This window comes from Argopecten irradians, chromosome 6 (genome assembly GCF_041381155.1).
Source record: "Argopecten irradians isolate NY chromosome 6, Ai_NY, whole genome shotgun sequence".
Lineage (NCBI taxonomy): Eukaryota > Metazoa > Mollusca > Bivalvia > Pectinida > Pectinidae > Argopecten > Argopecten irradians.
Window position 1 is genome coordinate 31771045 of NC_091139.1, and position 72089 is coordinate 31843133.

Sequence of the window (72089 nt, forward strand, 5' to 3'; positions counted from 1 at the left end):
ATGGCATGCACTTTTTAGTTTATTCGCGTCGTACGCAATAGATTCATTGCATATTAAACACAATACATAGAATAATACTGTATGATTTCGGAACCAAGTAAAAAAAAACTTCGGCAGAATCGCGACACAGTGAAATATGGGAAACAGAACTCCCGCCGAGGCTTACGACACATTTGATTACAGAAGCTGGAAATAGAAGCATGATAAGGCTGCATTAAACTTACATAAACACTTATACAATTATTAATACACTTTAAACGTCGGCTCAGCATTTCATGCTGCATTTAGAATTAAATTAAGTGCCATCTTTTTTTTCTCTCTTTTCTATTTTTCCTCTGTCAAGCGAGTGATATACATTGTATAAACAAATAAAACATCAAAGAAATGCTGTACAAAATCTATGTGTGACTGGTGTTTGTTATAGCAATAAAATGTTATCTAGTAGGTTTGTGAAGATGAGTAGTTAATGAACATTATATGTATGTGTTTATATGTGTTATGCATATGACATACATACAAACTTTAGCATCAGCCCCAACTTACCTTTTATTAATATAATGATGTTTGTATTTAGTTTGTAATACTGGATCGAGACTTGACTGCGATGTGTGTACATCAGCATGGAGTGTTACGTTTGTTTGTTTGTTTGTTTTGTTTAGTTTTATGTGCTATTAATAGACTAAGGGTAACGTAATCAGAAGTTTGGGCTAGCGAATATGAGGACCAGTTACATTGTATGTGTTTTTCTTCTTTCATCTTTTGATTTGACTTTATTAATATTTGATTAAAAAAATGATTATATGACTTGATATTATTACTATCTCATTTACTTTCTGCATTACACTATTTATGTTTGTTATGGTTTTATTTGTTTTTTACCATTACTATTATCATTTGATGATTGGATGAAATTATTATTTCATTTGAGCACATAAACAATTCATATAAAGAAAGTTTAAATTAAGTTAATACAGATACATGTATTGATATGTTCAAATAAAATAATGGTTTCAACAAATGATAAGCAATAGTAAAAAACGCTAACGCTCAAGTAGGCTATACGTATATAACAACATCGCGATGTAAAACCTCATTATTGCATTCAAAAGTATTATATCAAGACAAAATCAAATCATACATAACAGTGAAAAGTGACAGTTCATGGCGTTCCATATCTATTGGTAATTTGTTATACTACATGTATCATCATGCATGTCACAGCGTATCGCTTTCTTATTACGATGTGTGAATTACATACAAAAAATTAATTGTTTTAGTTCGTGTGATATTTTTCGAGTAGACGCTATTGGTGAAATGCTGTCAACTAGAAGTCTGTCTATGTTTACTGATGTAGACCTTAAACCAATTATTGGATATGGCTCAAAAACAGTTAGATGTGGTAGATAAAGTAAAGATTTTAGTAAATAATATCGGAAGACTTTGGTGTTTTCAAAAAAGAACAATTAAAAAAAAAGCGATACCTTTGTTAGCCTGACTTAAACTGCATGTCCATGCAGTTGTCACTTCTGAAATGAATTAATGATACTCGATCTCAACTGGAACTGACTAATTTGACTCCTGCAACACAGAAAGTTTTAAAGAATAAATCGTTTGGGAGTGAAGAAACTGAAAATTTCATCTTAATTTTTGTTTGTTTGTTTGTTTGTGTTTATTATTATTATTATTGAACTTCTGGTCATTTACCTCTTATATATTGAGTCGATAAGGTTGGGAGCGTTCGTTTACGTCAGCGTAGGTCTATTAACAAACCATAATACTTCCAGATAGAGTTGCGGTGACCTTGACATTAGATTCTACAAATGAATGTACCTAAACAATAGATTAAGCAAACAAGCATTATTTTCTTTCATAGTAAACAATATAAAATGATGAAACAAATAGTTTCACTTTAGCATAACGCAGTAGTACTTTAAGACATTTTACTTAAAGGTATATGAGAATTAAGACATCGCTAAAATGTAAGGCGTTTATTGTGTTAAGGATTAAGATCAACGCCTTTCGACTAAATAGTGTTTATATATAACCGACGGGATACCACATTTGGAGATTTGAAACCCGTCAAACGCCGATCTGTAGGCGTCGAGACTTTGGATATTAGGATTTGCCTTTCACACATCACTTGCAAAGTAAAGCTATTTCAATCTGGGCCACGTAATCAAAACAGATATTAACTTAATAATATGATAAGTGAAATTTTCAATTCTCATTTGCTGCAACAGGGCACATGGGTAGAAATGGAATACTTAATAATTTTGTAAAATTGTGTTGAAAATTGTTGTTAAATTGTGACTAGCCTTATCAGCGTTAATATATAGTTTATACTTGTTTTCAAACAACCATCTTTTCTGTGCATTTTCCACTGCCTTATTTTTCATAGATTTTATGGAACCAAAAGAAACCATTACACGGTCTGAGGCTAATTAGAAAATCCTCAAAAAAACTACACATGTTACTGTGGACAAGAGTTTAAACGTCGGTGGCAACAGATTTCTTCCCTCCAAGAAACATTTACTAATAGTTGGGCAAATATGGTACGGTTGTGTTGTTCCGGCCTTCTGGGAATGCAAATATTATTCCATTTAAGCTTAGTCTCTTCATGTTAAACGAAGCGAGCATATAAAACGAATTGTTTAAAAACAAAATACAAATTGTGTATCAACATATTATCGAGGTCAGTCGATATTTTGAAGCTTGTAAAATAAAAACAGTGTTTAATATATCTTTTTATACGAGTAGTTTTGAGAAATATGCAAAGACTTGGACAAAACCCTAATATTATGATGACTATTTATGATATCTCGAACCGGGCGCTAAGGATAAATAATGCATTATATTACCTGGCCTCCAACCTTTATTATTAATTCAATTTACAATGCAATGTACATCCCTTTAACTCATTACACGACAATCGGTGTAATGTATAAATCTGGTGATAGAGAGAAAGAAAACGATTGAGTAAAAACGTGTGGAAGCGATATAATATATAAATCTGGTGATAGAGAGAAAGAAAGTGATTGAGAGAAAACGTGTGGAAGCGTTGTAATTTATAAGTCTGGTGATCGAGTGAACTAAAGCCATGGGGAGAAAACATGCGTGCGTTGTGATACAACAACAATCCTGTTCAGTTTGACATTAAAAATCTGGTGACGGTATAGGAAAATAAACTTCGCGACAGAATCGAAATTGTGTTTCTACAGATTGGTTTTTGTTCTAAAATACAAAATGATTACATAAATCATGATAAAAATAAGGAAACTAAATCAGATTTGACACATGACAAAAGATCAATCAAATATCCCTAGATCACACGTTTCAGAATAATGAGCGTTCTCTGATTTAATGGTGGCAGCCACTATCTCCATCGAGAGTTCCTAAAGGTCGATAACCATTCGGAAACGGCATTTGATTTTTAAATGAAAACATAAAACAAGACTAATAATGTAGTAGAGTCGCAAACGTTATTAACTTATTGTTAATACTACAATTATCATCATATTTTGAAAAAAATTGATAAACATAAACGTCATTTTCTTAAATGAATTTTCACTGATAACATACATTACTGAGGACATTTGGTTGGAGTTGTAACTTTATCTAAGGCCATCGATATAACTTGTCTATTATGTTGTTTTCAAAGAAACTTTCATGTTTTTCTTTCGGAAAGGTAATTGGCCTTTAAGATAGTATACTAGTATGATGAAAATGTAGTGAAACAATTAGTTGTATGCATGATATTTAGCCGCCCAAGTCGATATGGTTATAAATTATACACCGCGAAAGTCGTGGTTTGTTCAACCACCTTAGCGAAAGAATTCATTGTATATAATGTTTGCTACCAGGTGGCAAACTAATGATGTCTTCAAAATTGACAAATGGGAAATTTCTTTCTCTAATAATTATTATTCCTACGTAAATATATATATGATACGTGAAGCAATGTCACATACATCCATCTCTAGTAAAAATATTGAATTTTTTATGAAGGATAGAGTCTTTCAAAACATTTTTAAATGTTTATAATTGTCCGTCATACATATTCAGTTTGACCTTTTTATTCACCTTACATACTTTTGTCATTCAACACCTGAATTTCATTTCATATTGAGGACGCGCGAGAGGTAAGTAATCGGGTGTCTGTGTGTTAGATGACTCGGAGATAGGTGACACCTCAGCCACACCGCCTGTCCTTCCTGGTTCCGCTTTCCCGCCTTTTTATAAAGGTGCTTTAAAAATTCCAAACCTCTCATAGCGAATGACAAAGAAAATCATATTACTCAAGTATCTGATCTCCAGAATGTCGGCTTCTCGCGTAATGGTGATAATTTCGAGTGTAACTAGAGATGAGAAATGCACAAAATTATGATATGGAGTTACAATGTATATATACAAGACTTTGTGGATTGTCGCGGTAAGATCGGTCACGTGTGCTGGATTTTACCAAATCTAAATAATTCAGTCTCTCTAGGGTCTGGGAAGCTAGAAAAACAAACGAAAATGCTAAATTAGCCATTCCTAGTTTAATTTATATATATATATATATATATTATTTTGTTTACAAATCTTATCACTCTAAAAACTAGAAAAGTATTAAAATCTCTGATAATTCGGGAATATAAGGACCAGGTGCTCCCCTGCACAATATATGTAGTAAGTCTATTCTGTTTCGTCAATAGCATCACATAACCTCTAAATCTAGGACATACCGATACTCGCCATACAAATATAGGTCACAGCAACATATCCGGAGCGTATACAAATCTATATCACAGTAACAATTACCTACAAATCTAGGTTATAACGAAATTTAGGTCATTGCGACACCCGACGTACAAATCCAGGTCATCACGACATCCAACATACAAATCTAGGTCACAGCGACACCAGACATAAGTCATGTCAACTCTGCATACCATAGTTACAATATTGCTAGTATCTCTTGTAAGTTTCTATTTATATAAAGTAAAGGTAAATACATCACAATTACGTTTGGTGATAATATGAATACCAACGTCATTCCACAAGTCAATTTATTAGCCATAAACCGTCCCTATGTGATGTGGTCTATTTCCCAGCTATATCGGCTGCACAATCAGAACAGGTTGTTTACAATAAACAAGACAGACGCCTTCTCATCTCTGTAATTATATGTCTGGCCATCTCTAAATTACGTTTGCTTTAATACGTGCTATCAGTAATGTCTAACCGCCACACATAATATGTGTATTACATACCAAATTATAAACAACCAATCCTTATTTTTCAGACCAATGTGGAGATATCGTAAAATGAATAAAGACCACTGGAATAACAACTTTGGCTCTGCCATAATGAACATTGAACATTTATATTAGACACTACATTCGTAAAATGATTCAGCAATAAAAAAGATGCCAAACAATTTCTGAATAATAGTTAAACTATTGAAATGACAATATTAGGGCTATGCCATGATTCACTAGGATTCTTTGCAGTTTAAGATGTGCCTTCAATTCTACTTATAACAGGGTGACTAAGCAATATAGAAGATAACAGTATGTTAGTGAATTACAGGAATTAAAGCTGTCCGACTTATCATAATTTTAAATGAACCCTTATATGTTCTAGATAGTCACCTTCGATATTACAATGACCCAGAAATAGATGATATATATACGTAACCAAATATGCAATACATATGCATTAGACTTCTTTCATCACGTTTCAGTTTCACGTTTTGTCACGTAGTGCCTTGAGAACATTCTGATATATCAGAATTACTTCCCTTTGTTTTAACCCCGTCATTATCAGTAGTAACGGAGATATGATGTGTTTAGGACAATAACCGATCTTCAATTGGTAACATACAAAAGTGCAGACCTAAGTCAAAACTAACTTAAGTATTTTCATCTTGTCCTACTTCACTGTATTTCTATTAAGCTTCCGTGTAAATTTGAATTTCGTTCTGTCACACTTATCGAATCATGAGTTATTGGAAACCAGTCACAGAATTATTTTGTGTAAACTCAAGTTAGGTAAGAGAATGAATAATTAATGGAAACCAGTCACAAAACTGCTTTGTGTAACTGACGCTAAGTTATGTGAGCGAATCGAATGTGAACCCCTGAAAATGCTATATGAGAAAGTTAGAATGTTACTATTAAGTAATGCAATACCTTGTTATCTTTCTTAATCTGATTACTATGTAGATATTCGAGTCATAAGTGCCATATTCACATTTTTTAAGAAATGACTTTGAAATGCCGAATTAAGGTTCAAAGTCAAACATATCTTATTTTCAGTCATCATGCAAATGAAATGTAAATATTATCAGAGAAGTAGATTTAAGAAATTTCGAGCACACACATGCACACACACCTGTGGAGAGGTTTATTTAACACATCTTTGATTGTGTGGAGACAAGGTGCTAGTCAGCGAAATGTGTGAAAATCCCTAGTATTCAGCGAGATCCGTAACAAGTGTGAAAAACGTGTAACACCAGGTGATATGACTGCTACACAAAGTCTAATATGAGTATTAATAGTATTGTATACCACGTAATGTTACAGCTTTACCTTGTGTTAAAACGCCAGCGATGCCGCATAACTGAATCCGATTAGGTTATACATAAAACATATGAATCAGCTTAATAAGTCACATAACATTGGAATGTAAAGATAATTAGAGTTTTTTAAAGTGAACAGTCGGGCAAGGATGGCTTAAGTCGGTAAAAATCGTGTGAATGTATCCAGTATAATTTCTTATGAAATGGAAAAATAAAATCTCTCGTCAAAATCTGCCTGCGTACGAAGAAATTGATTTAAATTTTGGGAATTCTAAAACGTCCTCCCGGCTCACTATGTTCTTAGTAACATTTCCAGCAGCCTCGCTTTCAATGCTTTCAAATTTTCTTTACTTTAATGGTCATAATTGGGAAACTAAGCAGAACTTGACCGTCGTATTAATATGTGAGAACTTTTGGAAGGCCAATGAACGCATTTAGACTGGTTTTCTTTGCCCGACTATTATCTTTAATGTATAATATTCTTATATAACATTTAATAAAAAAAATATACGGACTTTATGGGTACACAGAGATCAGTGTTCTTTGCATACTATTTGAACCATCAAATCGATACTCGACCGTGACAGTAACCCTTGGAATTCAGTTTCACGAACATTCCTTAAATTTAAGGAATCCTTTAACTTAAAATTTTCCATATGAAATCATTACAGGATTTAAGGAAGATCCTTAACTTTAGGTTTTCCCATCTTCTTTAATATTATCTTCAACTTCAACTATTTTTTTTACATCACACCCATTTGAAAACCTCTTATAGTTCCTACGCTATGTTCCGCTGTCATGAATGTTTAATATTCTGATCGAGTGCCCTTTTCTGGGCAGGTCCTCCCCACGTTTTACTGAAAATAGCACGTTCCTTTTCCAGTGATGAGGAATAGTCTAATTCAGAAGCCTGGACTACCACAGTTTTCATGTCCCTGATCAGTTCAGCATCGGCATGACAGTACTGACTCAGCCAGGCGCGCCCTACCGTTAGACTGTTGTCCTCCGAATCTTCCTCTTTTAGAGGTGGTAACGGAATGACGTGATTTGCTAGACCAAGCCTCAGACACTCCTGTGAAGACAGGAGTCTAGAAGAACACAATATGTCCAGAGCCTTTGTGCGACCTATCAGACCAACAAGCCGTGTCGCCCCTCCCCAACCTGTCAAAACGCCCATCCTCATCTGGACAAACCCGACACGGGCGGTGTTGGTCATTACACGGAAATCACAAGCTGTGGTGAGTTCGGCTCCCCCTCCGATAGCGTTTCCTTGAACCAGCGCCATACTGACCATCGGCAGACGATGCAGCCTGGTCAAGGTTTCGTGCATGAATTCGGACATCTGATACCCTTGTTCTGATGTGAGAATGTTCTGGACTGTTGTAAGGTCTCCTCCAGAACAAAATGTCCCACTTGACCCCGTCAGAATCACACCCTTTCCATCATTCCACGTTTCCAAATCTTCGACCACATTGCGAAAATCGAGCATCATTTTTCCTGAAATGGAATGTCTTTCTTATTTCTTACTGATCAATGGCAACAAGATATATTTTTGGTTTATCATGTCCATTTTTTATTGTCTTCAAAGAATAAAATACAACGAAAATATTTAAAAAGAAAATCGAAAGCATTTTTTAGAATTAGCCCTAAAATGATCTAACCTTTAGGTTATTATACGATTCAATGTATTAAATAACTGCTCTGAACATCATTATATTTTGTGGGGAAAAATTACAACGTTTTCTGAAATATAAATGACGTTATTCACAAAACAAATTACATCAGTTTTGTACTTGATCACAACTGAATCAATACATGAACATTTGTAAACTGTGCACAGTAGTCGATACTGGTATTCTTCTCACCTGATAGTGCGTTCTTCTTGTCAGGGTTATTTAATGAGATGACACCAATGCCGTCAGTCTCGTGTTTGACCAGATCTACACTTCCTCCGCCATAGTTCTTCAGCCTCGCTCGGAACGAAGACGTACAATATGTTGGATCTATTTGCAAGCTTTTCAGATTCTTTCGTTTTGCTGAAGTTACATGCATAAAGTAAAAAGAAGTTTTTCATTTAATTAAGGATTAACTTGAATATATTTTTTATGTTATGGAGATATAACACAAAAATCTGAGTGTACTCTAAATAAACCGCGAAGCGGTTTTATGATGAGAGTACACTCAGATTTTTGTGTTATATCTCCATAACATAAAAAATATATTCAAATTAATCCTTATAATTCAATTTACTAAAGATAATCTCTTCAATATTCAAAATTCATTATGGGACTCTTTTGTCTATGAAATCATTACGCCGTCATCTCAGCCAATCAGAAGCAACGTTATAAACGGCGACGCCATTTTTTCCTTTATGGGCTGATAAAGTAAATTTTTAAGCCAATGAAAATGCTCGTAACAAACAAAATTGAATTACATAACAATATAATGAAATTTCATCGGAAGAAAAGAGGAAAAAATTTGCGGACGCTTTTATGCAATGTTAAAAAATCTATTTTAAAATAAAATTTGAACACGAAAATTTCTCTGATGTGATCCGATTGATAAAAAACAAGAGCTGTTGGAGAACAGCAAAGCTCGCCTATTCAGAAGAAGTTGATGTTCAAGTATTTACTATTTAAAGTGAACAGTCGGGCAAAGATGGCTAAAGTCGGTAAAAATGGTGTGAATGTATCCAGTTTAATTTCATATGAAATAGAAAAATAAATTCTCTCGTCAAAATCTGTCTGCGTACGAAGAAATTAATTTAAAGTATAGGAATCCTAAATCGTCCTCCCGGCTGACTATGTCCGTGGTTACATTTCCACGCAGCCTCGCTTTCAATGATTTCAACTTTTCTTTATTTCAATGGTCAGAACTGGGAAACGTAAGCAGAACTTGACCGTCGTATTAATATGTGAGAACTTTTGGAAGGCCAATGAACGCATTTAGACTGGTTTTCTTTGCCCGACTATTCACTTTAAACATGGAAATATGACAAATTAACAGACTAAAAAAAACCTTAAGGGCCCCAAATTGGTTGTATTAACACGTTCAGCATCCATACACATTAGGAAAATAAAATCATATACATTTATGATGACTTATGCTTAAACAATTGACAAAATAGAGACTTGCTCAAAAACTTTAACATGGAAATATGACAAATTAACAGACTAAAAAAAACCTAAAGGGCCCCAAATTGGTTGTATTATCACGTTCAGCATCCTTTCACATTAGAGAAATAAAATCATAAACATTTATGATGACTTAAGCTTAAACAATTGACGAAACAGAAACTTGCTCAAAACTTTAACGCGAAATGGGACGCCAACGCTGACGCCGACGCCGACGCTGACGCCGGGGTGACAACATTAGCTCCCCCTATTCTTCGAATAGGCAGGCTAATGAATGTACAAAACTGTAGCTATAGTAGCATGGCATTATGCTACTAGTCCTACATGGTACAGGACGCAAAATCAATAATATTCGTACCACATTTCACAAATGGAATTATGGTGAGTTTTCGTGATAAGTTCTGTAATGCATGTAGGCGTCGGCTTCTAGATTTGGAAAAAACTGGAGGGTAGGCTAGAGTATTTTTTTCTTCTTCTTCCAAAAAAAAGAAGCGGACGCACTTTGGTAATAGTTTATAAAAATAAATATATGATTATTGAAGGATCTAAATTAAGTGTAGGTAGCAGCGTTTTATTACAAAATTCTGATCGGTTGATCTGCAAATAAAACAGTTCATGAAGTCTTACATTTTAAATTTATACAACATAAAATATCATAATATCAATCAAAGGTTGTTTCAATGCAGACTAACGAAAAAAAACCTTTTTGTTATTCTATTTTTCCCTCGAATGTTGGATATTAATCTTGATTGCAAACAGTATTGAAAAACGTACCTTGCAGAGTCCTCAGAACTTTCTCAGCTCCATGAATACTGCTTCTTGATGAAATAAATCGGAGAGACTGAAAATAGAAAACTATTGTAATGTACGTCTCTTCTTAGAATCATTTTAGTTCGACTATTCATGCCTCTATTTAATTTGAATTTGTTATTTGAAAGTCACATATTTCATTTTTTGGTTTTTTTTTTCTTTCTTTATTTTTTTATACGCAGTTAAAAAGAAAGATTCGCTATAGAAGTTATATAGTTGACCCTATTTTATCTAAACTTGAGCAGAACAAACTCTTGCAGAGGAACTCTTGCTCAATCTTGAAATAGAGTTGTCTCCCATACCCCGTGGTTTGGAAAGGCGAATTTACACAATGTTAGCAACAAATCAAAGGGCACCAGTTCCGATCAACCCATTCGATTTATTTTTATCTCTTATTTTTTCGCCAACCACCGACACCCCGTAACCATATCTCAAACCTTACCATATCGTAAGTTAGATCTTGTAAAGTGTGCAGAACACTGTTCCAAGGCTCAGTCAATCATACCGCTCTGATGCGTTAGGTCATTATGCGTTATGGCAAGGGAGATCACTCTTATTTTTTTTCTATTCTCCTTGTCTTTATATATATATATAACAGTACTAGCTGGAATTGGTTTCCTAACCTGAGATATCTTAATTATATAAACAATGGACAAAGCAAACAAAACAATTGATAATCAATATCGAATTATTGCATACAAAAAGTAGACTTGTCAAGTTGAAAATCCTACAGATCTATCTACTGACTGGAGAAAATTAACTAGATTTGGTCTTTTGCAAAGATTGAACCAATATACATGTATTATGTTAAAAGATACCATTACGCAGGATTTAAAAAAAAATCTTAACGACACGTTGTTCAATCATGTTCCGCGACAGAAAACGATATGCCATATATAAGTTTTTCTCTCTCCATTTTTTCATCCTATATACATGTACAGTTTATCTTGAATTTTGCTTATCGCAGTAAGTAATTCGAAAATAATATTTATTATGATAATTTATCACCCAGTAAAAAACTTTCCATTTTACCTTGGTGTAGACAGCACTACATGTCTGTAGAGGCAGTCGTCAAGGCGACCCATTTGAAGCCTATAATTTTATTTCAATTTCCCAAGTTTGTCGAAATTCAGCAGCCGTCTTTTTCAGTTACATAATGTGGTGATGATAAGAACTCAGAACATTTTAGAGGAGTCCATTTTTAAAATGCCGTTATAACACTAAACCTTTTATATAGAGGCAAACTATTAATTTACACGAATACCGGGCATTCCTTTCAATTATGCCTTAAAAAGTTGAATAATTTACTTATTTCATTTTAATACATGTAGTTTAAATATGAAAACATTTCAACACTTGTTTAATACTAACCTTTTCCACTACATACATCATATTACCACGGATTAGAAGAGATATAACGCAAAATTACACTACTGGTACGAGGTTGATATAGAGTATATGCTCTTAATAATAATGGAATGATTTCCGTTAGTTGAAAAGGTATACTATAATTATATACAACTCAAAAATATCATTTTTGGAAAGAACCAAAGACCACGTTCCAGTTGCTTGAAATCTAATTTTCATAACAAGATATCTTGGCTCCTACAATTGATCTATGTCAATCATCGGAAAGAAGGGTTTTTCTCAATTGTCCTTTGAAATATTTGATATATATACGTGCAAGCAGCAACACACTTCAGTTTTCCAATTCACTCAATCTGATTGAAATACAAATCCTTATAACCACTCCGTAGAGGATCTGACAACATCACATTAAGGGTCATGTTCGGATGACCTTTATACCACGTGTAATTCAGATAAAATGCATTTTCTGTATGTTGCTATATCAATTGACAACGCCATTTCGACATGATCCCTAATGGGATTTTCTCAGATCCTCTTATCCAACGTTAATAAGGATCTGCATTTTAATCAGAATGCCAATTCGCTATAGTCACTGTAACGCCATATTGTGTTTAAATTTATTTTGTTCCTAAATGAACAGGCAGAACTCAGGAACAAGTCGATATCCTAAAAGTTTAATTTGAGGATGACCTCCTCAGTACTTTCTGTGAAAGTGTCAAAATCCAAAACGACTGCTTATCAACCATGTTGTTTTCGGATCATCCACAAAACTATCGGGACAAAAAGTAACCAGCATATAAAATTTGAGACAGATTCAAATTCCATTACTACTTTTTTATAACTTCAATTGTCAAAATACAAGATGACTGTCAGTCGACCATCTGCTTGTCTTATCAGTCACAAAATGCACAACCAGGACTCAAGCTGACCCTACACATCTTTCCGAGAAGTAGCAGTAACAAAACTTCAATTATCAAAATTAATGCATATCAACTACAATTATTGGTGTTCATGAACACTGACAAAGTGTCCAACAGAAGCCTTTCCACAAACGTTTGATTCTAAATACATTGGATACCTCTATTTTTGCAATAGTTCATGTGGTCTGACAAAGCCAGGTTTCCAACATATCACATCAGGGGGTCATGATCATGACAGCCAAGTATTGAAGTGTATACTAGCCTTTGACCTCTGTGTCACTAGTTTGAAACATTCCAATTTATCAGCCTTACTTCCATTAGTTCACTCCGTCAGCAACATAAAATCCGATTATTGCAACATCAGAGTCCGTTTTGAAAACATTGTTTACTTTATTTTTGCTTATGTGGAGCCCCCCCCTCTGCCCCTATCGACTTCAGGGAGACTTTCCACCAAAACCTCGCCATATCAAGGATGAAAGAGGAGTAGGAATTTTAAAGCTTAAATTTAAATTACTTTAGCTGTTGGAGTAAAACAATATCCCACTCATGAAATATGGTTTTAGGCAAGATAAAAATAAGAAAACGACGGAGTAAAATGGATAGAACTTTTAATGAATGTTGAGGTTTACATATTTCTTTCTAAACGTACACAGACCTGTTTACTCACTTGAATATCACAAAGCATCAGCTATATACACATATGTATATCACGGACTTAGATTAGAGTGATTCACGACACCAAACCTAATCTTAGTTCGTGGTAAGCGTGGTTATACTGCCTACACGTTTGATCTACATACACAAGTAATGCAACACAGTGAAAACGTTTGTGCAATACTTCCGGGAAAAGAACTGTTGCTGTTATATCTTTACATATGTTATAAACTTATAATCAAAAACAGGTTATGAAAAGAGAGAAACTGAACAAATGTTACACTCCCCGTAAACCAGGAAGCTTAGTTAAAGAAATATGCATTGTGAAGATTAACTACGATTTGCTGGAATTAAAATGTGTACTTCTATATATCTTAACATCTGATGCACGCATACATAATGTGATAAAATATCACAATATTTAATAATAAATATTAACAACATTCACAAAGAATAATTAAGAAAGGGTAAAAAAAAGGTACTTTTTTTGCCAGTGTTAAACTTCATCTGAAGACGAATAGGATGATGACTCTCGCATACAAACAATACCAACACACAGTTCATTCTTCAGGCATCAGATCTAGCTATTATCTCTTTGTCCTTGTGTTTATATCCAGTGTTCCTCGGTGAAAAAGGATTACACATGCTTAACTATATCATTCCTGTTACTTGCACTTTAAATAAAATATTGGAAGATGTTCTTGATTGTTTTCCTGCTCCGATATAATGTACACAGCTGTTGACAAGCATTTCTGTTACTGATATATATACGGGAATCTTCAAGTTGTAATTGACGTTAACAAATAAAGCGCAAGTTATTTAGCAATCCAGGAAATTTGCAGCCATAAGCAGTTCTAAAGCGATCTCGGGTGCAATAGGAAATTCTGGGATCTCTGTGGAACTGTTAGTGTATCTCACTTTGTATGTAAAGTACATACAAACCTTCTGCAGTACATGTGACCTGTAACAGAAATAAAAGTTCAGTATTTAATATGGGACTTTGGGAAACATTAACAGGAATTAGTAAGTATTAAGTAAGAAAGGTCTTACAACTGAACACATATAGAAGTCAAATCCTCATTTCTTCAATGAATTCATGTGTTGACAAAGCAAGTTCATTGAATGATAAACCCAAGATTTACATCACTTTTCAAAGAATGTCAAGATTTACCAGAAAGATATCAGACATTCTCTGAAGTACTACTGATAATACAATTAACTTCATGGAAAAAGCATATTATCAGAATTTAGATTTAACTGTCCACAAATCCTCTATAAACACGAAATGATAAAACACCTCTTGATAGTCCCCCCCCCCACATTCCTATTACATATACAGACTCTGAGAGATCTAAATTTATATGATAGAATCCCATTAAAATAAATGTGAACACTAATGTGCCAACCCTTGTTTATATAAGCTAATGTGCCAACCCTTGTTTATATAAGCTAATGTGCCAACCCTTCTTTATATAAGCTAATGTGACAACCCTTCTTTATATAAGCTGACATTGGTCCAATGATTGAACATGCATACATCTGCTAAAATTTCCTATTACTGTATAATAAAATTGCCACTTTTATATATCGATTTTTTGGCTCCCTGGACATAGTTTTTCCCAGAATTTTTTGATGGGCAAAATATACTAATAGTAGCGTTTTTTCAGCATTTTCAGCCCCAAAAAGTACCTGCGCAAAGTACACTGGTGTGCAAGTTACACAAGTTTTTATGGTATGTCACTTTGTGGCAGTGGGATAAAACTGTTCAGTTTTCTATACACAAAAGACAACAGATTTTGAATACTATATTACAATCTAATGTTGGTAGGTACTATATAGTAAATTCAGAATTAATGATATATAAGATTGCCATTTGACTGAAGTTAGTCTATCACAAGACCTAGAGTTGATCAGTCCATCTAATTACACTATTCAATAGAATACTTACGGTATTTCCCTGAAATTTATTTCATTTGTCTCATTTTCTGCAAACTGTCCTGTAAGCAGTAAAAGTACAGAGTTAAAATAATGGGTCTTTGAATCAAATATCAACTGAGCAATGAAATTAATGTAAGGATAAGAAGACAATCTATACATTTTACAATGAAATTTAATTTATGTAAGGGAAAGTAGAATATCTATATATTTTACAACAAATTTTATTTACAAAACATCATAGTTAGATATATGTTTACATATAGCTAAGGAAACTTAGTCAAAACATTATTTAAAGTTGTATGGTCTATGACTTGTTGTATTTTCGGCATAGAAAAAGTATTTTAAGTATTCTACACATTTTTCTCCGCCTCTCTAAGTTTTAAATTTTCGAAATTTACCGACTTTTGTAAAGTTAGTATTTACAAAGTTATTAAACAATTAAATTAAAATATTGATTTTAGTGTGTACACGTTATAGCTCGGAAGTATCCGAACTGGTCCGATCTGTATGGGTATTACTGATATTGACCACGTGATACGGCTCGGGAGGTTCCAATCTATACGTGTATTGACGATGTCGGTCACGTGATGCAACTCAGTTTTTTTCAATATTCCCCGAAAGTTTGAAATGTGGCGTTTCTTTAAAAATGTGCGATATTTCATGCGACATTTACCGCTATGTCAATACTATATTGGTGCTTTCATGGACCATCATATATAAGCATCCATGTGCACACATTGTATATTTTATGAGAGTTTGTGATGGTTAAAATTACAAGAAATACAACTTTAACAAATACTACTTACCTGGCCCACTAAGCATGGCCTTGATGGTTCCAGATGTAAGTGCATGTTCCCGTTTCACAATAAATTCATGACCATCTGACGACACCAGTTTGACATACATGGCGTCGGGACCCTCACATCCCCCGTAAATTTTCTCTTCCTCCCCCTTCTCATCTTTGGAGTCGGACATTTTGGGCTCCCAAGAAGAGGGAATGTTTCTATCGAAAAATAAATGTACTCATTAATATCAGCCTTTGGTATCATACATTTTTTCAGTATAAATGCATTTGCATGTATGTTAATTAGGTTAATCCAAGCAGACTGTCACTGTCAAACAGCACACATCCTGAACTCATTGGGTATTATCACAGATATACTTATAATAATAATCTATTCCCCGAGGAGTTCCGGATGTGTGAAACAGTACAGTCACTCACCATATGTTTATTCTGTGACTTTAGAGCATACTTTCAGTTCAAAATAATTTTAATTACAAGGAAGTCTTCCTCTACAATTAATACGTCCCTTATATCTTTAAATTAGGGGTTCAAGAAATGTCTAAATTTCAGTATGGAATTGCAAGTGATTTTCCAAGTATGTTTGGAATTTCAACGATTTGCCAGATTTTGTATATTTCTACCAGGAAATGAAAGGTTAGTAACACAACTTCAAAATAGAATTAAAAACACTTTAGAATTTAAATCAGGTCCATTTATGCAATGAGTGAATCCTAGCTATAGCTAAATGGCGTGATGTTTCAAATTAAAGTGTCTGATCATGCTAAAACCTCTTAAGTAACATTATCATTGCAGTACTGTTTCTTGTCAGTTATAGAATGTGTATCAAGTTGTAATTCACTGAAAATACAACAACATTGTTTGAAAGAATCCAAGGCAATATGTTACACCTTGACGGATCGACATGTGTGCATGTTTGAAAGTTCGCAGTCATTCATAACATTGTTTTATAATGGCCTGTAAACATTTCTTGCGTATACATAATTATTTAAATATTAGAAATAATCTGTAGGATATTTAAAATTTAATACCAATGTAATAATTTGTGTTGCGATCAAACCATGCTTCTGGTATGTAATTATATTCATATTTAGTATATATTTCCAAGTGGTATTCCGATTAATCGAGTTCATCGAGTATCGTTGGTTTGAGGTGTTTAATCAATTAATCAAATAAGAAATCTGTAATCGAGTTTCGCCGGAATTTTCCGACACCATGATAACCAAAGTATAAAGTTAGCTGATCAGTAAATCCTGCAAAAAAATCATAGCCAATTTGTTAAATCATTTCCTTTTGTGTAGTTGTCACTCACACCATTTCAAATTTTAAGTGTCTAGACAAATTAAAGAGCGCATAAGCATGAAGTAGTAATGTAAACGTTCAAATGAGCATGGTTTGTGAAGAAAATAAGTGTCATTTAATGCCAAAAGTGTGCAAAATTATGTACCCTACTCTATCGTTTTCACATGTTAATCACAATATCTCAAATAATTGCAATATTTTATGATTGCACATATTCCAATAAATAATCATATACATCTTTAATATATTGCAAATGCATATCATATATCTTTTCAGTACTTTACCCGATTTAAAACTTCTATGCTAAATTGTATTTGTCTGCTTTTAGTTTGTGCTCATGTATAAGTTACACTGGAATATAAGCAGCACTACCAATTTTCAGAGAGGAGGGGGGAGGTGTAGCATCTTATACTCTATATATGGCAATTGCAATAAATTATATAAAGAAATTTGCAATGGGCTGTTTAGCTACCTGAACTACCTTGGTAATGATTGTTTAAAATATACAATAAGTTTAATAAATTATATTGCTAAAGTCCATACTATCAGGTATATGGTAACAGGTAATGGAATGGAATCACCAATTTGTACACCCAAAATGATTCCTACATACATAAAGCCTAGATGAAAGTTGTTGCAGAAACACATCTCTTCCTTTACAAACTGATGGATGTTGCATTAATTTTGCTTCCTTGAGTAACACCAATAAGATGCTAGTTGTAGCCATATCCTTACGACACGAGTCACGTACTAACTTCGCAGTAACAAAACTCTCTCCCTTCCTCAGTTTCGCATTCCATCTAGATCTAACAGGATATGGCATAATCCTACTGATTAGTAAGCAAATTAGAAAAAAAAAAAGATAAAAATATAACATTCGTAGTAGAATAAACAACCCGTTATTATGTTTATTTTACAGAAAACATTGTCTTTTCAACTGAGATTGTGAAGAGTGTGTTTCCATCTTTGGAATATTTGTAGAATTTATGCACGTGAGTCTCAACTTCACTACAAAGAACACTTAAATAAAGAAATGATTCGTCATTCTATGGTCATCGTATTACTTAACGCATGAGAGAAACACAATTGACTAGATATATTAGGTACATAAATAGCATTTACCATTTTCGAGTCCAAACAAATACACATTATTGCCGGGTCTATTTTTAGTAACGTTGCGTTATTCAGACAGGGTCATTTATTTACGTCAATAGTCTGCTTAAAATATATCGATAGTTAACATTAAGTTAATCAATATCACAATAGATATCTTAGTCAACTTTTGGCTGATCAAAGAAGGTAAATTCACACATTAAACTTACTTCTGGTGTAAATATATTCAGGGGAAAATCCCTGTTCTTCGACGCCGTGGTCGCTCTCTTTGCTTATGTCCCTATCAACAGAAGCCCCGGATGGAGGTCGCGTGACCGGAAGCGGTGTTCTATGAAATTCCTACATGCCTTATTTTATGTTCGCCCGGCGGAGCATTTAGACTAATACCCACAGGGACCAGGCACGAAAACATTTAACAAATAGTATACATGCACATATATATATCATAGAATCAAGGGTAAAAACCGTGATTATTTTAATAAATGGGTTCTATACAACATTGACAGATATCTTACCTTAAGAGAAATAATTTATCTTTCCATTGAGTGCTTGATGAACAAATTAGTTTTAAAAAAGTCGTGCCAGGCCCCTGTGCTGATATGTCATCTTTTTTGATGCCCAAGTTTGCTTTATCTTTAATCCAAGTATTTTTAGAAAAATGATCTATATCTATTTCTGATTATCTGCATTGCAACGAAAAAAATTAACAAAAAAAAACATAAATTAACAATAAGAGATTGTTGCCGACATACATGTAATGCTACATGTAGTTGTGTGGCATAATGCGAGTTCGCAAAAATTGTCGCTTAAAATCCTACTATTTTACTCTTTTCTGGATTTGTTAAGCCCAGTTTTGCAAAACAACATACCGAGAAATAGTATTTGTAATTCAATATTCACCATCGATTAAGATAGAATATACCGCCATGTGTATTGTCATCGTTTTTAAAGATAGAATATACCACCGCATGACTACTGTCTAAAACTAAATCATATATTTACATCTTTACAAATATGTCTGTCGCTTGTAAAAAAATAAGGACCTATTTTGACAATGCTTTGTAAGCGTAAGAAGAAATGAAGCGCCATGATATTTTTGGTGTCGTTTACAGCTTAATATGTACAACAAATACTGTGTGACAATATATCTTTGAAACATTACATACTCTTAATCTATCCATGAGTAAAGACGAGATCATTAAACAAATGAAAATACAAAGATTGTTTTACTGAAGTCAAATTCATTGAATGTATATGCTTTTAGGACGACGGCAATGGAGAGGAAAATATCCAGCAACTTTTAATTGAAATTAAAATTCATTATGGTTTTAAAAAAATATACTGTTTTAATCCCATATACTATTTCTATTTGTCTACCTGCCCGTCCATCCGTCCGTCCGTCCGCTCCAGTAAAGTTTGTCAGCGATATCATGGCTTCATAGGCTATACTTCGTAAAAAATCAAATAACAATTCACATTTTTCTAGACAGATACAGATATCGATGCGGCCATTGTCTTTGGCAATTCAGCGGTTATTCAAATTGTTTAGACTACATATCACAAAAGAAATTTTACTTCGTGCGCAAAAATAAACTATTCAAGAATAAACTAATGATGACTGTAATAGTTTGGATAGCTATACTTTCTTATTTTTTTCATTTAAGTGTTATTTACTTACAAAAAGGATGCAAGTATTACAGCACTATCACTGACTGAGGAAGCTTTCCTTTCAAACTTGGTCTCAAAAGTGATGTGAGAGAATTGAAATTGTTATTGGCCAAAGAATTAATTGGGAACTATTTGACAATGTTACTCATAATACGTTGATCTACGAGATATAGATCTATCATAGCACTGACTTCGATAATCCCTGCTGATAACAAGAAGTTTGCGGACCTACTAACTTAGTAGTGGCGAGTGGTCATACTCCATATAGCAGGGTAGGGCAACTCTCCGAACTCTATAGTAAGTCAATAATCTCTGAAGAAACAATTTTCTCAAAAAGACGACTACTGTTTTCCCACACACACTGGAGGCTCATGGTCTATTGAATTTTCCAAAACTTTCTATCGTGGACGACCCCCAAAACACCACCAGGAGTATTCACCAGCTTCTTCGCTTTATTCGAGCCCCATATTTCATTTCAAAAGTGGCACCGTCGATACAGCTAATTGACTGAAATAAGTGAAAACATAAAAAGATATTGTTGATTTACGTTTGTCAATAAACCATCGGTAAGCTGGGTTTTTTTTTCATAAATAATACTACACAGTGAAATCCGTACAATATGCTACATCGGTTTATTCGGACAGATGGATGAACATGGTGCTATGCGATGTTTTAATCATAATGATTTGGAACCATTTTGAACCTAAAGTTGAATTCAATACATTATTTAAAAGACGAAGGTTCTATGTTCTCGCGTCCTCGATTTTCCAGGGGTTACTGTCACTATCTTTATATCAACCCCTGGACTAACTGAAGGCATTCCAGGAGAAAAAAACCTGAGCAATCACAGACCTACAGAGGCTTCCCTTGAAGATTAACAGAGAGCGACGCCAGCATCAAATCTATGTAAATAGAGTATATCGCTATTCGCATCCTCGATACTGCAGGGATTACTATCACTGATGTTATTTCCACTCCTGGACTCTCTTTCTCCATCGATACTCCGCCAACCCTGGACTATGCGATGGTAGCAAAACTGCAAGTTATATGTGCGAAAACAGATTACACAGATAGTATGGTTCTTAGTGTACATTAATAGAATCGAATCTTCAAAAGTTGTTTCCGTACAGGTCTATGATTAGTCAAGTTCTTCTCCTAAAACGCCTCCATTTTCACTATGACATAGTCCAGGAGTGGATATATAAGTGATAGTAACCCATGGAGTATCGAGGAGGCGTTTTTCGATATTTTTTTGTTGTTGGAAATACAGATAGCCTTCAGTTTTACTATGACATAATTTATGGGTTAATTATGACACTGATAGTAACCCCTGTAATATCGAGGTTATCGTAACATCTCGAATAAAGATACTATTCTGACTTGCACTGCAATGTCATATTTCCCTCTATAAGCAATCGACATTGCCATTTATCGATTGATTTTTTAATACTTTGGTAATGTGACTCATCTATATCCATGTCGAACGAAATAGATAAAAAAAAAAAAAGGAAAATTGTATAAGGTTTACCTCCCCTGTACTCTAAAAGTAGGAACAAATCAATGGGGGTATTTTTTAGACAACACATTCCCAACACCTACTTTCTCTTTACCTTTTCACGCCACATTTATACGAGTAGACATCTAGGTAAACACTTCTATATAAGTCATCACTACTTCGAAATTATTGGATTTCACTGATAACCTATTTCTGGGAATATACCTTACTAACGTTTTAGCTATTTTTAGGTTACAAGAACATCCGGGTTGAGTCTCGGATAACACACTAACGTTAACGTAACGGGTTGCTTAGCCGGTACAGGTTTCGGCATTATCAGTTCATTCACCATGTTCAGAACGTTGTCACCATATATACTAAAAGGACAGAAGTTATGGGTGAGTAAAAGATGTATTATTGATTATCATTTTCTATGAAAAATAAATAAAAGTTATTATGATTCTGAAAATTTCTGTGTTCATAGGCAGCAACACGTATAGATTTTATATAGACTATATAGATTGAATGCACATAGGGGTCAAGGTAACTTGTCTTTCTGTATAATATCGATCCAAGACCTCAACAGGCCAACCTTACATGTACACTGTTGGTATAAAAGTGTAAAAGTTTCGGTGGTCGTACAAACCACACCGACCCGCTCCTTTTTACAAATTGAAGTAGTATACTTTGAATGATTGTACTAGCTGAGACTGATTGGAATGTGATGTTTGATCTAATGGAAAAAGGGATATTGAAAGCGCGAAATTCATGTGCCGTTCTCTCAATTTTATCTGGCATTTGCTCCATCGGTGCCTTTCTAAATACAATTATTTAATCTACCCTTGGTTTTGTTTTGCTGCGAAATTTTGAACTATGGACTATCAAAGCGTTGTCTTTTTAAAATTGTTTTCCTTACCACTTTCAACGCAGTTACAACATATCCAGTTCTATAGACGGGGCGCTGGAATTTACGGTTCATATTTCCCCTCCATTTATCATAATTTACTAACATAGCTCAATGGAGACCAAATGGAAAATGTCATATCCAATACAGAGACATTGTCAGGTCAATCCTGTCACAAAGATTGAAAATTATCTGGCAGTTGACATATCAAAGTTAATTATCTTGGGATCGTGACATACCCGACATTGAAATTGTATTTCTTGTAATTTTAACTATCACAAACTGTCATAAAACATACAATGTGTGAATATGGATGTTAATATATGATGGTTCAGATCCATAAAAGCACCAATATACTATAGACATAGTGGTAAATCAAAGACCACACAACTTTAAGTAGGCTAGCTATATAAACAACATCACTAAAACTACCCCCACCACAGGTTTCTGGAGAAAAATCTGAAAAGTATTATCATCAAATATGAAAGGAGAGACAAACAAGCTTGTTATACCCCTATAAAATAGTTTCTATATAAACTCTTATGTTCCATCGAGCGGTCCAAAGAACTATTAAAATCGACTGTAAAAATGTGCTGTTGGTTTCGTACAACAGATGATTTGTTGGACCCTCAAAAAGACTGTTGCCCTCGGCCTTCAGCCTCGCGCAACATTTTGTCTTCGGGTCTAACAAAGCATCTGTTGCACTCAATCTCAGTCAACAACTGTATACTGTGGTTCGTCCTTAAGTTGAATTTGCTTGCCTCGTATGTACTCGGAAAATATTTATGAATCGAGAATAATTCAGCGAAATGTTACTCGTTTAATTATTACAAGCAGCAATGATACTACATCAAACGCTGACAAAATCATTAATGCTACATCGATAACAACATCATAAACGGTGCAGCATAGCAGATCCGTATAAGATGGAATACGAGTCACAATGCTGTACCAAATTCACTATAGAAGTTGTCATTTTAACCTGATACCTCCTGGCCTTCCCAGTTACTAGACAACATTCAGAATGACTCACATGTATACTTTCTCATCAAACACAGAGTCTTCAATATCTTGCAGGACGCTGGCCATTTGGAAATGCTGAGTCAAAATGATACAAAAAATTCCGTTACAAAAGTTGTCATTCCCCCAAATACCCCTATCTTATCACCAGACAAATCAGGATTTTTTGTACCCCTTCGAAATATTTTCTAAATTAACTCTATTGACAAAAATGCCAATAAATGAACTCTTCCGTCGAGCGGTCCAAATGTGATGTCGGACCGGAGTGACGTCACACCTACAATTCGTGATGTCAATGCATTGTTATCGACTGGGTTTTCGGGCAACAGATGATTTGCTGGACCCTCTGCCTCAGGCAACAGTTTGTCTTTGGGTCCAACAAATCATCTGTTGCCCTCAATCCCAGTCACCAACTATACTGTCACACAAACACACACACACACACATTCTTCACTGTATTGCAGGACGTCGTTCAGGAGGAAGGGAAATTTTCCCCAAGTCATAGATTGGAAAGATATCATAAATATCTTGTAAAATCATAATATCGTCCCTCAGAAATTCTCTTACTGCCCCTCCATCCTCATTATTAACCACCTACTGCAATTACTTCATGTACCATACCGATTCAACCAGACACTACCCTCACCAGGTTAACCAGGTTAGGTTAAATTAGTACAACTAGATGTAGAACAAGAACTTTTCTTGCAAATGAAAGATTACATGCATGATTTGTTGGTTTGTTTGATTAATTAACGTCCTATTAACAGCCAGGGTCATGTTACAAGTATGCGGTGTGTAGCGTGTATGAAGTGCGAGGTGCGTGTTTTGGAGAATGCGGAAGACTGGTTGGCCCGATGTCAGTATAATGTGACCCGGTAGGGTGTGTTGTTTGGTGTCTTCGGCAGCATGCTTCAGTGGTATAGCACTATAAAAAGGCAACAGGTCCACTATACAAGAAGACATCCATGAAGCTGGTATTTTTCATACTTTAATTCAGAAGCTGTCATCTTTATAAGGTACTCTCTATTGTGTAACATAAGCGTAAAACAAGACTTTCGGATCGCAAAACGATAAAGAGTATCAAAGCTCTTTTAAGGAAACCAATATCACTTCACTAGTCATGGTACAGAACGCGGAACACTCAAAAGAAGTGGCGCGAATGAGATGATAACCAATTAGATATTAAATTACCAAATTTAATAAGTAGTGAGAATTATTATATTAATCGAATCCACCTCTGTGCATTTTCATAGTCTGTGGTTAATCTTGCAGCAGTAGAGCAGAGATCAGAAGAGCAGAGAAAGTGACCGTGTTGCATGCTTTTACGGCATGTTTCATTGAGATATTACTATAAAAAGGACAAGAGTCTCATTATTACTAAACAACACAGCACGTGCTGCATCATCTCAAAATACACACCGACTTCAGCCATTTAACACATCACATACAGGGGAGACTGTCCTTAGATGACCTTAGATATCAATAAGATGTTAAGTCAAACATCCAACTGACCAACCTTCCATACAGGTCACGTCACAGTATGTATAGTGATTAAAAATACATTTCAATCACTCTGTATAAGTATATATATATTAAAGTCAATATTCTACCTGTACTAAATTGACCACTTTACCCGACCGAGCCGCCCAGTGTTACCGAAGCATGCGTTCTGTCTGCTTCTAATTACCATTTTTCAATTCAAGGTATAAACAGCGTTACATGGTCCTGAAAGGGGCTGAATCGTGCTCCTTACGATGGATAATGACAAACTGATGTATTAACATTGACCCAAGAACCCCTAGTACCAAAAAGTACTCACAAGCATAATAGGTACAGGTAAATCAAGCGGAGAACAATGAGAAAGTGGGGTATAGGGATGGACAGGTGAATAGTTTCAATCAACCTGTCTTTTTGTTCGATGTAAGGAAGCATGCAGTAAGTCAGTTATTGCATGCTTTCTCGTCACTCGGGACTTATTACCTCCTCGCTTCGCTCAGGTGTAATAAATCCCTTATTACTCGAAAGCCAATCAATAACCTTTACCTATTATATTATGTCAGTAAATGGTCTTGTCATTATACATTAAAACGAGATTCAAAGTTATTCTCCTATCCATGTATCTATAATGATTGCACTGTCACATGTCTTGTCGTTACAAAGTCGAGCTCATTTTAAATACCGCCATATTGCCGTATACCTGTTTAAAGATGGATGAACAGGTAATGTAATATCACACATTCAGCTATTGGTATGTATTGTCTCGTCTTCATGTTTTGTTTTCTACAATTGAGTTGTTTATCATGTTTTTGTTTACGTTTTGCAGATTCCACATATCCAAACATGCTTGCGACTCGCCAGTGAGTTCTCCATCAACAGACTTGATCACTTCGTCATCACCGTGAAAGATGTAGAGAGGACATGTGACTTCTACTCCAAGGTACTGGGTATGGAGGTGTCCTCATTCAAGGTAAGTCAGATGTAGAGAGGACATGTGACTTCTACTCCAAGGTACTGGGTATGGAGGTGTCCACATTCAAGGTTAGTCAGATGTAGAGAGGACATGTGACTTCTACTCCAAGGTTCTGGGTATGGAGGTGTCCACATTCAAGGTTAGTAAGATGTAGAGAGGACATGTGACTTCTACTCCAAGGTTCTGGGTATGGAGGTGTCCACATTCAAGGTTAGTAAGATGTAGAGAGGACATGTGACTTCTACTCCAAGGTTCTGGGTATGGAGGTGTCCACATTCAAGGTTAGTAAGATGTAGAGAGGACATGTGACTTCTACTCCAAGGTTCTGGGTATGGAGGTGTCCACATTCAAGGTTAGTAAGATGTAGAGAGGACATGTGACTTCTACTCCAAGGTTCTGGGTATGGAGGTGTCCACATTCAAGGTAAGTTAGATGTAGAGAGAGAGGACATGTGACTTCTACTCCAAGGTTCTGGGTATGGAGGTGTCCACATTCAAGGTTAGTAAGATGTAGAGAGGACATGTGACTTCTACTCCAAGGTTCTGGGTATGGAGGTGTCCACATTCAAGGTTAGTTAGATGTAGAGAGGACATGTGACTTCTACTCCAAGGTTCTGGGTATGGAGGTGTCCACATTCAAGGTAAGTTAGATGTAGAGAGGACATGTGACTTCTACTCCAAGGTTCTGGGTATGGAGGTGTCCTCATTCAAGGTTAATAAGATGAAGAGAGGACATGTGACTTCTACTCCAAGGTTCTGGGTATGGAGGTGTCCACATTCAAGGTTAGTAAGATGTAGAGAGGACATGTGACTTCTACTCCAAGGTACTGGGTGTGGAGGTGTCCACATTCAAGGTTAGTCAGATGTAGAGAGGACATGTGACTTCTACTGCAAGGTACTGGGTATGGAGGTGTCCACATTCAAGGTAAGTTAGATGTAGAGAGGACATGTGACTTCTACTCCAAGGTACTGGGTATGGAGGTGTCCACATTCAAGGTTAGTAAGATGTAGAGAGGACATGTGACTTCTACTCCAAGGTTCTGGGTATGGAGCACAGGGACCTGGCACGAAAATGTTTAACCAACAGTATACATATATATATGTTATAGTATCAAGGGTATGAACTCGGCGGTCAAGAAAAACGGACCTATTTTTTTAAAACCGTGATTATTTTCATAAATGGGTTCTATACAACATTGACGGATATCTTACCTTAAAGAGAAATAATTTTTCTTTCCATTGAGTGCTTGATGAACAAAATTGGCCAAGTATTGACGAAGTTATGGCTTGATATATCGGGAAATTTACGAAAAATATGCTAGGTAGACATTTCCCTGTCCGGTCGAAATGTCGTCTCGGCTCTAATGGGTACCTCAAAATCCAAGCCAAAATCACAAAATCTACGCTTGTGGTGGTAAACAGTACCCATAACTGTGTTCATCCACAATCTCCTTTGGAGGTGTCATGACCCGTACTTTGTAGAAACTACATTAAAACATCGTGTAGCTCACTTACTTTAACCGTCACCGCCATGTTCATTTTTCTCTCGGAACGCTTCTCGACTTTACATATCGTGACTACATTATGCAAATTATGTAATGTTGTGCTTTTGGGTAAACTCGAGAAGCGTTCCGAAGAACAAATGAACAATGGCGGTGACGGTTAAAGTAAGTGAGCTACACGATGTTTTAATGTAGTTTCTACAAAGTACGGGTCATGACACCTCCAAAGGAGAATGTGGATGACCACAGTTATGGGTACTGTTTACCACGACAAGCGTAGATTTTGTGATTATGGCTTGGTTTTTGAGGTGCCCATTAGAGCCGAGACGACATTTCGACCGGACAGGGAAATGTCTACCTGGCATATTTTTCGTAAATTTGCCGATTCATCAAGCCATAACTTCGTCAATACTTGGCCAATTTTGTTCATCAAGCACTCAATGGAAAGAAAAATTATTTCTTTTAAGGTAAGATATCCGTCAATGTTGTATAGAACCAATTTATTAAAATAATCACGGTTTTAAACAAATAGGTCCGTTTTCCTTGACCGCCGAGTTCATACCCTTGATACTATAATATGTATATGTATACTGTTCGTTAAAAAAAATCGTGCCAGGTCCCTGTGGTATGGAGGTGTCCACATTCAAGGTAAGTTAGATGTAGAGAGGACATGTGACTTCTACTGCAAGGTACTGGGTATGGAGGTGTCCACATTCAAGGTAAGTTAGATGTAGAGAGGACATGTGACTTCTACTCCAAGGTTCTGGGTATGGAGGTGTCCACATTCAAGGTAAGTTAGATGTAGAGAGGACATGTGACTTCTACTCCAAGGTTCTGGGTATGGAGGTGTCCACATTCAAGGTAAGTTAGATGTAGAGAGGACATGTGACTTCTACTCCAAGGTACTGGGTATGGAGGTGTCCACATTCAAGGTTAGTAAGATGTAGAGAGGACATGTGACTTCTACTCCAAGGTACTGGGTATGGAGGTGTCCACATTCAAGGTTAGTAAGATGTAGAGAGGACATGTGACTTCTACTCCAAGGTTCTGGGTATGGAGGTGTCCTCATTCAAGGTTAGTAAAATGTAGAGAGGACATGTGACTTCTACTCCAAGGTTCTGGGTATGGAGGTGTCCACATTCAAGGTTAGTAAGATGTAGAGAGGACATGTGACTTCTACTCCAAGGTTCTGGGTATGGAGGTGTCCACATTCAAGGTTAGTAAGATGTAGAGAGGACATGTGACTTCTACTCCAAGGTACTGGGTATGGAGGTGTCCTCATTCAAGGTTAGTAAGATGTAGAGAGGACATGTGACTTCTACTCCAAGGTTCTGGGTATGGAGGTGTCCACATTCAAGGTAAGTTAGATGTAGAGAGGACATGTGACTTCTACTCCAAGGTTCTGGGTATGGAGGTGTCCTCATTCAAGGTAAGTTAGATGTAGAGAGGACATGTGACTTCTACTCCAAGGTTCTGGGTATGGAGGTGTCCACATTCAAGGTTAGTAAGATGTAGAGAGGACATGTGACTTCTACTCCAAGGTTCTGGGTATGGAGGTGTCCTCATTCAAGGTTAGTAAGATGTAGAGAGGACATGTGACTTCTACTCCAAGGTTCTGGGTATGGAGGTGTCCTCATTCAAGGTTAGTAAGATGTAGAGAGGACATGTGACTTCTACTCCAAGGTTCTGGGTATGGAGGTGTCCTCATTCAAGGTAAGTTAGATGTAGAGAGGACATGTGACTTCTACTCCAAGGTTCTGGGTATGGAGGTGTCCACATTCAAGGTTAGTAAGATGTAGAGAGGACATGTGACTTCTACTCCAAGGTTCTGGGTATGGAGGGGTCCACGTTCAAGGTTAGTTAGATGTAGAGAGGACATGTGACTTCTACTCCAAGGTTCTGGGTATGGAGGTGTCCACATTCAAGGTTAGTAAGATGTAGAGAGGACATGTGACTTCTACTCCACTGGGTATGGAGGTGTCCCATTCAAGGTTAGTAAGATGTAGAGAGGACATGTGACTTCTACTCCAATTCACTGGGTATGGAGGTGTCCTCATTCAAGGTTATGTAAGATGTAGAGAGGACATGTGACTTCTACTCCAAGGTACTGGGTATGGAGGTGTCCTCATTCAAGGTTAGTAAGATGTAGAGAGGACATGTGACTTCTACTCCAAGGTTCTGGGTATGGAGGTGTCCACATTCAAGGTTAGTAAGATGTAGAGAGGACATGTGACTTCTACTCCAAGGTTCTGGGTATGGAGGTGTCCACATTCAAGGTTAGTTAGATGTAGAGAGGACATGTGACTTCTACTCCAAGGTTCTGGGTATGGAGGTGTCCACATTCAAGGTTAGTAAGATGTAGAGAGGACATGTGACTTCTACTCCAAGGTACTGGGTATGGAGGTGTCCTCATTCAAGGTTAGTAAGATGTAGAGAGGACATGTGACTTCTACTCCAAGGTTCTGGGTATGGAGGTGTCCACATTCAAGGTTAGTAAGATGTAGAGAGGACATGTGACTTCTACTCCAAGGTTCTGGGTATGGAGGTGTCCACATTCAAGGTTAGTTAGATGTAGAGAGGACATGTGACTTCTACTCCAAGGTTCTGGGTATGGAGGTGTCCTCATTCAAGGTTAGTAAGATGTAGAGAGGACATGTGACTTCTACTCCAAGGTTCTGGGTATGGAGGTGTCCTCATTCAAGGTTAGTAAGATGTAGAGAGGACATGTGACTTCTACTCCAAGGTTCTGGGTATGGAGGTGTCCACATTCAAGGTTAGTAAGATGTAGAGAGGACATGTGACTTCTACTCCAAGGTTCTGGGTATGGAGGTGTCCACATTCAAGGTTAGTAAGATGTAGAGAGGACATGTGACTTCTACTCCAAGGTTCTGGGTATGGAGGTGTCCACATTCAAGGTTAGTAAGATGTAGAGAGGACATGTGACTTCTACTCCAAGGTTCTGGGTATGGAGGGGTCCTCATTCAAGGTTAGTAAGATGTAGAGAGGACATGTGACTTCTACTCCAAGGTTCTGGGTATGGAGGTGTCCTCATTCAAGGTTAGTAAGATGTAGAGAGGACATGTGACTTCTACTCCAAGGTTCTGGGTATGGAGGTGTCCTCATTCAAGGTTAGTAAGATGTAGAGAGGACATGTGACTTCTACTCCAAGGTTCTGGGTATGGAGGTGTCCACATTCAAGGTTAGTAAGATGTAGAGAGGACATGTGACTTCTACTCCAAGGTTCTGGGTATGGAGGTGTCCACATTCAAGGTTAGTAAGATGTAGAGTAGGACATGTGACTTCTACTCCAAGGTTCTGGGTATGGAGGTGTCCACATTCAAGGTTAGTAAGATGTAGAGAGGACATGTGACTTCTACTCCAAGGTTCTGGGTATGGAGGTGTCCACATTCAAGGTTAGTAAGATGTAGAGAGAGGACATGTGACTTCTACTCCAAGGTTCTGGGTATGGAGGTGTCCACATTCAAGGTTAGTAAGATGTAGAGAGGACATGTGACTTCTACTCCAAGGTTCTGGGTATGGAGGTGTCCACATTCAAGGTTAGTAAGATGTAGAGAGGACATGTGACTTCTACTCCAAGGTACTGGGTATGGAGGTGTCCACATTCAAGGTTAGTTAGATGTAGAGAGGAATGTGACTTCTACTCCAAGTACTGGGTATGGAGGTGTCCACATTCAATAGTGTAGAGAGGACATGTGACTTCTAGAGGACAGATGTAGAGAGGACATGTGACTTTCTACTCCAAGGTTCTGGGTATGGGTATGGAGGTGTCCACATTCAAGGTTAGTAAGATGTAGAGAGGACATTGTGACTTCTACTCCAAGGTTCTGGGTATGGAGGGTGTCCTCATTCAAGGTTAGTAAGATGTAGAGAGGGACATGTGACTTCTACTCCAAGGTTCTGGGTATGGAGGTGTCCACATTCAAGGTTAGTAAGATGTAGAGAGGACATTGTGACTTCTACTCCAAGGTTCTGGGTATGGAGGTGTCCACATTCAAGGTTAGTAAGATGTAGAGAGGACATGTGACTTCTACTCCAAGGTTCTGGGTATGGAGGTGTCCACATTCAAGGTTAGTAAGATGTAGAGAGGACATGTGACTTCTACTCCAAGGTACTGGGTATGGAGGTGTCCACATTCAAGGTTAGTAAATGTAGAGATGGACATGTTGACTTCTACTCCAAGGTTCTGGGTATGGAGGTGTCCTCATTCAAGGTTAGTAAGATGTAGAGAGAGGACATGTGACTTCTACTCCAAGGTACTGGGTATGGAGGTGTCCTCATATTCAAGGTTAGTAAGATGTAGAGAGGACATGTGACTTCTACTCCAAGGTTCTGGGTATGGAGGTGTCCACATTCAAGGTTAGTAAGATGTAGAGAGGACATGTGACTTCTACTCCAAAGGTTCTGGGTATGGAGGTGTCCTCATTCAAGGTTAGTAAGATGTAGAGAGGACATGTGACTTCTACTCCAAGGTTCTGGGTATTGGAGGTGTCCTCATTCAAGGTTAGTAAGATGTAGAGAGGACATGTGACTTTCTACTCCAAGGTTCTGGGTAATGGGAGGTGTCCTCATTCAAGGTTAGTAAGATGTAGAGAGGGACATGTGACTTCTACTCCAAGGTTCTGGGTATGGAGGTGTCCACATTCAAGGTTAGTAAGATGTAGAGAGGACATGTGACTTCTACTCCAAGGTACTGGGTATGGAGGTGTCCTCATTCAAGGTTAGTAAGATGTAGAGAGGACATGTGACTTCTACTCAAGGTCTTGGGTATGGAGGTGTCCACATTCAAGGTTAGTAAGATGTAGAGAGGACATGTGACTTCTACTCCAAGGTTCTGGGTATGGAGGTGTCCACATTCAAGGTTAGTAGAGATGTAGAGAGGACATGTGACTTCTACTCCAAGGTTCTGGGTATGGAGGTGTCTCATTCAAGGTTAGTAAGATGTAGAGAGGGACATGTGACTTCTACTCCAAGGTTCTGGGTATGGAGGTGTCCTCATTCAAGGTTAGTAAGATGTAGAGAGGACATGTGACTTCTACTCCAAGGTTCTGGGTATGGAGGTGTCCTCATTCAAGGTTAGTAAGATGTAGAGAGGACATGTGACTTCTACTCCAAGGTTTACTGGGTATGGAGGTGTCCTCATTCAAGGTAGTAAGATGTAGAGAGGACATGTGACTTCTACTCCAGGTTACTGGGTATGGAGGTGTCCATCATTCAAGGTTAGTAGTGATGTAGGAGAGGACATGTGACTTCTACTCCAAGGTTCTGGGTATGGAGGTGTCCACATTCAAGGTTAGTAAGATGTAGAGAGGACATGTGACTTCTACTCCAAGGTTCTGGGTATGGAGGTGTCTCATTCTAGGTTAAGAGTAGTGAGGACATGTGACTTCTACTCAAGGTTCTGGGTATGGAGGTGTCCATCATTCATAAGGTGTAAGATGTAGGAGAGAAGAGGAAAAGACATGTGACTTCTACTTCAAGGTTCTGGGTATGGAGGTGAATTTTACTAAATCTAACAAGGTTTGGGTATGGAGGTGTCCACATTCAAGGTAAAATATATTCCGTGTATTTATCGATACATGTAAATCGAGTGTAGGTGTCATGTGACGCCATTTTACTTATACCAAGAAAGAAAAATGGCGTCCACATTCAAGGTTAGTTGTTTTGATGGACATGTGACAACTACACAAGGTATTGCAACGGAAGTGTCCACATTAGAACATGTAAGTTATTGGGTCAAAATAAGTAGAGAAGGACATGTTGACTTCTTTTTATGGTTGCAATAGTTTCTGGGTATGGAGAGTGTTAAAAAATTCAAGGTTACTAATAAAAATAAGATGTAGAGAGCGTACATGTGACTTCTACTGACAAGGTTCTGGGTATTTGGGTATGGAGGTGTACCACAATTCAAATGGTTAGTAAAATAGTTAGATGTATACATGTGACTTCTCAACTGTACACTGGTGTTAGAATGTATAAAAAGTAAATTATGTTAGGACAGTACTACGTCCAATGTAATGTTTCCATAATGAACAATGTATTTAATCAAATGCAGGTATTGTACTATGACTCTCTAATGAATTTACACATTTTTTTTAAAAATCTAACACAATCAATAAATAACAACAATTTCGGAACCGTACATGCATTTAACAAACAGGAATAATTACAATGTAATTCATAACCTAAAAAAATTGTAACGACTTAATGATATTTTATGTAAATAAATTTAAACTCTTTGGTTGTTTCATAGTTATACATATACCCCTAATAGAAATTTGGTGATAGACTCTTTAATTTTAACATATATAATTATATCCAAGTTAGTCCTTAAATTTGTTACTTTAAACTACTAAGTGGTAAATTTTAAGAAGAACAAGATGCTTTGTGGGTTTGTTTTGATTTTTTTTCAGGATGTAGGATGGTGTATAAACAAACGTGTACAGGAACCACCAATTTGAAGACGGTTACACCGATCGTGGTATGAAGGTTACACCAATGTGAGAAGAAAGGTATAAAGATCATGGATGAAGATTACATCAAATTAGAAAAGAAGGTTACACCGATCTTGGAGGAAGGTTACCACCGATTTGGGAATGAACGTTAACACGATCTTGGAATTGAAAGTAAAACCATTTGGGAAGAAGGTTACACCCGATATTGGGATGAAGGTTACACCAATTTGGGATGAAGGTTACAACCGGATCCTGGATGAAGGTTACACCAATTTGGGATGAAGGTACACCTATTTTGGGATGAAGGTTACACCAATTTTGGATGAAGGTTACACAATTTGGGATGAAGGTTAACATGATCCTGGATGAAGGTTACACCAAGGTTTGGGTATGAGGTGTCCACCTCATTTTGGATGAAGGTTAGTAATTTGGATGAGAGGACATTGACATTCACTTTACTGAGGTTCACCCAAGGTTTGGGAGAGTACACCTGGATACTCCACATTCAAGTTACTTCTACTCCAAGGTTTGTAGGAGAGGTTACAAAAAAGGTGGACTTCTACACTCCAAGGTTCATGGAGGGTGGTTAGAGGTAAGATGTAGCACAGAGGACATAGAGAGTGACTTCTACTGTGGGTATGGAGGTGTACTCATTCAAGGTTAGTCAGATGTGGTGACTTCTACTCCAAGGTTCTGGAGGTGTCCACATTCAAGGTTAGTAAGATGTAGAGAGGACATGTGACTTCTACTCCAAGGTTCTGGGTATGGAGGTGTCCACATTCAAGGTTAGTAAGATGTAGAGAGGACATGTGACTTCTACTCCAAGGTACTGGGTATGGAGGTGTCCACATTCAAGGTTAGTAAGATGTAGAGAGGACATGTGACTTCTACTGCAAGGTTCTGGGTATGGAGGTGTCCACATTCAAGGTTAGTTAGATGTAGAGAGGACATGTGACTTCTACTCCAAGGTTCTGGGTATGGAGGTGTCCACATTCAAGGTTAGTAAGATGTAGAGAGGACATGTGACTTCTACTCCAAGGTACTGGGTATGGAGGTGTCCACATTCAAGGTTAGGTTAGTAAGGATGTAGAGAGGACAGGAGGACATTTCTACTCCAAGGTTCTGGGTATGGAGGTGTCCACACTGTAAACTTTTAGTGTTAACTTAATCCATTTATGGTGTTTTTAACGTGTAACTTAACACCAATATCGGTGTAAAAAAACCGATAACACCGTTCCTGGTGTAAAGTTAATCCAAACAATGAAAAGTGTATTGTTTACCCAAATTTGGTGTAAACTTCAATCCAAAGTTGGTGTAAGTGTGCAACGTTACACCAAAATGGTGTAACTTTACACCAAAATGGTGTAACTTTACACCAAATTCTCACATTTAAGTGTAACGTTACACCCCGGTGTGTGTTACTTTACACCAACTTATTATTTGAAAGGGTAGCCTTACACCACAGCGGTGTTACTTTAAACCAGATCTCTGTTTGAAGTGTAACCTTACACCATAGAGGTGTTACTTTACACCAGATCCTAACTTGAAAGTGTTACCTTACACCACAGTGGTGTTACTTTACACCAAAACCTAATTTGAAAGGGTAACCTTACACCTCAGCGGTGTTACTTTACACCAGATCTTCGTTTGAAAAGGTAACCTTACACCCACAGTAGTGTTACTTTACACCGAATCATAGCTTGAAAGGGTAACCTTACACCACAGCGGTGTTACTTTCCACCAGATCTTCGTTTGAAGTGTTACCTTACTCCACGGTAGTGTCACTTTGCACCAAATTCTTACTTGAAAGTGTAACGTTACACCCGGTGGTGTTACTTTACACGAACTTTTCACTTGAAAGGGTAACCTTACACCACAGCGGTGTTACTTTACACCAGATCTCCGTTTGAAGTGTTACCTTACGCCGTAGTGGTGTTACTTTACACCAGATCATAACTTGAAAGTGTTACCTTACACCACAGTTGTGTTACTTTACACTAAATCCTAATTTGAAAGGGTAACCTTACACCACAGCGGTGTTACTTTACACCAGATCTTCGTTTGCACTTTTACCTTACACCACAGTGGTGTCACTTTACACCAAATTCTAACTTGAAAGTGTAACCTTACACCTCAGCGGTGTTACTTTACACCAGATCTTCGTTTGAAGTGTTACCTTACACCCCAGTGGTGTCACTTTACACCAAATTCTAACTTGAAAGTGTAACCTTATACCTCAGCGGTGTTACTTTACACCAGATCTTCGTTTGAAGTGTAACCTTACACCCCAGTGGTGTTACTTTACACCAAAGCCTATTTGGAAAGGGTATTCTTACACCTCAGCGGTGTTACTTTACACCATATCTTCGTTTGAAGTGTTACCTTACATCACAATGGTGTTACTTTACACCAAATCTTAGGCCTAAGGGACTTTATTTAGGGCATGTTCTGTACAAAATGGCGGCCAGCTCAAAGATCATTTGATAGAGAGGGGAATTACAACATCTAACAAAACTAAAGGGGCACTTTTGAAATTAGCCGAAGTTGCCGACCAGTTAAATTTATCGTCTCTCGAGACTGACGATTACGAAGAAACATCTCGAAATAGGAGGACGATGGTTGTTGATGCCATATCAAGTTGCAAGTCGCAGCTACCCGATATCGGGTTTGGATATATCTTTGTGGATCTCAGTAGTGATTGTGGTTGGGGTCAAGACCAGATCAGGCATTTTAAAGATGACAGCGCATATAAACTTTTCCAACAGAACCACATCAGTAATGTCGTGTATCACCAGCAGCACGGTCATATTAAGTTAAGTGTATACCTGAGACACGACAGAATGGGGAGCCATTGCTGGATACTTATGGGAACTAAAGGATTTATCAAGTCTGGTGGTTGTACATGTGTTGCGTAAGTAATTAGAACCCTTTTTTTTAAATGTATCTACATGTACAATTTATCTCCCCACGTACAATATTAATGTACATGTTACGTACAACGTACAGTCAGTGGCCATAATAATTTAATTAAGTACGCAAGTGAGTTTTTTTCTATATATTATTAGTAATTTTACATATTTTTAATTGTTATTACAAAAGTAATTTTTACATTAAATCGTAACAAGATTTTATGTACTGAGTAAGGACATTTTTTTGCATCCTATATATATTATCTAAAATATATTCCGTGCCATATTTATCGATACATGTAAATCGATCTTAGTGTAGACATGTAATTTTTATGACGCCATTTTACTATATAGACAAAGAAGAAATGGCGGCGTCATCAAACGTTGTTTTGATGTAATCGTTCACAACTCACACATATTGCAACGGAAGAACATGTACATTATTTCAAAATAAGCGTTAGATAAGTAGTTTTTATGTTGTCAACTTGGAAGTTTTTATGGTTGCAATAGATTTCTGGAGAGGAGTTTTTAAAAAATGTAAAATTACTAATAAAATATAGTATATAGAATCGCTTGCGTACTGTATTATGGTCACTGACAAAGACAGTGATTTAGGTTTTGATGTTTAATACATATACAGCAATTAAATGTAAAAACATGAAAATAGTTAACTGTATACTATACAAACTCATTCTCATCTGTACATGTGTTAGAATGTATAAAAGTAAATATGTACAGTACACGTAAATGTTTCCATAATGAACAAATTAATCAAATGCAGGTACATTGTACTATGACTCTCTAATGAATTTACACATTTTTTTAAAATCTACACAATCAATAAATAACAACAATTTCGGAACCGTACATGCATTTAACAAACAGGAATATACAATGTAATTCATACCTAAAAAATTGTAACGACATAATGATATTATGTAAATAAATTTAACTCTTTGTTGTTTCATAGTTATACATATACCCCTAATAGAAATTTGGTGATAGACTCTTTAATTTTAACATATATAATTATATCAAGTTAGTCCCTTAAATTTGTTACATTAAACTACTAAGTGGTAAATTTTAAGAAGAACAAGATGCTTTGTGGTTTGTTTTGAATTTTTTTCAGGATGTAGATGGTGCTATAAACAAACGTGTACAGGAACCACCAATTTGAAGACGGTTACACCGATCGTGGATGAAGGTTACACCAATGTGAGAAGAAAGGTATAAAGATCATGGATGAAGATTACATCAAATTAGGAAGAAGGTTACACCGATCTTGGAGGAAGGTTACACCGATTTGGGATGAACGTTACACCGATCTTGGATGAAAGTAACACCAATTTGGGAAGAAGGTTACACCGATATTGGATGAAGGTTACACCAATTTGGGATGAAGGTTACACCGATCCTGGATGAAGGTTACACCAATTTGGGATGAAGGTTACACCTATTTTGGATGAAGGTTACACCAATTTTGGATGAAGGTTACACCAATTTGGGATGAAGGTTACACCGATCCTGGATGAAGGTTACACCAATTTGGGATGAAGGTTACACCTATTTTGGATGAAGGTTACACCAATTTGGGATGAGGTTACATCAATTTGGGATGAGGTTACACCGATCCTGGATGAGGTTACACCTTTTTTGGATGAAGGTTACTCCAATTTAGGAAAACGTTTACACCTATTTTGGATGAAGGTTACACCTATCCTGGATTAAGTTTACACCAAAAAAGGTGGCACCACAGCTGCCTCCTTTTTTGGTGTAACGTTACACCAATTTTTTAGGATTAAGGTTACACCAAAAAAGGTGGCACCACAGCTGCCTCCTTTTTTGGTGTAACTTAACACCAGTGGTGTAACTTTACATCAGTGGTGTAACCTAAAAATTTGGTGTAACGTTACACCAAAAAAGGAGGCAGCTGTGGTGCCACCTTTTTTGGTGTAACTTAACACTCAAAAGTTTACAGTGTCCACATTCAAGGTTAGTAAGATGTAGAGAGGACATGTGACTTCTACTCCAAGGTTCTGGGTATGGAGGTGTCCTCATTCAAGGTTAGTAAGATGTAGAGAGGACATGTGACTTCTACTCCAAGGTTCTGGGTATGGAGGTGTCCACATTCAAGGTTAGTAAGATGTAGAGAGGACATGTGACTTCTACTCCAAGGTACTGGGTATGGAGGTGTCCACATTCAAGGTTAGTAAGATGTAGAGAGGACATGTGACTTCTACTCCAAGGTTCTGGGTATGGAGGTGTCCTCATTCAAGGTTAGTAAGATGTAGAGAGGACATGTGACTTCTACTCCAAGGTTCTGGGTATGGAGGTGTCCACATTCAAGGTTAGTAAGATGTAGAGAGGACATGTGATTTCTACTCCAAGGTACTGGGTATGGAGGTGTCCACATTCAAGGTTAGTAAGATGTAGAGAGGACATGTGACTTCTACTCCAAGGTTCTGGGTATGGAGGTGTCCTCATTCAAGGTTAGTAAGATGTAGAGAGGACATGTGACTTCTACTCCAAGGTTCTGGGTATGGAGGTGTCCACATTCAAGGTTAGTAAGATGTAGAGAGGACATGTGACTTCTACTCCAAAGTTCTGGGTATGGAGGTGTCCACACTCAAGGTTAGTTAAATGTAGAGAGGACATGCGACTTCTACTCCAAAGTTCTGGGTATGGAGGTGTCCTTATATAAGGTTTGTAGGTTGAATGACTTGTTTGAGCCAATTTTGTGGTGTCATTTTTTCCAATCATTAAAGTTTAGAAACAAAGCCCAACATAAAAGGTCAACTGCACATGTATGATGTATCCCTGAGAAATGTCCGTGCATTTGTCAATTTCTAACAGTAAAAACTACAGAAATTATCTTATTTGTCTTTCTTTCCCGTTTTGTTCGAGGAAATAAACCTGATCGCCAATATAGCGAAATTAATACTTCTCGAATAAAAACAGTTTTACAGTATCCCAGGCTTACACTGAAGATAATGAACACTTACTTTTTAGGGAGGAAGGAAAGCTTTGAATTTCGGTCAGCAGAAGATTAACATACACGAACACAAAAAGGAGTTTGAACCCAAGGCCCACATACCGACTCCCGGGTCAGCTGACGTTTGCTTTATTACACAGGAAACACTAGACACTGTCATAGAACATCTCAAGGTAGGCATTTGAGTGGTTTTAGTCAGAACTTTTTAAAAATATAACATATTTACCCGATGTGGTTTTAATACAAACTAGCTAAAACGCTGTGAACATTTATTTATTTAGCACATATTACACACGTAAACGTGCCCTTCACATAAAATTCATAACTTTCTTTCAAAGTTGATTGTTTGTGATATCATTATGTCAATTGTATTACTACTTCTATGTGTTATTCATTGTACAGAGTTCACACATACGATGTTTCCCAAAGTGTGCGTTTTTGTTCGCAATTTTCACTGACCATATTAACTCTTATCACCATATTAAGTTAACCGCTTTCAGCACATTTGGATCACATGGCCACGTGAAATATTGTCCTTAGAACAACTGATTGTAAATGACTATGCGCGTTGTATAATGTACCGATTTGGGAAATCTTCTTTCAGAACTGTAAAGTACCCGTCCTGGAGGGACCAATAGAGAGAACCGGAGCCACGGGTCCAATCCGGTCGGTTTATTTCAGGGATCCTGACAACAACCTTATAGAAGTATCCAATTATCTGAAGGACTCCTGATTTGATCCTTCGTCTTCTTCACCTCAATCACCTACATTAGAAAGACGGATATTTAGTTATATGATACCACGATAGATATATAGAGTCAGAAAACTACATTTCCACCTTGATTGGTTATTGATCTATAAGGCTAACATTATCAGATTGATCGAATCCTAACAGAATGTCTTTTTTGATATTGTCGCCAATAGCTCGATAAATCCGGGAGCATTTTCCTGTGGGATGACATGGAAGTAAGGGTCTGCTCTACATCTTCAAAATGGAACTTTGTTAGAGGACAATTTGTTACTAGTGATGCATACATTTACTGACAACGAAGATGAAAAGAAAAATTCGTTGACATTTGTTACTGTTGACAAAGTGATTATTAAAATAATCAATGATAATTTGTGTTGATGAATTATTTTGGTACTTGCAATCAAATTTCTATGTTATTTGATAAAGCGAAACCGAAAATAGGATTTTTTATAATTCATATTATTGAAAACGTATGGACACAAAAACTTGCCTAACCTTGAATTAAGGCGTTAGGTCGTTATTGCATAAACACCAATTTGATTGCCGATAGTATCTTTTCTTGATTCAGAATCTATGAATAAACAACAGGATAGGGGTAATTTTATTGAGGTAGTGCTCTACTGCCCACTTCCCACACCGATATACCGAGGTAGTACTCTACCGCACCCTCCCCACACCGATATACCGAGGTAGTACTCTACCGCACACTCCCCACACCGATATATACCGAGGTAGTACTCTACCGCACACTCCCCACACCGATATATACCGAGGTAGTACTCTACCGCACACTCCCCATACCGATATACCGAGGTAGTACTCTACCGCACACTCCCCACACCGATATACCGAGGTAGTACTCTACCGCACACTCCCCACACCGATATACCGAAGTAGTACTCTACCGCACACTCCCCACACCGATATACAGAGGTAGTACTCTACCGCACACTCCCCACACCGATATACCGAGGTAGTACTCTACCGCACACTCCCCACACCGATATACAGAGGTAGTACTCTACCGCACACTCCCCACACCGATATACCGAGGTAGTACTCTACCGCACATTCCCCACACCGATATACCGAGGTAGTACTCTACCGCACACTCCCCACACCGATATACTGAGGTAATACTCTACCGCACACTCCCCACACCGATATACTGAGGTAGTACTCTACCGCACACTCCCCACACCGATATACTGAGGTAATACTCTACCGTACACTCCCCACACGATATATGGACATCACAACAGAAGTCATTCATAAATAACTGAAACAGTTGATAAAACGATCAAAATTACAAATTTTAGTGCAGATGCACAAGTCTGAACAGTCACCGGTATCTGCTCAAAAAATCTGGGTTGAATACAAAAGTTTCAGAGCAGTTTTCATCCTTTGTCCAAATTATGTTCACTATACTATGATATTTATTAACGAAACTTCACTATATATACATAATGTGATGTACATGGGGGTGTCTCTGTTGTTGTTAAATTTTTTTAGAGCAAAAATCGAAACTGTTAACGAAGGAAATGAAAAATGTGTGGAAATTAAACATTATACGTTCAGACGACAGACATTAAGTTAAGCCATTGGTCAAATTGCATTTATGAAATCACGAATGACTTTCACTTGCATTAACTTTTTTATTTTTAGAATTGTAACTACTACTTATACTGCTCCTTAGCCAGCTATTTCACTTTGAGATGCAAGTGTCTGGGAATTTGAAACGGTGACTGATAGTCACATGCAGAAATATTAGCTGGAACTACATTTGTTTATAAAAATGCATTTCGGGAAATCCCGTGTACTTAGCGACACGCTACCAGCACTTTCGCTTTAACATCTGATGTACCAGTATACAGTTCGGCTGTGGGTAAATAACTTTGATGTAACAAATCCTTTTTTCAACATGAATTATTCTGTCAACATAATGAAACTCACAGAAAATAAACATATCAATAAACAAAAAGTAAAAGTGGATCATTTAAGTGACAGATATTTTAATCTATACAAGGCATTGCAATAAATGATTTTAACACTGGCTATATATTGTGCACTGAAATAAAAATCGATTCTTCACGAAACTCGCATATGGTGCACTATGAGCAGTGAGTTTTATCATTGATATGTAAGTTTGTAAAAGTTATTTGAAAGGGTGTATAAGGAAGCCGCTGGTGATATTTACTTAGAAAATAAATTGTCTAAATTAGTCATGTATATCGAAATCACAAATGGGCCCGATTTGATAACGCCTAAAAGTATGTGAAACAAAACGTGTTTTCCCGGTTACTCAGGTTTTCCGCCACCTAAACATGACACATCTATAAATGACACTGACTGTCGATAGAACATGGCACATATTATATTTTAATTTTACAAATCTGTCTCTTTCTTGATGTTTGTTTGGTAGCGAGTTGGTGGTTTTTCTCCGGCTACTCCGGCTTTCCTCCACCAACAAACCTACCATGTCTTTACATGACCCTGGTTGTTAATATAACGTTAAGATTATAGAACCAAAACCTAAAACTAACGTTTCTTTCGAATAATACTTTTAAGATCAGTTGTGTTTGAAATTACGCAATATTGACGAAGTCATTTTTTATGGTATTTTCCTAACTTTAACTAAAATGAAGGAATTCAATACTAAACATGATAATTAGATCATACTGTGTAACATAAAATTTTGCTGGATACTTTTTCCCGTGGTTTGAAGATTCTACTTAATTAGTAGTATGCACGCTTTTAATTTTTGGTCTTTGTAACAATGCTTATTGTAATGTAACCCCCACCCCACCCCGAAATTCGTTTTATATTTTCAAGGTGCAATAGCAACAAGGAAAAAACATTTTTTTCTACAATTTGTATTTCATGTTACACATATGCATGATGGGTGTCATCGACAAAAAATGGAAACTTACTGTAAACCAACTTTCTTTCGCGTGCGATTTACTTTCGCGAATTTCACGATCCAAGTAAATTCCTGAAAGTTCATCTTCGCGAACTTGTTTTGAAACGAAAATCGCGAGATTTTATAGTCGCGAAAGAAAATTTGTTTACAGTATTATTTTTTCTTATCTGTCCTAATCTATTTCTTGTTGAATGTATCCCGAATTCAACCGGTCTATGTTTCAATTAAGATACGTTTCTATTTTGGTTTTCGTTTTATTACAGTTACCATGAAGTATGTGTTATTATACATACATATGAATATTCTGAATTTATTTGTGAAGTACACTAACTGAAAACTCATTGGATATTGACCGTTTCAAATGCTGATTTACAATTTTTATTTTTAAGGTACATTTCCACACAATATTGACCGAAACAAAAGTTCGTAACTGATAACTTTTTTTTAATGAAGATAGGAATGTTATTGTGCGTTTTGTCTGAAAACGTTTCAAGTTTAGGTCTGAGAGAATAAAATGAGTATTGTAAGTGTACATAACAAATAGACATTGTAAATGATAGATAAGGGCAATCCTTACCTTTCCAACCACAAACAAAATATGCAAGCATTCGTCGTTTTTGGTTGCTCAGAATCAAAGAACAATATAAGACAATAAAAACGAATTACAAAATTCTGATTTATTTCGCAACATAACCAACAAACATTTTATGTTAACACAAATTATATAAGAACATAAATAAACTTAATGCAGTGTTATATTTTAAACATTATATGCATTAAATGTTTATGTTATTTACTTCTTTATTTGAAACAATGAGTTGACAATTACATACAGTAGGATGTTAATTTGTGACGCAAAACTGCATAAGTATACCGAAAAAGGTTGTTAAATGTCTTAGTGAATAAGATAAACAATATTCCTGTTTATCAATATTTCAACCTTTTTAAACTTAGAAGTAACTTTGACAACAGTTTATATCACATCTCAGGCAGGAACTGGCTTCTTGCTGAACCACGCCGGGCTATGGTCCTCAAAATGTTTGTGTTCATTTACACCGCTTACTACGACGGTTGCTGGGAACGATCGGGGTCTATTGGGATCTTCAATTGGCTTGGCGTCCGTAGCAACGTATCTGATGACGTAACCACATCGTCTCCGGGTAGATCTGTTGGGGTCACTTCCATGTACAAGTAGGCCAGAATGAAGGGACATTTGTCCGGCGTTGACCGGACATGGAGTGGACTTTGTGACGTCAAATAGGTCACTTGGTATGGACTGGTTAGATGATAACAAATTTCCTTTCTCGTCAGCTGCCTTATGCTCGAGAATTCCCATAGTATGTGTTCCTGATGAAACAAAGTTATGAATTAAACACCACAAAGTCGATAATTTTCGTAAAAATAATAGCCTATTTTTCGGATATCGCAGGAGATTCGAAAGAGTCTCAAAAATATCCTTCACATAATAAAAATTGAACAAATAAAATTATAATTGCAGTCATATTTGGAAAATTAAATCTAAATTTCGCGGTTTAAACGAGAATTGTGAACTTTTTGACCACCCTGAAAAAACTCCGGTACTAACTTGAAAATATTGTTCCTTACCTGGTATGACACACATACATCCGTTTTCCGTGTCAGCGTCATCCACAGCGAGCCAGGCCGTTACCACCTCTCCATCCACACCCCAGTATCTAATCAAATAAATTTGACATTTCAAAGCAGATGAATAACCAATGCTCTCTTTTTGTCATAGTTTGAAGAAAAAGAAATACACAAAAATCCTAGTCAAACTTCGTTAATCCGAAGTCGACATTGACCATGGCGTAAAGCCGAATTATCATTATGGAAGTATTAGTGTTTGGTATCTCGAATATATGGTGAAGAAGTTGGGGCCAACACATTACTTCGAAAGTTCGAATTAAACAAGGTATTCGACTAATAAGGTTCGAGTAAACAAAGTTAAGTTATACAGAATTTCTAATTGAATTCTTTCTTACCTGACATCTTGGTGCCAGGCAACAAATGGCTTGGTTCCATTGGGCTGGGCTAAGTCTGTTTCGGGGTATTTACAGATGAAGCGTGAGTCTAACAGGATAATGTTCTGACCCAGGATCTGACATACATGGCGGAGTATATTTGGGTGTGAAGCAATTTCCATCACCCAAGGATGCTTCAAATGGACATTGTGAAGTGAGTACTGAGCACCCTCCTTACCTGTTAAATAAAATAAAGGTAAGTCATATTACACTGCATTTAGTATTCATTTATGTTAATTATGGTCCCTTACGTGCTGTAAAACATAAATTGTTTGTGAGTAAGGGAGTGGCAATACTTTTTTCGCCAGATGTCAGTATGATGTAAAGAGCTTGGTGTGTTGCTCATTGTCTTCAGCGACATACTTTACTGAGGAAGATAGCACTTTAAAAAAGAGGAAGGGATTCGCAAGAAGACACAAAATGAACATACCGCAGTCTCCCAAAAGAACCATCCCCACACGCATAGCATTCCAAGGCGAGGATCGTCCTTGAATAACTAAACTGCTAACCCCAATAAACCAAACAATGTTATATAATTAATTTTTCTTTGTTTTCATACCAAATCTGGCTTTCTGATTGGCCAATATTTTTTTTGCATACCACTATGAAAAAAAAATCTGAGAATGGCGCGAAACCCCGATGTTATCGTGACATCACAATAGAGACATTGACGTTGCGTATTGATTCGGGAAAAAGAATCCCTTGAAAAACCACTATAATGTTACATTTAAACATACTTCATTTTATCAAATAGAGTATAAAATTAATTATAAGTATTGATGTCACTATTTTTTAATCTTACATGTATCGGGTTATGAAAAACAGATTGTTTGCAAACTTTCACACAGTTTGCAAACAAATTGTTTTTTCATCCCCCGATAAAATTAAAAAATAGTGACATCAATGCTTAAATAGTATTGGTGATTTGGAGTTTTCATATGGATACAAATGGTTGTTGAAAGCCAATGAAACAGAAATGTTTAAAAATAAAATCTTTCTGTTTTATTCATGTCGTGATTACGTAATGACCACGTGAGTATCAAAGCAACTTCCTGAACAACTGTGTATGTAAATTAATGCGAGCGAATGAAAAATGTACACTATAGCCAGAAGTAGTATACCCGGTATTGTTTTAATCTAACAAGTATAAAGAGTGTACAGAGAAACAGCATATACAGAAAATAGCCTATGGTTACCGGCTGTATTTTTTTTAGTTTAATTTACTTCATACAATGAGAGTTATTTTCTTTCTGGACTTGAAAAGAACATCTAATAACAATATTAGTAACCTACCTGCGTTTTCCTCAAGTTGTCCGAAGTTTTTCTGTAATGTTTTCGCCTCTTCTGATGACAGAACCGATATTCCCGAGAAATACCCGTTCTCGGCGTAAAAATCAGCGACATTTGCCATTCTTTCTGCTTGATAGAATAAACTGTCTAAAGTAAAGGTTTCTTATTAGTATCTTCGCCTTCTCTACAAACTCAAAGTTTGAAGTTTGAGTGATAATCGCAATCTTACATTCGGACAGCATTTATAGGAAAATACAGGAGTCACGTGATAGAGTTATGTGCAGATACGCTGTCATTGGTACACGGAAGTAGATAAAAACAGCTTATGATATCGGCCCATGTGATTTACTACTTAACACAAACTCTTGTACTGTTAAATACTTATCTTAGGTGATCCATATTAAATGACATAATCATCTGACATACACAACACGCCTTATAAACACATTTTAAATGACTTCTAATTATAAAGCTGACTATTGATTTGCATGCGTGGGTACAACCAGTATCCGGTTACCAATAAAGCTCAGAATATGATTTTTTTTTAAATGAAAGTGAATTGAAAATGAAAGAAATCTTCATTAATTTATTTTGCGACAACGATATTTTCATAGCTCACAACTGATGCTCAGTTTAAAAAAATGTTATATTGAGTGTATTTTGTTACTACAGAAAATGGTTGTCTTCCGCTGCATTTTTCAGTGGGATAAACAACACAATTACAAAAATTATTTCACTGAAACAGTTGTGCGGTGACTGATGAAGACATTTCTATAGTTCACAACTCATATTCATTTTTTTAAAAATGTACTATTGAATATTATTTTCAGGGTATTTCTCTAACAAAAACGGTTACCGGCCGTTCCAATGTAGTAAATGAATAGTTCAGTTTGACTATTGTAGTTTGGAAAAAACAATGGATAGATAATCTCTTTACACGCAAGTTACCAATAAGTTTAAATAACAAAAATGATGACGTAATTGAAAGTAAACATATGTGAATAGCTTGTGTTATCTAACGATTTCCAAAAAAGAGATTTAGATGATCAAGACTATTATTAATTATCATTTTATATATTGCTCTTATTTGCCCCAAATTTACACTTTTCAATGTTTATGGTTTGGTGAATATACTTTTCTTTCTGTGGATTTATGCATCCATATTTTGTGATATAGAAACTGTATATATAAATAACGCAATCGTAATTTAGTACAATGATTCAAGTGGGAAATATTCTAAACATGCACGTTTGAAGTATAAATACCATATGACTTTCATTAAGGTCAGGGGTCACCTGCCCGATCACATGGGATTTCTCCGGACACCTGTGTTTCCTCCCATTCTCTAAGATCCCTCGCGCGCTAACATCCGGACCACTTTAAGTGATTTGTATAACTCATACCAAGCGTTTCGAAATCGATGTAAAATTAACCTTATAGTTTACTTATCATTTCGCTGTTTTTGTTTTCACGTCCATAATAATGTCCCGCGAAACCGCCTACTTATCATCCTGACTGATATTATATACCTACTACACGGTATTTCTCTACAATTTCTGTTCTACATTTTTATTCTACTAACTGTAAACGTACACGTTTTAACAGCATTCTTATTTTAGCGCTTTTTTACAAAACAATATGACCTAAATGATATTGTGCTAATTGTATTATATGTATGTCGTTGGTATCTTATAGAGCTATTGTTACAATTGGGCTAACCTGTCTATAATCAATTAGACCTAAGTAAGGGCGTTTGCAGTAATGAAACCTGTTCTTTCAAATCAATATTTTTTTAAGTATTCTTGAATTTCGCAATCAAGGTAAATTCGCGAAAAATTTTCCCCACGAATTAATCAATGTTAACCACAATCATATCAAAAGACAATTTCCATTTTGTTTGCTTTAAATCCGCGATACTCAATCTCCGCGAACATACGTTGAAATGGAAATCGCGAAATGAAATTGCCGTGGGGGATAGTTGTATTACCCGGTACATGTTACAAAGGAAGGGGGCAGGAAACAAACAAAAACTCGTGACCACTACTTCTTAATTAGGTTATCTCCGTGGTCAGTCAGGCCATCCATGGATGAGATCCGGGTATATGTTTATATTTATCTTTGGCATTGTTATTGATTATTTAGTTGCTAAATAATACATAGGTAGGCCGACTTCCTGATTGTGTATATACTGGGAAAGTGCATTCGGGCCAAGGCGTGGGATTGGAAATCCACAATTTCTGGACTTTAGTCTTTCTGGCACGTAGACCACATATTTTACTTGAATTAAGATTTATCATTTTTAGAAGATTAAAAAACGAAAAACATATTACCATACACGTTTTAAATTGCAAATAATCTATTTTTTTTAGAAATAGAACAATTGTGAAATTAATTATAAATAAAACAATGGAATAATGGCAGACTAAACGAAAATATCTTATACAGTATGTATCGAACACAATAACTTATTATAAATGGTTCAAAATGCACTATTAAGCATCACAATAATCTATTTAACCTTTACAATCAAGGGTCAATTATTTATGAGATTTCCTGATAACTTATTCGATTCCCAATTACTTACTAACATAATAAATGCTTAAAATGTATTTTAAGGATGAACTACTTTAAACCAAATTTCTTGCGAGCCTACTATACATTTTGCGATTTCAATTACAAAACAAGATAAGCTTTCGCGAATTTGAAAATTATATGTAAATATACGTATATCTTTATAAGCGAGGTTCATACGCAATCGCTGAGAAATACATTTCACGAATTTACGGTGATTCACGATATTCGCGAAAATAAAAAAAAAGTTTTACAGTATTACTTATTTATGTTCCCTACTGAGTTTAAGGGTTTAACGTACCTTCAAGAATATTATAAATTCGTTTACGAGTACGAGTTTATATAATATGGAGAGGCTGCTGCGTCTGCTTATATAGGGTAACTGATGGGGCTAAGGGTAGGATATCCGAGACACAACCGCTCAGTCGAGGAACCTTATCGTCCATTTGAATAACTATTTGTAAATAGAGGATCTTATAAGAATATTACATAAGTGGCTATGTGATATGAAATTTATCAAACGAGTTCAATAATTTGATATGCGAAGTTCAGTTAGAGCGTGACATATCAAGTTATTTTTGAAATAAGTATTCTATTTATTACATCACTATTATTAAAAGCAATATAAGTAAAACTATACATTTCTTCTCTATAAGAAACAGTAAAATAAAATCCGTCCCTGAAGAGACATTTCCGTCTACTGAGACAATCATGCGACGTCATATATACCATATGATGTCAAAACTACAAGTGTGTCTTACGATATTTATGACATGACTGGATGGGCCAGTTATGTGATAGATAAAGAAAATTGCAACCAACTTGCTTGCATTTGTATCAATGAACCAAATATTAATGGATATTAAGTGGCTTAAAACATCAACGCTTAGTTGTGAGAGCTCACGCCATTTTGTTAATTTTAAATGTTGATTTTATGCTCAGCAAAACTATATTTTACGTCTCTTTGTTTTAACCTTTAAATCCGTAAGCACACATAATGCTTTAGACTGCCAACTCCCTGATGTGATGTGCTATTATAAGGTATTCATCGTTATGTATAAGCGTTTGACAAAATATGTTGACTCGAGAATGAAATATTGCAGGGTAATGGATGTCATGTCGAACCTTACATATTAGTTATTTTATAAATCTAAAATACATCATTACAGTAATTAATATGTTCGCCTAGGTATCACTAATGCTTGTTTTGTGTGTCATTGTGTCGATACATTACTAGGACAGCGTCTGTTGACCTGTCGTGCGTTAATCAGAACTGATATGCCCATAATACTGTTTAACTGTTCTGTAATCGTCAGCAGATCAGACCTATGATTGTTAAAATAATTATAAAGATTTACCTATGCCATGTAAGTATGTGATATAGATATCGCTTTATGTATTGTAAATTGCACACCATTATGAATTTGATCTTTACGAAATGAGTTTAAATCGCATGTTGATGTTTGTTCTACCTTTGATAATAGTATTATCAGATACAAAGGTTTCCCAACCCAACCTAACATGGATCTGTCAAGTGGACAGGGATTTCTCTCATACCTACACGCGTAATACTGGCTGGTCTAGATCTAGATCTATCATCGTTATTCAACTTTCGATGTGAAATAAAATTTGCCCATAATCCCATCTTATCATATACCATAGTGATCAGTAAGGAATTGTCATCAATGTAAGCTAAAAGATATCCATATCGAATGATTTTTGTGGTGTTCAGAGCATTTTGAAATAAAATACCCCATTTTCTGGAATTGGTACAAGGTTAAGTAAACAACCTTTCAGTATATTTAGGTGGGTTGTAAAAATGTGGTTTGAAATATCTGTGACTTATGTAAGATTTTATTAATCTATGATCAGGAAGTCGTATGTCTCATCAAATCTTAAGGGTCAATAATACACTAGAGAAACCAGGCTGGTCTTGTTTAAGTTGTCTAAGCAGACACGTAATAAAAGTGGAAGTAAAATATAAACTGTTTTTTGTTTTTTTTTATTATTTAATTTACTCATAATCAAGAACTCGCGCGCATCATTGAACGGGCGATGAAAGTGAACTTGATAACAATTTCTATTTTCTAGCATAGTAACTTAAACTCGTTAACATCATTTGAATAAAACACTACGGAATGATTAATCTGTTTAAAATGTAGAATTTTCATTTCTGTAAATTTTTCTAACCCGATATTGTTTAAATAACTGTTGTCAGGAGATGGCATCTGAAGATGTTATTACTACTGTAATCTTATTTTCACGGGCGGTAAGCCATCGCGACAATTAATCTCCGCGAAACTATACAGGTTACTGGTAGGTAAAACTCCAGATGTCTAAACAGCGTAAACTTCTGGTATAAAATTATGAAATGAAGTCGCCGTGGAAATACGTTTGTGCTATAAAAAGGGTTTACAATACACTTTTTTTTATTTCATTTTGGTAATATCCTCGAAATACTATTTTTACTATTTCATGTTTCATTATTGAGATAGCAAAATAATTAATTCGCTAAATAATAAGTGATTAGTAAATATCATAAACTCGTAAAGCAAAATTTTAATTAAGCGCAATTTTCATTCGTGAAAATGTAAGTTTTTTGTTTGGAGTCAAAATCGCGATTTTTTCATCAGCGAAATTAACCTTTAATACTGTAGGTTTACTATTTGTTAAACGATGCATAGTCAGTTAACTTCACAGTGTAAAACAACCCATTTCAATCTTAGATTAAACAGTTTTTTATAAGTTTAAATTATCTAAATTGTTTTGCCTGAATTTTTATTCGAATAACATTCCACGATGACGATGATGATCTCCCTTTGAACTGTACGGTGTCGTATATTTGTGGTTTACTGCTGTGTTTTTTCCGTATTTATTTATAGGTACAGCTAACAACGTCGTTACATATTCCAAGAATAAAACACATCTCAGCGTTTTATGAAAACGTCTATATGAAAAACAATATATATTTCGAATGAATTGAGAATAGCGGTGGGCTGTATTCAGTTTGAGAGAGAACTGGGGGAAAGTGACAGGAAATAGGGGATTGAAATGACTATATAAATTGGGCTACTGTGTTGTAGGGGTGAAGGTCGTAAGGGATGCATAAGTTCTCACTGTAGGTAAAGCATTATTTAAAAATAGATCTCGTAATTTGGCTACGGTCGTTCAAATTTGGAAGGAGTAATAATACTTTTAAAGGAGAAATAATTATGATTTCTTTTGTCGATTTTGATAGCTCCTTTTTCTCTATCATTTATTGCCTTCAGTTTTATTATGACGTACATAGTTAATTAATAGTGGGTATTACGGCCTTGATAACAACCCGTCGTATATCGAGGATGTATGACGTCATGCACTTCATTAAAACTAACACCAGACAAACGAGATAAATGATGTGTTTATGATTGACACAACCACAATGAAGAAAAATATATATGGAATATTCACTCTATATTTGAATAAATATGCTTTATTAGTATTCCCTTTTATAACTTGACTCATGACAATCTGGCACGCGGTGTTGTATTGATAGAATTTTCAAATATATTCAAAATAAATCGAATAGATATACATGTACATGTAGTATATAATATCTTAATTACATAACATACATTCAAATAAGTGCAGCTGTTTAGTCTTTCTCGAGCTCATTATTAACATTGAATGTCCAATAAAAAATCAGTTCTATACACATTCTTGTATAAATTAAATATTATGTAATGTTCTACTGTAATGATTAGAATGACAAGAATGATAAATGAAAGCACTAAACAGTATCTATTGTTATATATTATGTAGTATATAGTAAAACTATACAGTATTCATTGTTATCTATAGTACGTCGTATATAGTACAACTATACATTATTCATTGTTATCTATAGTATGTCGTATATAGTACAACTATAAAATATTCATTGTTATCTATAGTACGTCGTATATAGTACAACTATACAATATTCATTGTTATCTATAGTATATCGTATATAGTAAAACTATACAGTATTCATTGTTATCTATTGTACGTCGTATATAGTACAAATATATAATATTCATTGTTATCTATAGTACGTCGTATCTAGTACAACTATACAGTATTCATTGTTATCTATAGTGTATCGTATATAGTACAACTATACAGTATTCATTGTTATCTATAGTGTGTCGTATATAGTACAACTATACAGTATTCATTGTTATCTATAGTATATCGTATATAGAACAACTATATAGTATTCATTGTTATCTATTGTACGTCGTATATAGTACAACTATACAATATTCATTGTTATCTATAGTATGTCGTATATAGTACAACTATACAGTATTCATTGTTATCTATAGTATATCGTATATAGTACAACTATACAGTATTCATTGTTATCTATAGTGTGTCGTATATAGTACAACTATACAGTATTCATTGTTATCTATAGTACGTCGTATATAGTACAACTATACAGTATTCATTGTTATCTATAGTGTGTCGTATATAGTACAACTATACAGTATTCATAGTTATCTATAGTACGACGTATATAGTACAACTATACAGTATTCATAGTTATCTATAGTGTGTCGTATATAGTACAACTATACAGTATTCATAGTTATCTATAGTGTGTCGTATATAGTACAACTATACAGTATTCATTGTTATCTATAGTACGTCGTATATTAGTACAACTATACAGTATTCATAGTTATCTATAGTTTGTCGTATATATTACAACTATACAGTATTCATTGTTAGCTATAGTACGTCGTATATAGTACAACTATACAGTATTCATTGTTATCTATTGTACGTCGTATTTAGTACAACTATACAGTATTCATTGTTATCTATAGTACGTCGTATATAGTACAACTATACAGTATTCATTGTTATCTATAGTACGTCGTATATAGTACAACTATACAGTATTCATTGTTATCTATAGTACGTCGTATATAGTACAACTATACAGTATTCATTTTCTTCTATTGTACGTCGTATCTATAGTCGTATTAGTAAACTATACAGTATTCATTGTTATCTATAGTACGTCGTATATAGTACAACTATACAGTATTCATTGTTATCTATAGTGTGTCGTATATAGTAAAACTATACAGTATTCATAGTTATCTATTGTACGTCGTATATAGTACAACTATACAGTATTCATAGTTATCTATTGTACGTCGTATATAGTAAAACTATACAGTATTCATAGTTATCTATTGTACGTCGTATATAGTACAACTATACAGTATTCATTGTTATCTATAGTACGTCGTATATAGTACAACTATACAGTATTCATTGTTATCTATTGTACGTCGTATATAGTACAACTATACAGTATTCATTGTTATCTATAGTGTGTCGTATATAGTACAACTATACAGTATTCATTGTTATCTATAGTGTGTCGTATATAGTACAACTATACAGTATTCATAGTTATCTATTGTACGTCGTATATAGTACAACTATACAGTATTTATTGTTATCTATAGTGTGTCGTATATAGTACAACTATACAGTATTCATTGTTATCTATAGTACGTCGTATATAGTACAACTATACAGTATTCATAGTTATCTATTGTACGTCGTATATAGTACAACTATATAGTATTCATTGTTATCTATAGTGTGTCGTATATAGTACAACTATACAGTATTCATAGTTATCTATAGTGTGTCGTATATAGTACAACTATACAGTATTCATTGTTATCTATAGTGTGTCGTATATAGTACAACTATACAGTATTCATTGTTATCTATAGTACGTCGTATATAGTACAACTATACAGTATTCATTGTTATCTATAGTGTGTCGTATATAGTACAACTATACAGTATTCATTGTTATCTATAGTACGTCGTATATAGTACAACTATACAGTATTCATTGTTATCTATAGTACGTCGTATATAGTACAACTATACAGTATTCATTGTTATCTATAGTGTGTCGTATATAGTACAACTATACAGTATTCATTGTTATCTATAGTATGTCGTATATAGTACAACTATACAGTATTCATTGTTATCTATAGTGTGTCGTATATAGTACAACTATACAGTATTCATTGTTATCTATAGTACGTCGTATATAGTACAACTATACAGTATTCATTGTTATCTATAGTACGTCGTATATAGTACAACTATACAGTATTCATTGTTATCTATTGTACGTCGTATATAGTACAACTATACAGTATTCAATTGTTATCTATAGTGTGTCGTATATAGTACAACTATACAGTATTCATTGTTATCTATAGTATCGTATATAGTACAACTATACAGTATTCATTGTTATCTATAGTACGTCGTATATAGTACAACTATACAGTATTCATTGTTATCTATAGTATGTCGTATATAGTACAACTATACAGTATTCATTGTTATCTATAGTACGTCGTATATAGTACAACTATACAGTATTCATTGTTATCTATAGTATGTCGTATATAGTACAACTATACAGTATTCATTGTTATCTATAGTATGTCGTATATAGTACAACTATACAGTATTCATTGTTATCTATAGTACGTCGTATATAGTACAACTATACAGTATTCATTGTTATCTATAGTACGTCGTATATAGTACAACTATACAGTATTCATTGTTATCTATAGTACGTCGTATATAGTACAACTATACAGTATTCATAGTTATCTATAGTACGTCGTATATAGTACAACTATACAGTATTCATAGTTATCTATAGTGTGTCGTATATAGTACAACTATACAGTATTCATAGTTATCTATAGTACGTCGTATATAGTACAACTATACAGTATTCATTGTTATCTATAGTGTGTCGTATATAGTACAACTATACAGTATTCATTGTTATCTATAGTACGTCGTATATAGTACAACTATACAGTATTCATAGTTATCTATAGTTTGTCGTATATATTACAACTATACAGTATTCATTGTTAGCTATAGTACGTCGTATATAGTACAACTATACAGTATTCATTGTTATCTATTGTACGTCGTATATAGTACAACTATACAGTATTCATTGTTATCTATAGTACGTCGTATATAGTACAACTATACAGTATTCATTGTTATCTATAGTACGTCGTATATAGTACAACTATACAGTATTCATTGTTATCTATTGTACGTCGTATATAGTACAACTATACAGTATTCATTGTTATCTATAGTACGTCGTATATAGTACAACTATACAGTATTCATTGTTATCTATAGTGTGTCGTATATAGTACAACTATACAGTATTCATAGTTATCTATTGTACGTCGTATATAGTACAACTATACAGTATTCATAGTTATCTATTGTACGTCGTATATAGTAAAACTATACAGTATTCATAGTTATCTATTGTACGTCGTATATAGTACAACTATACAGTATTCATTGTTATCTATAGCATTGTTATCTATAGTACGTCGTATATAGTACAACTATACAGTATTCATTGTTATCTATTGTACGTCGTATATAGTACAACTATACAGTATTCATTGTTATCTATAGTGTGTCGTATATAGTACAACTATACAGTATTCATTGTTATCTATAGTGTGTCGTATATAGTACAACTATACAGTATTCATTGTTATCTATTGTACGTCGTATATAGTACAACTATACAGTATTTATTGTTATCTATAGTGTGTCGTATATAGTACAACTATATAGTATTCATTGTTATCTATAGTGTGTCGTATATAGTACAACTATACAGTATTCATAGTTATCTATAGTGTGTCGTATACAGTACAACTATACAGTATTCATTGTTATCTATAGTATGTCGTTTATAGTACAACTATACAGTATTCATAGTTATCTATTGTACGTCGTATATAGTACAACTATACAGTATTCATAGTTATCTATAGTGTGTCGTATATAGTACAACTATACAGTATTCATAGTTATCTATTGTACGTCGTATATAGTACAACTATACAGTATTCATTGTTATCTATAGTGTGTCGTATACAGTACAACTATACAGTATTCATTGTTATCTATAGTATATCGTATATAGTACAACTATACAGTATTCATTGTTATCTATAGTGTGTCGTATATAGTACAACTATACAGTATTCATTGTTATCTATAGTACGTCGTATATAGTACAACTATACAGTATTCATTGTTATCTATAGTGTGTCGTATATAGTACAACTATACAGTATTCATTGTTATCTATAGTACGTCGTATATAGTACAACTATACAGTATTCATTGTTATCTATAGTACGTCGTATATAGTACAACTATACAGTATTCATTGTTATCTACAGTACGTCGTATATAGTACAACTATACAGTATTCATTGTTATCTATTGTACGTCGTATATAGTACAACTATACAGTATTCATTGTTATCTATAGTGTGTCGTATATAGTACAACTATACAGTATTCATTGTTATCTATAGTATATCGCATATAGTACAACTATACAGTATTCATTGTTATCTATAGTACGTCGTATATAGTACAACTATACAGTATTCATTGTTATCTATAGTGTGTCGTATATAGTACAACTATACAGTATTCATAGTTATCTATAGTACGTCGTATATTGTACAACTATACATTATTCATTGTTATCTATAGTATGTAGTATATAGTACAACTATACATTATTCATTGTTATCTATAGTACGTCGTATATAGTACAACTATATAGTATTCATTGTTATCTATAGTACGTCGTATATAGTACAACTATACAGTATTTATTGTTATCTATAGTACGTCGTATATAGTACAACTATACAGTATTCATAGTTATTTATAGTACGTCGTATATAGTACAACTATACAGTATTCATAGTTATCTATAGTGTGTCGTATATAGTACAACTATACAGTATTCATAGTTATCTATAGTACGTCGTATATAGTACAACTATACAGTATTCATAGTTATCTATAGTGTGTCGTATATAGTACAACTATACAGTATTCATAGTTATCTATAGTACGTCGTATATTGTACAACTATACATTATTCATTGTTATCTATAGTATGTAGTATATAGTACAACTATACATTATTCATTGTTATCTATAGTACGTCGTATATAGTACAACTATACATTATTCATTGTTATCTATATTCATTGTTATCTATAGTATGTAGTATATAGTACAACTATACATTATTCATTGTTATCTATAGTACGTCGTATATAGTACAACTATATAGTATTCATTGTTATCTATAGTGTGTCGTATATAGTACAACTATACAGTATTCATAGTTATCTATAGTACGTCGTATATAGTACAACTATACAGTATTCATTGTTATCTATAGTACGTCGTATATAGTACAACTATACAGTATTCATTGTTATCTATAGTACGTCGTATATAGTACAACTATACAGTATTCATTGTTATCTATAGATGATACACTCATTTCTTTATTGGAAATTCAATTAAAGGCGCCGCTTGGAGTATCATTAGCATTATTTTTTAAGTGTGTTTTCAAATGTTAGTTGAGATTTTGAATTAACCTATTCATCAGACCGTACTAGTATTTATCTTGTTATTACAATGTTTACACTGTTCGGCTAACTGTAAGACTCTTCTTTTGTTAATGACATGTTGCATTATGGAGAGATCGAGTGTTGATTAGTTATAATACCTGAATATGTTTGAATATAATAAGGTTAATGTACGTGTGTATGCATGCTTTTGAGTCAGTATGGTCTATGTTTATCCGTTAGTTAATTAGTTAATGAATTGTCGTATCGGGTTATCATTCTTATTAGCAAAAACGAAAGCAAAGTCAAAGTACCACTAGAGAGGTGATTAATTGCAGGGCCTGAGACGGACTAAATCTTCCGGGTTTTCCAGCACATGAGTCAATCAACAGTCAGACTCCGCCCACTTCTGAGAAACCGGATTTCACCAATCATCACGTTTATTTTTAACACTTTATTTTAAACAGTTATTTATTTTGAATCAGGACAAATATTGATTGATTAAATACGTGAACATGTTTTATAGGGATTTAGAACATATATTTACCGACGTGTAAGAAATTTAAAGATGTACTTATTCAAATGCATTCAAAAAGGTGCAATATACTTTCTCTTTTCCGAATAACGTGAAGGTTTTCCCATTGTACGAGTGCGCGGATTGTGATGGGAGATGTTGATGATTGGTTTTCCATCGGATCACATGACAGTTTCCATGATCACCTAAGGGCTCGAGAAATTTACATAAATACGGAGAAAGAGCGGATTGAACATTATTATTGTTTTACCTGACAAGATGATGCTTGCACGCTGTTCAGCTCCCAAGGTCTGTATAGCAATTTACTTCTAGTCACATTACTTGATCAAATGTTCCATTGTTATTATTCAGAAAAAAACCATATGAGCTAAAACTTCCTCTTATTTCCTTTAATGATTATGATTTCTTAATGTGAAAGTAAACACAAGCACACGACAAGTTTCCGCAAACAAAAACACTGAATAACTGCAAGTTACACTGCACTGTAACACAATTATATACTTAATGCTGTTATTTGTGAAGCTTTAAATTCCCACTTTTATTCTAAGTACAATTGAGAAAAACTTACACCATCCGCAGTCTGTAATATATCGAACATATTAACCCGTTATATTAAACACAACAGGTTTTTTCATATAGTACAATTCAGAGTAATATATTACCATTCAAAATTGATTTTAATGATACTTTTTCATTTTTACGCGATATATGACTAAATATAAACGACAGCACACGCAGAAAGTTAAAAACAAATGCTATGTATGAAACGTTGAATTTCAACTTTCATTTTGATATTTTTAGCGACAACTAATTCAAGCCTCAAGCGGTAATCACAATGGAGTCAGTAACTGGATGCTACACCAATATTCTATAGTGTCCTGTCCGTCAACAGATGCTACCAGACGGTCGTATTCGCATCAAGTTGTTCAGGCTAAAGGTAACTTGGGTCTAAATTCTATATTAACATTACTATTAATTATTATAATAAACATTTATGGACTTGAACAAAAATAATGAATTTTTAAATAGCGTCTCTCCTTGTTTGTTTTTTTTTTATATTTTTTGTGATTTTTTTTTATTCCCTCATTGCATGTTTGATATTACAGTACAACCGGTTATTTTTGCGTGTCTAAATATTCGCGATTTAAAGTAAAATAGAAAATAAAAAATTAAAGGTTTTTTTCATCGATTTGTCTGTCAATGCTTCGTGGATCAAATTTTCGCGGCCACAGCAATGTCCAGTGAATCGGCGAAAATATCAGTCCAACGAAAATAACCTGCGATACGGTATTTTTGGGTTTAGGTTTATGTGAATAATTTGTAAGTGAGGTGCGTCCAACATTTGCAGATATGTTGATGTTTAGTCTTCATTGTGGACTCTTTTACTATTATTTTGCTAAAACAACAAAAAGTAAAGCAGTAAGTCACGTATTGTTTGTTTAATACTACAGTGTATTTACGACTATTGACGGGTGTAAATGGTACCTTACTTAGTATCATATTACGTAGATTATCTAATGACTCAATATGACTTCTTGTAAAATAAAGGACCGTCAGTTAATATTTTATTGTACGAACTGCATTACGTAATCATCCGTTATGTTATTGATTTGAGTGTTTGCTTCAAAATGTTTTATTTTTTTTACATTCTGTTTGTTGAATTATAGCTTTTTTGGCGGTGTCTTTTCGCAAAACTTAAGTCATTGTTTTCCTTGTTCAGAAGCGAGCCTACCTGTCACGAACTTGACCAACTGGATGTCAGACCACATTTCAAAATTCAGCATGGGAGATATCTCCCCTGTGGCACAACACAGAAGCAAACGGATGATCTTAGACAACCTGGGCGTGGGATTGATCGGATCCAAGACGGAAATTGCCAAAAGTTACCGAAATTTCGCGGTAACTGCTGAAGGATTCCACCCAAACCACAAAGCCTCTGTTTGGGGAACTGGTGGTTTGAAGGCATCTACGGCCATGGCGGCATACTTAAATGGCGCCAGTTGTCATGCGATGGACTTTGATGACACCTGGCATCCTGCCACACACCCCAGTGGTCCTGTACTCCCCGCCATACTTGCACTTTCGGAATCCCTCCCGCCCTCACAGCAACCGAACCTGGAGGATCTTCTTGTGGCGTTTAATATCGGGATACAGGTCCAGGGAGCATTACTGAACTGTTCGTCACAGGCGAAGAATATCCCCCATCGGTGAGTATCATAAAACTATTTTTAACTTAAGTACATGAGAAACAGGGACAAGTTAATCGAGGATTACATTATATGGTAAACTTTGATTTCTCGAATTTACCACAAAGTAGCAGATTAGTTATGCGTACGAATCAAGCAGGTGTATAGCACATGTTTGGCTATGAATTGCAGCAAAGACACGAAAAAAATAATTATAAGAAAAACATTATCAGTAGAGCACACATCATAATATGCCCTTTGATGCACTCCCATTTAAGCAACAAGTCAAGCTGTTTGTTATGGTTCTAGCACACATAGGTACAGGAAACAACCACTCGTACCTCGTTAAGATCAACTGAGACACTAAAGCTCCGATATACTTAGTACATATAACGTGATAAAACGATCAAAACGAAAAATCAAACATTTTGTTTGTATAGATCTGCAATATAATGTAGATATTTATGCGGGTTTTTAACTCTTGTTTTGGTTTGTGTTACAGTTTACATCCGCCAGCTATTGTTGGTGTTATGGGAAGTGCAGCCGCCTGCGCCAGACTGTTGGGTCATAGTCCCCAGAAATGTCTTCATGCTTTGGCAATTGCCGCATCCTTCGCCGGGGCACCGATGGCGAACGCCGGAACTACAACCAAACCATTGCATTCTGGAAAGTCTGCTCGCTTTGGTCTGGAGGCTGCTCTACTGGCTGACAAAGGGATCGAGGGGAATAGCAACATTTTAGATATCCCCTCTGGATTCGGAGCGTTCTATGAGGACTACAACCCCAAGAAACTTTTGGAAACACTCATAGAAAGTGACAATGTAATTCTACATCAACAAGACATCGCATTGAAACGGTTCCCATGTCATCTTGGGATGCATTGGGCTATTGATGCAGCGCTGGAGGTAAGGAAACAAATAATGAATGAATGTGGTAGTGGACTTACCGACGACTCTGTAAAATATATCTACATTGTCGCCCCCGGATCCAAATACATCAATAGACCTATCCCGACCACAGAACATGAGGCTCGCCACTCCTTCCAGTTAACAACTTGTTCTGCCCTGTTGGACGGCGAGGTCACACCGGAAACTTTTCACACCAACAACATTGACCGACAAAATCTGCACAGACTGCTCCGGAAGGTCAGAGTAGTCACCCCTGAAGACAATACACCTTCATTTGAAAACATGTATGTTACTGTTGGTGTTACAACAAAAGACAATGTCACGTTTGAAAGCACGTGCAAAGAACCGTATGGACATTGGCGAAAACCATTATCAGATGATGACGTTGTCAAGAAGTTCCGAAAGAACACTAACTCTTTACACATCGATTCTCAAAATAGACTTATTAGTTTGGTTTCAAGGATGGGCAATCGGCATAAAATCACAGAAATTACCGAACTTCTTTACTGAACACGATCTAGTGACATCTAATCAGGCTACCGTAAGTGCTTTCGCAAACGTTCTCGACAGTTTAAAGATTAATTTACACATGTAGACAGAAGGTAAACCCGGAAGGTCAGAATGCAAGTATAATGTTCTACCACGGTCAAAGGTTTTGCTAAATTTGTATTTCTATAATTGAATGACACATTCATTACCAGAGTTTATGTATACAACGTATACCGGGACCGGTATATCAAAGCAAAGGGAAATGACCGGTATGGAAATAAGGAAGAATTAGAACGATTGGTCGCTTTATGCAAACATAAGTGTACTTCAGGTTTTTTTTCATTCATTCAAACCGAACGTGTGAAAATTATAATACAAGTGAGATAATGTGAGTTAACGTGTTGGTATATAACATTAGATTAGATCATTAAAAGCTGCGAAATACATAAATATTGTCGCCTAATTGTTGAACATTCTCATTTGTACATATCTCATCGGGATTTCGTCGGGTGGTCAGAGCCGCATCATTACATATTGAAACTTACAAAAATTGAAATAAAACAAGTTTGAATTTTAAACTATTTGAATAGATGAAATAAAACACAGTTTAAAATATAACACTGTTTCCCAAACATACCTTGATATGGTTTGTTTTTAAATTGTTCATCATATATGAATTTTCTTTTGCAATTCCTTCATATTTTGTATTGAAATGATATCATTTTCATTATAGCCGTTCATTATTTTTTTAATTAATGCTTTGGGTTTCAGTTTCAAGACAATAGATTTTACTTTATCGAAAATCCTAAAGATTACGCTAATTTTCTCTGTTCGATCTAGTTATTTTTTTGCAATTATACAATTATAAACAACGTTTCAGAAATGAGGTTTTCTGAATGACTTACCATTACCATTACAATATTCATTCAAAATGTGATCTATTGCATGCACATCAATTGATATGACTATAAAAGTATTTATATAAATAAGATAAGTATTTACATAGTGTGTAAACGTGTGATGGTGTGTATGTGTCTGAGTGTTACTACACATATTCAATCAAACGTTATATCAAGCTGTCATACCATCGGATATGTGACTACACACTATGTTATGTTTACACACTATGTTATGTTGTTTGTATGATGCGAGTACAGGAGGTAAATATGCTTTGTATATTTCTTTGTTTCTCTCTGAAGTGTGTGATGGGTTTTTTTGTTTTTGTTTTTGATTTGATTTTATTAATGTTAGTTATATATATAACAATTGTTGCTGATAATTACTGTGATATAGTGCCCTGTCACATTATAATCATGTCATGTTACTTTTTGTGTTGTACAGTGTATTATACAATACCTCTAAGGTATTTTTTGTGTTGTACAGTGTACTATACAATACCTTTAAGGTATTTTTTGTGTTGTACAGTGTATTATACAATACCTCTAAGGTATTTTTTGTGTTGTACAGTGTACTTATACAATACCTCTAAGGTATTTTTTGTGTTGTACAGTGTATTATACAATACCTCTAAGGTATTTTTTGTGTTGTACAGTGTACTATACAATACCTCTAAGGTATTTTTTGTGTTGTGGTATTTTTTGTGTTGTACAGTGTATTATACAATACCTCTAAGGTATTTTTTGTGTTGTACAGTGTATTATACAATACCCCTAAGGTATTTTTTGTGTTGTACAGTGTATTATACAATACCTCTAAGGTATTTTTTTGTGTTGTACAGTGTATTATACAATACCCCTAAGGTATTTTTTGTGTTGTACAGTGTATTATACAATACCTCTAAGGTATTTTTTGTGTTGTGTACATGTGTACTATACAAATACCCCTAAGGTATTTTTTGTGTTGTACAGTGTATTATACAATACCTCTAAGGTATTTTTTGTGTTGTACAGTGTATTATACAATACCCCTAAGGTATTTTTTGTGTTGTACAGTGTATTATACAATACCTCTAAGGTATTTTTTGTGTTGTACAGTGTACTATACAATACCTCTAAGGTATTTTTTTGTGTTGTACAGTGTACTACACAATACCTCTAAGGTATTTTTTGTGTTGTACAGTGTATTATACAATACCTCTAAGGTATTTTTTGTGTTGTACAGTGTATTATACAATACCTCTAAGGTATTTTTTGTGTTGTACAGTGTACTATACAATACCCCTAAGGTATTTTTTGTGTTGTACAGTGTACTACACAATACCTCTAAGGTATTTTTTGTGTTGTACAGTGTATTATATACAATACCTCTAAGGTATTTTTTGTGTTGTACAGTGTATTATACAATACCTCTAGGTTTTTTTTGTTAATGTATTCATACTTTTTTTTGTGTTTTACAGTAGTGTATTATACAATACCTCTAAGGTATTTTTTTGTGTTGTACAGTGTATTATACAATACCTCTAAGGTATTTTTTGTGTTGTACAGTGTATTATACAATACCTCTAAGGTATTTTTTGTGTTGTACAGTGTATTATACAATACCTCTAAGGTATTTTTTGTGTTGTACAGTGTACTATACAATACCTCTAAGGTATTTTTTGTGTGTTGTACAGTGTATATATACAATACCTCTAAGGTATTTTTTTGTGTTGTACAGTGTATTATACAATACCTCTAAGGTATTTTTTGTGTTGTACAGTGTATTATACAATACCTCTAAGGTATTTTTTGTGTTGTACAGTGTACTATACAATACCTCTAAGGTATTTTTTGTGTTGTACAGTGTACTATACAATACCTCTAAGGTATTTTTTGTGTTGTACAGTGTACTATACAATACCTCTAAGGTATTTTTTTTGTGTTGTACAGTGTACTTTACAATACCTCTAAGGTATTTTTTGTGTTGTACAGTGTACTTATACAATACCTCTAAGGTATTTTTTGTGTTGTACAGTGTACTATACAATAACTCTAAGGTATTTTTTGTGTTGTACAGTGTACTATACAATACCCTAAGGTTTTTTTTGTGTTGTACAGTGTACTATACAATACCTCTAAGGTATTTTTTTGTGTTGTACAGTGTACTATACAATACCTCTAAGGTATTTTTTTGTGTTGTACAGTGTACTATACAATACCTCTAAGGTATTTTTTGTGTTGTACAGTGTACTATACAATACCTCTAAGGTATTTTTTGTGTTGTACAGTGTACTATACAATACCTCTAAGGTATTTTTTGTGTTGTACAGTGTACTATACAATACCTCTAAGGTATTTTTTTGTGTTGTACAGTGTACTATACAATACCTCTAAGGTATTTTTTTGTGTTGTACAGTGTATTATACAATACCTCTAAGGTATTTTTTGTGTTGTACAGTGTACTATACAATACCTCTAAGGTATTTTTTGTGTTGTACAGTGTACTATACAATACCTCTAAGGTATTTTTTTGTGTTGTACAGTGTACTATACAATACCTCTAAGGTATTTTTTGTGTTGTACAGTGTACTATACAATACCTCTAAGGTATTTTTTGTGTTGTACAGTGTACTATACAATACCTCTAAGGTATTTTTTTGTGTTGTACAGTGTACTATACAATACCTCTAAGGTATTTTTTGTGTTGTTACAGTGTACTATACAATACCTCTAAGGTATTTTTTGTGTTGTACAGTGTACTATACAATACCTCTAAGGTATTTTTTGTGTTGTACAGTGTACTATACAATACCTCTAAGGTATTTTTTGTGTTGTACAGTGTACTATACAATACCTCTAAGGTATTTTTTGTGTTGTACAGTGTACTATACAATACCTCTAAGGTATTTTTTTGTGTTGTACAGTGTACTATACAATACCTCTAAGGTATTTTTTGTGTTGTACAGTGTACTATACAATACCTCTAAGGTATTTTTTGTGTTGTACAGTGTACTATACAATACCTCTAAGGTATTTTTTGTGTTGTACAGTGTATTATACAATACCTCTAAGGTATTTTTTGTGTTGTACAGTGTACTATACAATACCTCTAAGGTATTTTTTGTGTTGTACAGTGTACTACACAATACCTCTAAGGTATTTTTTGTGTTGTACAGTGTACTATACAATACCTCTAAGGTATTTTTTGTGTTGTACAGTGTACTATACAATACCTCTAAGGTATTTTTTGTGTTGTACAGTGTACTATACAATACCTCTAAGGTATTTTTTGTGTTGTACAGTGTACTATACAATACCTCTAAGGTATTTTTTGTGTTGTACAGTGTACTACACAATACCTCTAAGGTATTTTTTTGTGTTGTACAGTGTACTATACAATACCTCTAAGGTATTTTTTTGTGTTGTACAGTGTATTATACAATACCTCTAAGGTATTTTTTGTGTTGTACAGTGTACTATACAATACCTCTAAGGTATTTTTTGTGTTGTACAGTGTACTATACAATACCTCTAAGGTATTTTTTGTGTTGTACAGTGTACTTTACAATACCTCTAAGATATTATTGGTAAATGCTTCTCGATTCGTTATGAATAAAACATTTCATTTAATGTATTTAATATTAACACTGTAGATCCGCCAAGTAGTGTTTCTTTAAATATATCCAATCTGAAATAAATTGTTGGAAATAAAATCAAACTCGTGTGGCCTTGTGTTTATAATGTATAGCCTCTCTAAATATAATGAGGATGTGCCTCAAATAAAACAAAAAATCCGCCACTATAAATTATCATAGCTGTCAAGTCAACATGATTGACATTTAAAATGGCGAATTATGAACCCATAACTTACAGATGCAAAGCAAAGCACGATTGATACACTTTCTCAAGGGTAGTGTTTGCGGCGAAATCAAATGATATGTTAATTTTTACATTTTTTTTCAAAATGTATTAGTTTTGAGTAATGCTTCCATTACAGTTTTTGGCTTTCGATGTTCAGTACAAAGATGGATGCATTCAATACATTTAGAGTAACCAGTATATGGATGCGAAGCGAAATCAATGAAGTAAATCATACATGAAAATTGCGTGATATTTTCAACGCAAATACTGTTGTTTGCATCTTTTATAGTAAAGTCACCATATTTCTGAAAAAAACATGTTAAATGTTACAGAGAAAATAGTAATTTTGTTGACGCCGTGATGTCACGAGGCTGTCTTGTATGGGTAGGCATGTAATATATAGCCTCCTGCGACATGAGTGTGTTATATGAGACTAGCCAGTATTACATATGTTGGTATGACAGAGAATAAAAGTACATTTACACGTATCTGAAGTATATGATATAAAATTCCTTTGGTGTTTGTGTACAGATATATTTATAATAATACTCCATAGCGGTTCAATTTCGCGAGTGGTTCAGTTATGCTATATTCGTGTTTTCACTGAAATCCTTAAATTCTTAACATCAGTGAAATATTCAAGTACATAGTATTAATAGTATAATTCATACTCACGAATGATCGCGAAACATAATCTCCGCGAATACATTTCTTTTAGAAAACCGCGAATTTTTTTAACTGATATACGGTTATATATTCTTCATTGTTATGAATTCTGATATTCCATGCATTGATTGGTATATGGTGCAGACGTCATTAGCGTATAGATGGTTATATAACTGTAGAATCAGAAGTGATTGGGTAAACTTAGCAGTGATGAATGGGAGTGTAAAGTAGGTATATTCTAATCATGAGATATCAATGGATAGACATAAAGATAATTACGGATTAGAAGGGGAGTCCCCGGGTACATTATATATCAGTGTCGTCAAGTGCTACTCCGTAATCTCGTGTTTGTTTTAATAGACAATTTAAATACTTGACTCTTCAATACTGATCAATGTAATAACTACAAGGTAGTTAATATACATATAGAGATATATATCTGCAAAAAATTATGTGCTTTGTTTCTATGTAAGAAAATAATGAAGACAAAGTAAAATAAAACATCAAAAAAGCGCAAAAAACACCATCAGACAGTGATTTTAAAGAAAAGATAAGCATTAATTCACATGTATAAGAAGTAAATAGAAAGAAAAGATAATATGAAAACAAAGTAAAACTAATATGGAAAACAATTAAAATCCACACAACACACACTAATACACAAATAAATAAATATAATGGAGATTCTTAGGTATTGTATATTTCATTGAGACAACACTATAGCCAATAAACAGTAGATTTGTTATCACACAGATCCTCATTTTACACTTAGTACAGTATCTACTTACTAAATAGTGGTTATCAGCTTGATTTATTCAAAATTTGCTTAATGTTTTCCTTCGGGTACTCAGGTTTGGTCATATTTAATATGGGCTATATACTTGATCATAGTTGATTGTAGGATAAAACATGTCTTTCTAGTTTTTTTTATTCCATGGCTATGTGATATTGACTCAACATACGGCATGACGTATCTATACGTCTTAAGTCAAACCGCTTGGAGTAGCACATCATCGGTTTTTTATATGGCTTGTTAACACAATTGTATATTAAGTCTACCATATACGAATTGTTGATTAATGATTGTAGTTTATGCTGGAGAGGACTTTATATCAGTTTGATAACATGTACCCAATCCTTGGCGTCAATGAAATATGTTTAAACTAAACTAAAGGAAATGTCGTGGTGTAAGTGCCTCGACATGTCTTTATGCCTCTTCTTCTGTTTAAAATGATATTCATTGGTAGAAATTGATGATATTACATTGTGTGTGTATATATACTTACATCAGTAAAATGTTTTGCATGCTGTTTGTTAAAGTGAATGAGTCGCCTTATTCAAATATCAATATCGAAAAAAGCTACATTGTAAAGATAATTTATCGTTCTTTTATTGTTCTTCCGTGTTACATAATTTTAGGTACAATTGATAAATCAATGTTTAGAAGTAGTTTAGGGTAACACTATTCACGATATGAGCTGACATTTCACTGCAAAAAAAAAAAAAAAAAAAAACTCTATCACTGCTTCCTTATTCCCCTGTAGTGAAAGTCTAGCTTTACAAAATTCAAACTGCAAATGTCGAACGTCACGGTTTGCCCAGCTGCATGAAATTAACAGTACGGTCGTTGTCCAATGAACGTTTTGGAATGTTGAATGTCGTATGTTTAGATGCACTATTGAGTTATGAGGCAAACATGCAAATGGTCGTCTAAGACTAAATTGGTCTTATAGGGACACCGTGTTTCATTAGCCAGTTTTTAAATTCAGTTTGATAGTAACGATATTCAGAATATAGCACACACTGTATTATTTCTTAAAAAAAAAAAAAAAAAAAAATATGATGATAATTAAATTTGCCAAAAAAAATAATCTAAAATTACAGTTAATATCTTTCCAGTGTTGTTGTTCCCGCCAAATGAAATAAGAAAATTTTCGTTAACTAATTGAATTAAAATTAAATCAAACCTTTGATCTATCTAGGGCATACTTTCATGATCATCGGTAAATTGCGTCTGTTGACAATGAAATGAACTATTCTTCAGCGTCATCTTATTGTAGTCTTGTGTTTTCAGGTTCCCTGTATATCACATATTATATCAATTATAATGCACAAGTTTTTATTCTGACTTCTTTCAAAAAACTTAATGAAGATCAAGGTCATTCATTTGAACAAACCTGATAGCCCTTCATCCCAGCATGTCACAGGCTCAATATCAGGTATCTAGGCCTCTTATAATTAGTTATTTACACGATGTCGCATAAAACATCTTAACCTATTTGACCCCTGTGACCTTGATGAAGATCAAGGTCATTCATTTGAACAAACTTGGTAGACCTTCATCCCAGCAGGCCCAATATGAGTACCCTGCGCCATTCGGTTCTTGAGAAGAAGTCGTCTAAAGATTTTCGCCTTTTTGACCCCTGTGACCTTGAATGAAGATCAAGGTCATTCATTTGAACAAACCTGATATCCCTTCATCACAGCATATCACAGGCTCAATATCAGATATCTAAGCCTCTTAGTTATTCACAAGAAGTCGCTTAAAAATCTGAGCCTATTTGACCCCTGTGACCTGGAATTAAGATCAAGGTCATTCATTTGAAAAAAACGTGGTAGTTCTTCATCCCAGCTTGCCGCAGGCCCAATATGAGTCCCCTTGGGCCTTTCGGTTCTTGAGAAGAAGTCTTTTAAAGATTTTAACCTTCTTAACCACTGTGGCCTTAAATGAAAATCAAGGTCATTCATTTGAACAAACTTGATAGCCCTTCATCCGAGCATGTCACAGGCTAAATATCAGGTCTATAGGCCTCTTAGTTATTTACAAGAAGTCGTTTAAAGATTTGTGCCTATTTGACCCCTGTAACCTTGAATGAAGGTCAAGGCCATTCATTTCAACAAAATTTGTAGCCCTTCATCTCAGCATGTCACAGGCCCAAAAGTAGGTCTCTAGGCCTCTTAGTTATTCAGAAAAACTCGATTAAAGATTTGAGCCTATTTGACCCCTGTGACCTTGAATGAAGGTCAAAGTCATTCATTTGAACAAACGTGGTAGCCATTCATCCCAGCATGTCACAGGCCCAATAGCAGGTATTTATGCCTCTTAGTTATTCACAAAAAGTCGTTTAAAGATTTTGAGCCTATTATTAGTTAGTATCTTGTACGTACAAGTTAGTATCTTGTACTTACAAGTTATTATCTTGTACGTACAAGTTAGTAGCTTGTACGTGCAAGATAGTATCTTTTACGTACAACTTAGTATCTTGTACGTACAAGTTATTATCTTGTACGTACAAGATAGTATCTTGAACGTACAACTTATTATCTTGTACGTACAAGTTAATATCTTGTACGTAATTCAGTATCCTGTACTTACAAATTATTATCTTGTACGTACAAGTTACTACCTTTTATTATCTAATCGTGTGTATAT

General features: G+C 34.9%; 5 protein-coding genes and 1 long non-coding RNA gene across 8 annotated transcripts; 3 read left to right on the forward strand and 3 right to left on the reverse strand.

Moving 5' to 3' along the window:
- Positions 1–7254: 7254 nt before the first annotated feature.
- Positions 7255–11069, reverse strand: LOC138325646 (ethylmalonyl-CoA decarboxylase-like). The gene is made up of 4 exons (XM_069271446.1): positions 10949–11069; positions 10471–10537; positions 8428–8598; positions 7255–8059 (listed from the first exon to the last, which is right to left on the reverse strand). The coding sequence occupies exons 1-4, from the start codon at positions 10949–10951 to the stop codon at positions 7359–7361; spliced, it is 942 nt and encodes a 313-aa protein (XP_069127547.1). The 5' UTR covers positions 10952–11069; the 3' UTR covers positions 7255–7358.
- A 2316-nt stretch (positions 11070–13385) lies between these two features.
- LOC138325650 (elongin-C) lies at positions 13386–18962 on the reverse strand. The gene is made up of 4 exons (XM_069271453.1): positions 18813–18962; positions 16193–16389; positions 15397–15445; positions 13386–14409 (listed from the first exon to the last, which is right to left on the reverse strand). The coding sequence occupies exons 2-4, from the start codon at positions 16359–16361 to the stop codon at positions 14268–14270; spliced, it is 360 nt and encodes a 119-aa protein (XP_069127554.1). The 5' UTR covers positions 16362–16389; positions 18813–18962; the 3' UTR covers positions 13386–14267.
- Positions 18963–21851: 2889 nt separating this feature from the next.
- On the forward strand, positions 21852–41154 carry LOC138325648 (glyoxalase domain-containing protein 5-like). 3 transcript variants are annotated; one of them, XM_069271451.1, is made up of 5 exons: positions 21852–21916; positions 22018–22164; positions 26014–26157; positions 40053–40208; positions 40640–41154. In XM_069271451.1, exons 2-5 carry the CDS (start codon positions 22117–22119, stop codon positions 40766–40768), a joined length of 477 nt encoding a protein of 158 aa, XP_069127552.1. In that variant the 5' UTR covers positions 21852–21916; positions 22018–22116; the 3' UTR covers positions 40769–41154. The 3 variants fall into 3 exon arrangements, with proteins under 3 accessions (XP_069127552.1, XP_069127551.1, XP_069127550.1); XM_069271450.1 differs by having other exon boundaries at positions 21906–22164; XM_069271449.1 differs by lacking the exons at positions 21852–21916; positions 22018–22164 and adding an exon at positions 25880–25909.
- Positions 27884–29854, forward strand: LOC138326335 (uncharacterized). Its single transcript, XR_011208890.1, has 3 exons — positions 27884–28720; positions 28934–29359; positions 29781–29854. It is a non-coding gene; the product is annotated as an uncharacterized lncRNA (long non-coding RNA).
- Positions 41155–44363: 3209 nt separating the features above from the next.
- On the reverse strand, positions 44364–47288 carry LOC138325647 (probable alpha-ketoglutarate-dependent hypophosphite dioxygenase). The gene is made up of 4 exons (XM_069271447.1): positions 47039–47288; positions 45707–45923; positions 45312–45400; positions 44364–45053 (listed from the first exon to the last, which is right to left on the reverse strand). The coding sequence occupies exons 1-4, from the start codon at positions 47154–47156 to the stop codon at positions 44692–44694; spliced, it is 786 nt and encodes a 261-aa protein (XP_069127548.1). The 5' UTR covers positions 47157–47288; the 3' UTR covers positions 44364–44691.
- Positions 47289–59617: 12329 nt separating this feature from the next.
- Positions 59618–63883, forward strand: LOC138325649 (cis-aconitate decarboxylase-like). Its single transcript, XM_069271452.1, has 4 exons — positions 59618–59956; positions 60470–60605; positions 61389–61875; positions 62357–63883. The coding sequence occupies exons 1-4, from the start codon at positions 59927–59929 to the stop codon at positions 63270–63272; spliced, it is 1569 nt and encodes a 522-aa protein (XP_069127553.1). The 5' UTR covers positions 59618–59926; the 3' UTR covers positions 63273–63883.
- Positions 63884–72089: the final 8206 nt, after the last annotated feature.

Excerpts from the sequence above, each read along its gene's own strand:
- LOC138325650 (XM_069271453.1), bottom strand. The coding sequence starts at position 16,361 with ATGTCCGACTCCAAAGATGAGAAGGGGGAGGAAGAGAAAATTTACGGG. Across the intron at positions 15,446-16,192 it reads GGCCATGCTTAGTGGGCCAG|GACAGTTTGCAGAAAATGAG; the intron begins GTAAGTAGTATT and ends TACTGCTTACAG. Across the intron at positions 14,410-15,396 it reads ATAAATTTCAGGGAAATACC|GTCACATGTACTGCAGAAGG; the intron begins GTAAGTATTCTA and ends TTTCTGTTACAG.
- LOC138325649 (XM_069271452.1), top strand. The coding sequence starts at position 59,927 with ATGATGCTTGCACGCTGTTCAGCTCCCAAG. Across the intron at positions 59,957-60,469 it reads CACGCTGTTCAGCTCCCAAG|CGACAACTAATTCAAGCCTC; the intron begins GTCTGTATAGCA and ends TGATATTTTTAG. Across the intron at positions 61,876-62,356 it reads GCGAAGAATATCCCCCATCG|TTTACATCCGCCAGCTATTG; the intron begins GTGAGTATCATA and ends TTTGTGTTACAG.
- LOC138325648 (XM_069271451.1), top strand. The coding sequence starts at position 22,117 with ATGTTCAGAACGTTGTCACCATATATACTAAAAGGACAGAAGTTATGG. Across the intron at positions 22,165-26,013 it reads TAAAAGGACAGAAGTTATGG|ATTCCACATATCCAAACATG; the intron begins GTGAGTAAAAGA and ends TACGTTTTGCAG. Across the intron at positions 26,158-40,052 it reads TGGAGGTGTCCTCATTCAAG|GGAGGAAGGAAAGCTTTGAA; the intron begins GTAAGTCAGATG and ends CTTACTTTTTAG.
- LOC138325646 (XM_069271446.1), bottom strand. Across the intron at positions 8,599-10,470 it reads AGTTCTGAGGACTCTGCAAG|CAAAACGAAAGAATCTGAAA; the intron begins GTACGTTTTTCA and ends ATGTAACTTCAG. Across the intron at positions 8,060-8,427 it reads CAAGAAGAACGCACTATCAG|GAAAAATGATGCTCGATTTT; the intron begins GTGAGAAGAATA and ends ATTCCATTTCAG.
- LOC138325647 (XM_069271447.1), bottom strand. The coding sequence starts at position 47,156 with ATGGCAAATGTCGCTGATTTTTACGCCGAGAACGGGTATTTCTCGGGA. Across the intron at positions 45,924-47,038 it reads ACAACTTGAGGAAAACGCAG|GTAAGGAGGGTGCTCAGTAC; the intron begins GTAGGTTACTAA and ends TTTATTTAACAG. Across the intron at positions 45,401-45,706 it reads GCCTGGCACCAAGATGTCAG|ATACTGGGGTGTGGATGGAG; the intron begins GTAAGAAAGAAT and ends TTATTTGATTAG.